The 72,089-nt window shown below is 37.1% G+C and overlaps 1 pseudogene; it reads right to left on the bottom strand.

Annotated features, from left to right (window-relative positions):
- Positions 1–25,623: 25,623 nt before the first annotated feature.
- Positions 25,624–49,741, bottom strand: LOC121464840 (annotated as a pseudogene).
- Between the last annotated feature and the right edge of the window lie 22,348 nt (positions 49,742–72,089).

Here is a 72,089-nt window from a genome sequence, read left to right as displayed (position 1 = left end):
AGGCAGTGTATAATGCTAGACTAGGCTACAAAGGAATGAAGTTTAGCTGAGAGTGAACTATAGGTCAATAATGCAGCCTTTACCTCCAGTTGTCTTGAGTAGACAGTTGTGGGTGCTGGAAAACTGAGTCTAGAAGCAGCTGGAAGATCCTGTAAGTAAAAGGACAGCAGGAAAATTTCCTGGAATCATTTTGGGGATTAGAGTAAGGTAACCTGGTATTTGGTATTTTCTTTTAAAAAATATTTATTTATTTATTTATTTATTTATTTATTATGTGTACAATATTCTGTCTGTGTGTATACCTGTAGGCCAGAAGAGGGCACCAGACCCCATGACAGATGGTTGTGAACCACCATGTGGTTGCTGGGAATTGAACTCAGGACCTTTGGAAGAGCAGACAATGCTCTTAACCTCTGAGCCATCTCTCCAGTCCCTGGTATTTTCTAAAAGAAGTATCTTTGAAATGGAATGGATTTTCCTTTCATGCTTTTGTCTTTATTTTAATTTTAGTGCCTTAAAAGTTCCTTTACTTTCCTATGTCTTTGACAATGATTAAAATCAAAGAGGACAAAGTGTGTATCTCATTAAGATAGAAAAAAGGAAAGACAAATGTCATAATTCTTCATTTTTACACAACCCGATTCCTTGCCCAAATGCCTTTCATACAGCATTACCTTTAGGGATAAGATATTCTTTCAGAATGTTAGCGGGTGCCATTCAAAAGTAAAGGTAAAGCCAGCTTTATTCTTTCTTTCTGATTCTACTATTTATTCTTAAGTGTGTTTAATACTGAATACTTTGGTATAAGCTCTTTATCAGCCAGGTTGTCACTCACTCCTCCAGCCCTTAATTCTCTCACTTAACATGTCCTGTAATACTGGCCTTTCATCCTCCTTTTAAATATGTTTCTATAGGCCACCCCTTCCTTGTACATGTACATACACACTTTCTTAATGCAGATGGCTTAGATGTGTAATTATAGTTTAACCAACTTTCTCTTACTAATAGATGAGAGAAAATATTTCTATTAGTTTCTCCAGGTAAACTGAACATTATCTCTAGTTAGTGTTGTTCAAAAAGAAACATAGAATTTAAGACCCATGGATACCTGTCATAGAAATTATCTCTCTTTTTCTATCTCGCCTATTCCTATCTCTCTCTCTATATATATGTGTGTTTCTTTCATGCTTTTGTCTTTATTTTAATTTTACTGTCTTAAAAGTGTTTTTTACTTTCCTATGTCTTAGACAATGATTAAAATCAAAGTGGAAAATTTGTATCTTTATATATATACATCTATCTATCCATCTATCTATCTATCTATCTATCTATCTATCTATCTATCTATCTATATGGGGCTCTTGTTTATGAATAATGAGCATAGATGCCATAAACGAAAAGGTCAGCTTCCTGAGCATGCAGCATGTGCAACTGCATGGAGCCCTCCTCTAAGAAGGGTCTTGGTTCAACACACTCTACAGCTGCCTCCTTAAAAAAAATGAGCATGGAGTCTGCATTTTCATTTTGCACTAGGGCAATAAATTATGGGTTTTAAAAAAGTAAATGTATGCAAGAACACACAAAGCAATGATCAGATTCCAGGACAGAACAGGAGTTGCACCATTTCCATTTCAATGCACTCTTTATAACCACTGCTTCCTAGAGTGACACAGTCTATCCAGATCTCCTCAGGCAGCTTCCTCATGTTCTGTGCCCACGAAGCACCATCGCAAGCAAGCCATCATCCCTATGTCTAACTAAGTAAGGAGCACTGAGTTACTCAGCATTTATATTTCTTTTTAATGAAAACAATTTCAGGGCTCATTTTTGACAGAAATTTTTGCTTGGGAAGAAATGACTAGCCAGGCAAGCCAGTCGTCTGTCAGTAAGATGGCTGTGTGTTATTGAGGCAGACTGGGACTCTAACATGATGGCTTCACTTCTTTTTCAGGTGGGTGAGTAGGGGCGTAATACAGTCGTATATTGGCATTCAATAGCAATTATTTTTAAATGCTTTTTTATTATACTGTGAAATTTTATGTATTTCGATCAATTCGTACCCCTCCCCCAACTTCTTACATTTATCCACTTACCTTCCTACCCATGCGATTTCAAGTTCTTTTCTCTTTAAAACAAGTAAGCAAGAGCTGCAGGAGCAACAGCAACAATAACAACAACAACAACAACAACAACAGCAACACACACACACACACACACACACACACACACACACAGGGTCCTGCTCTGGAGTGTGACTGGTATATTCAGAGTCACTCCAGTAAAGGAAACGAATTTTTGCCTTTCTCAGTTGCTATCATTTGAGCCCACTTCCTTCTTCTCATGCTCCACTCTAACAATTAGGAAGTACCAAAGTGTACAAGGATATGTAAAGGGTGCCCGAGTTGCATGTCATCAGTAATAAAATTATAAAAGATATTATGATCTCATGTGCTTGTACTGCATTCCTCTGTCTGAAATCTTGCACACCGGAGAAATGGGAAGAAAACAAAATGGTTTGAATTCAACTATTGAAAATACCTCTTGCAGTCAACGTCCTCCTGAGAAGCATATTAAGTCCACCTGGACATCCCTTAGGCAGCTATGTAAGCTGTGTCTAAAATGTAAATAGAAACACCTTTGACGATGTTAGCATGACTTTCAATTCTATTTAGGGTAAGGCAAAGAGGTATAGAGAATAAGCCTTTTTGTGCACACATGTTCTCTTTACAATACAAAGACAAATGGCTAACACATAATAAAGTTAGTCATAAAGTACTCTCCATGTTCACTTACCATGCTTCTTTGTTTCTTTTCACATGCACAGCAATGGTGACTTTTAAATAATATCTTGTTGAAAAAACAAATAGTCTCATAATAAATCAATGGTTGCTTGTGAAAGTTCATCCACCATGGCACTCCTTGACAGAGGCCATGTGACCTCTTTTCTGAGCACTGTTACCCAGATCACAGTTGTTCTTCCCTTTCCTTGGCCAAAGAACATTGGGGATTTCTGGTTTAGCTGTATTGTCTATGAGTTGACCTGAAGTTTTGGGTTTTTAAGGGTTTATTTGTTTTCATTTTATGTATTTAAATATTTTGCCTGCATACACGCAGACAGACAGACACACCCACACACACACACAAACACACACACACACACACACACACACACACACACACACGCGTGCGCATGCATGCCTGCACCTTGTATCAGATGCCTTGGAACTGGAGTTAAGGATGGTGAGCCTTGTAGGTGCTGGAAACTGAACCTGGGTCCTCTGTAAGAGAAACAAGTATTCTTTATACTTTTTTTTATTAAAAATTTCTGCCTCTTCCCCCCCCTCCTATTTCCCTCCCCTCCCCTCATTCCCCTTCCCCTCCCTCTACAGTCCAAAGAGCAGTCAGGGTTCCCTGCCCTGTGGGAAGTCCAAGGACCTCCCCACCTCCATCCAGGTCTAGGAAGGTGAACATCCAAACAGGCTAAGCTCCCACAAAGCCAGTACATGCAAAACCCAGTGCCATTGTCCTTGGCTTCTCATCAGCCCTCATTGTTCGCCATGTTCAGAGAGTCCGGTTTTATCCCATGCTTTTTCAATCCCAGTCCAGCTGGCCTTGGTGAGCTCCCATTAGATCAGCCCCACTGTCTCAGTCCTCGCGGTCCTGACTTTCTTGCTCATCTTTTCCCTCCTTCTGCTCCTCATTTGGACCTTGGGAGCTCAGCCTGATACTCCAATATGGGTCTCTGTCTCTCTCCATCCATCGCCAGATGAAGGTTCTATGTTGATATGCAAGATATTTATCAGTATGGCTATAGGATCGGGCCATTTCAGGTTCCCTCTCCTCAGCTGCCCAAGGAACTAGCTGGGGACAGCTCCCTGGACACCTGGGAACCCCTCTAGAGTTAAATCTCTTGCCAACCCTAAAATGGCTCCCTTAACTAAGAAATATACTTTCTTGCTTTCATATCCACCCTTCCGTTATCCCAACCATCCCATTCCCCCAAGCTCTCCCCATCCTCCCTTTCTCACTTTTCTCTCCCCATCTCCCCTTTCCCTATCCCACCCTACCCCCAAGATCCAAATTTTTGCCAAGCCAGAGCCTCTGGCCTACAGAGTTATTTATGAGTACCAAACCTTGGGAATTTACTACTAATAAGCAATACTTGGTAAATGGAAAGAAAGAATATGTGAATGGAAGAAGCTAAATTGGTGTAGTATATTCAAATGTGTATTTTAGTTATAAAATATACACATGACTATCATAAAAATTATGGCACACACCTTTAATCCCATCACTCAGGAGGCAGCAGCAGGCAGATGTTGGCAGAGTTCTCTGTCCCACCCAGTCCTGCAGTTGTTCAGTCCCAAAGAAATACACAGAGTTCTACATTAATTATAAACTTATTGGCCTAGTAGCTCAGGCTTCTTATTAACTTTTATAACTTATATTAGCCCATAATTCTTGTCTGTGGTAGCCACATGGCTTGGTACCTTTTACGGAGAGGTAGTCACATCTTGCTTGTTCTGTTTCTGGCTTCCTCTCCAACTGGGTGACTACTGCAGACTGCAACTTTTCTCTTCCTAGAATTCTCCTTATGCTGTCTCTACTTCCTGCTTGGTACCTGTGAGTTTGAGGCCAGCATGGTCTACAAGAGCTAGTTCCAGGACAGCTAGGGCTATTACACAAAGAAACCCTGTCTTGAAAAGCAAAACAACAAAAAAAGGAAAGAAAGAAAGAAAGAAAGAAAGAAAGAAAGAAAGAGTGAGTGAGTTAGGATCAATCTTGCTTGTTCATAATGTATTCTCATGTAGATGGATCCTTTTACATAGTATTTAGTATTTGTTACTTTACTAAAAACTTATTGAAGAAGTAAACATGATTAAAAGGGAAATATGAGGGCCCAAGTCATTTTTACATACATTTGTGAAGAAGCACAAAATATTAACTTAAAATGATAAGATTTAGGGGCAATGGGAAGCAAAATTCTAATTAATTAAAATGCAAAAAAAAGAGCAAAAAGAATTTACAGTTTCATGCAGTTTGTCTTATTATATAAATCAGCAAAGTTAACAAAGAAGCCAAAAATATACAATATGTGCCCTCTGACATATATCATAAAGTCAAGGTTTATGTGTAATCTAATTTTTTTAATTAAAATTTATTTTGTTTCTTATACATGGTTTCACACATGAATATAATAAACATTTGTTGTTAATTTGCTTTTACTCAAAGTAAGATTTCATATATTTATGAAGTTTGTTTTGACACTGATCTACGGATCCATTTTAGACCTATTAAATCAAGCTAGCTAACATGTCCATTACCTCATCAACTATTTATTTTGGTGTGTGGTTAGAACATTAAAAATCTACCTTTTAGCTTTATTAATTTATTTATTCATCCATTCATTTTGAGACAGGAGCTCACTATGTAACTGTAGCTGGCCTCAAATTCACAGAGTTCATCTGATCTGGGTGTTAGAATTAAAGGCATGTTGCCATCACACTTGACGTTTTAGGTACATAATATATCACTGTTATGTGCATCTAGTTACTTCTTCAGGGCAACTAACTTTGTACTTTTCAGTCATATTTTCTTGTCTTATGTTGTCCCAAGCCGACCTTAGGTAACTACCTGTCTTCTCTCTGTCTCAGTACCTGCTAGAATGTCCATTAATAAAAAAAAAACCCACATAAACACAAAGAAGTGTGTATATATCTTACTGTTAAGCCAGAAAACAACAGTATGTTATAATATAGAAATTATAGGCAGCTAGATACAAGAAGCTACAATCTCATTATTTAAACATTTTAGGAAGTTATTTTAGAAAATACCAGAAATAAAGATTTATTCAAGAAGTTATTCTGCCAAAATTGGCTACCACATTTAAAAATGGGTTATAAATATGAATGCTTGCAATAGATAATAAAGAAATCTTTTATAATAGCAGATTCAGATATTATTATAGGTCCTTTTAAATATTTTAGGTTAAAGAATTAAATATTTTAAAATTAAAATAATGAAACTCTTAGAAAGCCAAAAGTAAAACATCTGAAGATGTTTTAATATAAGATCACAATTTACAGCACTTGTATTTGTTGGAGTTAAAAAAATCACCGTTAACTCAGTAAAGAGAAGACAAAGATGTAATGATTTCTATGTTGAAGTCCTCATTTTTTTTCCTCTCCACATGTTTCCTGACCTTGCTAGTAACTTAGGTTCCCCATCTGAATCTGTCTGAACTTGAGTTTTAGAGGATCATTCAGTAAATACAAAACTTAAAGAATATTCATGTAAGCTGATCTTTATCCTCACATTAACCATTGTGTCTGAAGAAATTAATTTTTACCCACTAAACCCTAGAAGATGTAAGGACAAATTGTATCTTTGGGTAAGAAGGCACTGTATAAGTGTATTAACACTTAATGTTTTTTCTGTCATTCTAATGATTTCAAATGCTTACAAAATATTGTCAAGCAGTGACTGTGCATCTTAAGTGAAACAAATTCTTCTTATATAACAATCCAGTTTAGAACACTAAATAGCCAATAGAAACTTATCTAAATGCAGGGTATCATATAGGCCAGGAAGTCCAAAGACTTGGTCCACAGTTTCCTACTCACAAATCTGTCTTTAGGAAGACTTATATGATCACATCTGAACCACAAAGGAAGCAAATGTATAACCACAAGTGGTTTTTATAACATTTAAATGAATCAAATTAATAACTCAAAGGCTTGAACTGCTAAAACTGATCCATAGCATAGAAAACATTTCCAAAATTAATATATATATATATATATATTCAATATACTGTAGCAATTGTAATATGTATAAACACCTGTGATGTACAGAAGTGCTAAGGATAGAACCCCATTAAAAGCTTTTCGGGAACTTTTGAGACTTCCTTTAGTGTAGCATTTTTAGTAATGTAATGCTTAAAAGCAACACCTACTTTAACTACCAGTTACTTAATCCATGGTAGACATCACTGGGCATTTTCTGTCCACATGATGTAGAAATGACTTCTGGCTATTGATGTTGCTATGACTGTGGATTCAGGTCTTTCAAGTTTTTGTGATATAACCTCTAATGTTGATTTCTTTTCTTAATTGTGTGTCTTCAGTGAGATTTAAGGTTGCTACAGGGCCAGTAAATGTAGGAGCGATGTGAACAGAACTAGACATGGGATCTGGAGATAGCACAGGTAAGCCAGTTCTGACCAACCAGCATTTTAAATAGGGGTGTCAGCATTATATAGCCTGAGGATGGAATGTATATGAAAATATAAACCTTTTGAAAAGACTGAGAATTTTAACACAAAACAAAAAGACACCAGTGGATGGCAAGACCTAAAAGAGTAAACAGGACAGTAGGGGATGAGTATGAGGATAATTAAATAGGTAAATGGATCAAAATATACCTTCCAAAGGCCAGCCCATCCCCCTTGTTCTGACACTTTGATCCTGCAAAAAACTGGCCAAAGGTGGGCTTCTCAGTAAACATGTATTGTTCCAAACCATAAATAACATCAAATGTGTCGTTGTTTCATACTGCAATTTTGAAAACTGTTGTTGGGCAGGTTTTTTAAGTTCAATATGTGGATCATGAAGTACTGAAATTGTCAGAAAAAACAGTTGAATATCTCCATGATCTTGGACAGAAAAACAATTTTTAAGCAGACATTTAAAAGTGCTGGAATTAAAGGTGTGTGCCACCACCACTCAGCTTGAAAGGCATCTTTACCACATTCTTCTTATACACAATTGGATTCAATACACAGACATAATACTTCTAGAATTGTGTCTTTGAACTCAGCAGTTCAATATAAAAATAGAAAAGTGCATTCAAACATGGAGAAAAGTGAACAGATCAAAAAGCAGTATTGTCTCTATAAAACATTTACAGTGTTTGGGAAAAAGCATATTGAAACCAGAATCAGATGAACGTTGAACAAAATCAAGTATCAGCAAAGACACAAAGAAATAGAACTTATTCATCTGGGCAACCACTTTGGACACAATGGAAAACATTCACAAAAGTTGATACATGTGTGCACCTCTTTATTAGCCAGGCTTCATTGCTGAGAGTTGCCCTGTGAGTATAAAGCAGGTGACAAGTAGTGTTCCACAGATCCAGCCCTCAGACAAATGAATTTTCAATGGGGAACCCCACCTGGAAAGGCTGTGGAGTCATTGGCTGTAATGACCAGTTGCTCTTGTCTGTAATTTCTCTCATGTGCCACTTCATTTCCTCCGTAAGAACTGCATTCCTTCCCTAATAACAGCTATGTGTATTTTTTCCATTGTATGTGTGTTTATCCTGTGAAAATATTCCATCTATTGGGCACACATATAACTATGCATGGTCAAGAATATGATTTCTGTTTAATCTGTATAATCTTGATAAATAGAAACACTAGTATATTTTATATTACCCAGACTGACATAGGAAAGTAATAGTATTCTCAGTCACAAAGACAGCTAATTTTAGACTTCAGAACAAATTCCAAGCAAACTGGTTGCTCCTGGAGACAAATACCCAAGGTCATCTTCCCAGGTGTTTGTTGCTGATTCAAGCAACAAACTTCAGGACTGAGGCAACCTTGGTGGACATAAACCTCATGGAGTAATAGACTGTTGCACTCAAGGTTCAACTAAATAATTGTCATTGTTAAGTCTTGAATTTCAATGTCATTTTCCTATATGGGACTCCTCACCAACTTAGTGTTACATGCATGACCAAGTGAGAGAAACTGTGTGACTTATCATGCGACAATGGGTTGGGTCCTAAAACGTAGCATATAATTGTTGCAGTTTGGCTGTGAGAAGATGCAGTGTAGAGGGATGGAGGAGGAGCTGAGTGGAGTCATGCAAGAGAGGCTGTGGAGAGCCCATTAGGGAGGCTGCTGTGTAGAGCCATGCGGAGCTCGTGTAGAGCAAGAGAGATTTTCAGGGAGAATTTTTCAATATGAAGTAAAAGAGAAAGTTATCATCAGAAAGAAAATGTCTAGCACTTTTTCTTACCCCTCAGATAGAAAAGTTTAGCACTGGCCACATTTGTGGATGATGATGATGATGATGATTATTATTATTATTATTTGCATACCCTGGTACTGACTGGAGGCAGGCTCCCTTGGTTAGCAATACTTCATGATGGATCCATGCCCTTTACCTCATAAGATTCATGAAGCATTATTGTTCCATCCTACAATGAACAGAAAAGATTTTTATAAACAACAGGAGTTTGTACAGGACTAAAAAGCAAGTCATTAAAGACATTGAGCAATTGACTTCTTTACTGAAAGAGGTTGGCCATCACTCCATGAGGACTTTCAAGCAGCTTTTGGAAAATCTAACATGCTAAAGAGCTATGGTGTCCTGCCAACAGTCACATGAGTGATGTGTCTTGAAAACAGATCCTCCACCCCTGTCAAGTCTTTAGTTAACTGCAGCCAAGGAACATCACCTTGACTGTAGTACCATAAAAGACAGCCAGGGATATATAGCCAAATTACTGCTGGATTTCTAACAGATGGAAAGTATATGGGATACTAAGTGCCATTATTGTTTGAAGCCGCTCTATTTAGGATAATATGTTCTCTAATAAATCAATTGCATTTTTAGATAATTCCTGAAAAAAGTCATATATATGTTTTCAAACAGACAGCCAAGTAAAACTTGTTTGTTTTGTTTTAATTTTTTTTTATTTTACATACCAATCAGGTCCCTCATCTCCTGCTGTTCCCTCCCCCTCACCTTATTTCTACCTCCCTCCCATCTACTCCTCTCAGAAAGGGCAAGGCCTCCAATTGGAGTAACAAAACATGGCATATCAAGTTGAGGAAGGATCACTCTCTTTTCACCTGCATCAAGGCTGAACAAGGCTTCTCATCATAGGGAATGGGTTCCAAAAATCATATCATCCATCTGAGGCAGATTCAGGTCCTACTGCAAGGGAACTACAAACAGACCAAGCTACACAACTGTCACTCACATGCAGAAGGCCTAAGTTGGTCCCATGCAGTCTCCCTAGCTGTCTGTGAGCTCCCACAAGTTCCAGCTGTTTCTTTGGGTTTCCCTGTCCAGATCTTGACCCCCTTGCTTATATAATACCTCTTCATTTTCTTTGACCTGACACCCAGAGCTCAGCCCATTGCTTGACTGTGGACCTCCTCATCTATTTTCATCAGTTACAGAATGAAAGTTCTATGATAACAATTAGGGTGTTCACTGATATGATTACAAGAGGAGTTCAGGTACCCTCTCCACTATTGCTAGGAGTCTTATCTGGGGTCATCCTTGTGGATTCTTGGGAGTTTCCCTGGTAACAGGTTTCTCCCTAACCCCAAAATGACCCCCTCTATCAAGACATCTCTTTTATTGCCCTCCCTCTCCATCACTCCCTCAACTTGAACTTCTCAATCCCTCTTGTTCCCATTCCCCATCCCCTCCTCTCCACCTTCATGCCCACATTGTACCCAGGATATCTCATCTACTTCGACATCTCAGGGTGATTCATGTGTCACTCTTAGTATCCTCCTTGGGTTTCATAGAAAATTGGGAGTCAATCTTCCTCAAGACATATCAATACTGCTCTTGGGCATATACCCAAAGGATGCTCAATCACACTTCAAAGACCTTTGTTCAACAATGTTCATAGCAGCATTATTCATAATAGCCAGAACCTGGAAACCATCTAGATGTGCCTCAACCAAAGAATAAATAAATAAAATGTGTTACATTTACACAGTGGGATATTACTCGACAGTAAAAAACAATGACAGCATAAAATTTGCAGGCAAATCATTGGAACTAGAAAAAAAAATTCTGATTTTTCTGAGGTAATCCAGACCCAGAAAAACAGATATGGTATATATTTATATATAAGTGGATATTAGATTTAAAGCAAAAGATAACCAGGATACAATCCATGGCCCCAGAGAAGCTAGGTAGCAAGAAAACCTTTATTTTTAATAGCATAACTGTAATAACATAGAATGGAAATAAGACACACACTCTTCAATAATGAGACACGACATGGAGAGAAAATGAATGGCCTGCTATAAGCAAAGTTCAATCAGGCAAGCACCATGTTGACTAATGGAAATAAGAGACAGCAGTGCCCACTATATGATATTTTTCAGATGTCTTGTAACTGTAGATCAAAAACTTCACAGAGACAGGCCAGAAATCTGCTCTTCTTTGAGAAATGCTTCACTGAGAAGGCTGAAGGGAATACTAGGATGTGAGTAACATTCCATTTCACTGTCTGGTTGACTATTATGTGGGTATTTTAATCTCGTAAAATTCATCAGATGCCTCATTGTTTCATTTATGATTTGTTTCAAAATAGTTCCTTTTAAAACAGATTCTATGGAATTCATTCTTATAACTCCCATAGCACTTCATAAAAATGTAAGTACTCAATAAATATATATTGAATATGTTACAAAATAGGAAACATTAGTGAGTATGGCTTGATATACTTTATTCACCTTTTAAAAATATTTTAGAGTCTAGAGAGGTGGCTGATAAGTTATGAGTGCATACATATTTGTCTTCCAGAAGATCTGGGTGCTGTGGGACAATCCTTCTGTACACTGTAAATATATGTTATTCTCATTGGTTAATAAAGAAGTTGTCTTCGCCTATGCTAAGGTCAGATAAAGCCATGCTGGAAAACCAAACAGAGATACAGATAGAAAGAAGGGTAGAGTCAAGAGAGACACGAGCAGCCACCCAAGAAATAACATGCCAGCAGACTGGTAAAAGCCATGGGCATGTGACAATACATAACTTAATAGAAATGGGTTAACTTAAGATGTAAGAGCTAGTTAAGTTCAGTAAGCCTGAACTATAGGCCAAATGGTTTGTGATTAATATTAAGCTTCTGTGTGACTATTTTGATCATGCTGTCCAGACAGGAACATTCAGGCTCTGTTTACAAATGGTACCCACCATCTGGCCCATAAGTCCCAAAGAAGCTTTAGAAAGGGTCGATTCTACTGATACAAAAACGGACCCAAGAGCAGCTTCATAGTTCATTTCTCTCACTGTGGGCTGCGGTACAGAACTGCTTTCCTTGGCAGCGGTGGGCTTGACCTGCAGCGTGGTGGATTCCTGTAGCTTCTTACATAGGCTACAGAGAATAGGCTTATCCCAGCCATTATGTGCAGGCTTCTTGGTGGTAGTGTGGACCCCATAGCCTCCCAGAGTTGGGGAGGGAAGCGCGACTCTCTTTGGTACCTCCACCAAGTTGGAAAACTTGGTTGGGTGGAGTCAATGCCCAAAGCTGCCACTTTGGTCCTAGACATGCTGCTTAGCAATTTAAAGACTCTTGTCATCAGAAAAAGGATTACAGATACACAGTAAAGACATATTCAGACAGAAAGGAACATCTAAATGGGTCACTGTGTTTAAAAAAAAATGTATGTAGGCTTGGGAGAGAGTGGAGAAAGGGTAGAAACAGTCACAGATAAAAAACGATTTAAAATAATAAACTAAAAATATGTATAACAAGCCACAAAAAATGGAAAATACACAGGATCTGGATTCTATGTATTGTTGTGTGTTTTTTTGGAAATTTTGACTGTTAATGAGCTAACTGCTGAGAGATATTTGATTGTGGAGGTTAGATTATTGGACTTGCACATCACTTACCAATTCACATGCAAATTCACATTCAATTGCATAGGTGGGATGGTGGTACTCCATCTATTCAAGAATTATTGATTAATATCTGCAATCAGACACATAGGATAACTGGCATCTCAAATGTCATTGGGGGAAACACGTCAATAGGTCTACCCAAAGTCTTTGGAAATAAGTTTAGTGGTAAGGGTGTGAACTGGCCGATATAGAAGTTCACTAATGAGGATATATGTGAACGTTTATGATTGAATATTACATAATCACATGGTATATCATTTTGAAACACTTCATTTTGGAGCTGTTTTGAGTGACCATGGCTTAGGAAATACAGATTTAGGTCACCACAGATTCCATGTTTCAAAATGTAATCAGTTTCATAGTTGTATAGTTTTACAGAACAAGAATGCCATAAATCAAGGGAAGTTTAAAATACATTGGTAGGTTCATCAGAGAGGCATCTACAGCAAGATGGGGGCAACTTTAGGTCTGGTCTTTTGGTGGATAAATGCTTATATCTACCTTTTGTAAATTAGACACTAGATACTGAAGATAGGTTACCTGGAAATTAAAGAGGAATAATTTATCATTATTTGCCTGGTAGAGGAAGTAACTGTTAAACAGATATACTGGTTAATTGAAAAATAGTTCTTTAGAGATATGGAGAATAAATGATATAATGTATCTAATTGAAGAGGAACCGCTAAGAAAAAGTGAAGGTCTGGAGGGTTCCAGGTTGAGGAAAAATGTCATTCTGGGCTAGGAAAAGCAATGCAAAGGGATATATGCAAAACATAATCACAGGATGTGCTTGTGAGCAATTCTGTGACAAGATCGTTGGACAGAGATTACATCATCAAAGATGTGTCTCTCTCACATTGGGCTCCAAGACTGCCCTGCATATGGCATGACCCACCCAGGTTGTAGAGAAGTCACAAAGAATCCTTGTCATCTTGGCTTTCCACCAAAGCAGACCCTAAAAAGGGACTTGTGTGGTATTGCGTCTTCCAAAGACATGCCCAGGTAAAGTAGGATTCCCGGAAGGGTGCAGAGAAAAGGAAGGGCAGTGGAATGTATTTAGCATTAGGGCTGCCACTCAGCAGTACGACCTTCTTTTAGTCTCTATATTTTGGGAAATGAACATATATTTGGGAATTATATGCTTAATTGTTAAGAAGTTCATTTGTCTTTTGGCTTCTCCTTTCTGTGAGTCACAAGTTATATCTGGAGATTATTTTGTTTTACTATTTTTAGATAAAACGTAATTACATAATTTTCTCCCTTCCTTTCCTTGTCCCAAACTCCAGTTTATGCCCCTCCTTTTGTCCCTTTCAAATTCATGGCTTTATTTTCTTTAGTTAATTATTGTTAGGCAGACATAGGCTATTACAGAAAGTCATAACTGGTCAAAGTACAGAGAATGGTTGATCTTGGCTTGCCAAGTCCCAATCAATACATCTACAGCACAACACCTATACCTAAGGTTCAGGGAATATCATAGACATTGTAGAAAAATAGTAAGAGCCAAAAATCCAGGGCATTTGCTGTGAGATCAAGTCTCCTGTAAATGATGGGGAAGCTTCACCTATGATGTACCTTGAGTTTTAAGGATCTATTTGAACTCTCCCAATGACTTCAACAGACAGCCAGATCAAGTGTGTTGTGCCCTTTAGTTGGAAACAGGCCAGGAAAACCCTGAGACTGTAAACAGAAAGGAGACATGAAAGGAACCTATGGCTGATCATCTTTGCACTCCGCATCTTAAATATATTTAATGGAAGAAATCAGACACAGCTGTCTGGCAGACAATAGGTGTTTTACATGCCTGCATTTCGGTTTCAATTAATTTGAAATATATCCCAGGTTATAATTCTGTGTGTGCTGAAATTTTAGCAGCCGGGGAGTCTATGTTTGAGTGCTTGTATCATTATTCCATTCGTCATTATTTTGTCCAAAGCAACAATGACTTTCTAAGTCTTAATCTTCACATGAGCATTTCTTACCCCTCCATGCAAAACTTGTTTGTGACACTTTGATGTATTTATTTATTATGGCTCATTTCCTTTATTTTATAAGTATCATTATGGACAATTCTTCAAAACTGGCCGGAAAGCTTCAAACAAAGAAGAATGTGCTTGTCTTTTTGATAATGAATATCAGACTGAGGTCTGATTTCTTTGGGTAGATTCTAAAAATAGGACATAAGCAATGTAACTGTAAATTCTTAAAAACAAATGCTTCTATAAAGACAATGATTCACCTTTCAAATATCATGGTTATCAAATAATGGTGTTCTTTCATTATCCTGCCTTAAAAGCAATAAGAAGAATATTAAAAAAATTAGCAAAAGGATCAGGTGATGGACATTGCAGTACTCAGTTTTCCATTTCTTTCCCCACTTGTAGCCCTTCAGGTGTTCTTTTCCAAATCAGAATTAGTCTTTTATACATTTGATGCATAGATGATATTATAAAAATAAATTATTTGCTATCTCATAATGAAGGCAATTATCCTTTAAGCTTCTTTTTAGGACAATGATTTGCACTTGTGTTTACTTATTCCCACACCCAGGATCAAGCATCATAAATGACTCTCTAACACCTGTAATTTAAAGACGTCTTCAAAAGACTATCCAGGCTCATTTCAGTTTTGTTGGACTACTTTCCCGCTGTTTGAGTTGCTTTAACACCCCAGCTCGTGTGCATCACCACTCTTTCACACTTAGTGAGCGCTGTCACCACACGCTCAGTTGGCCTTTTTAAACTCTATGGTTATTAATCATCAATTTTTAATCATTGAGATAAGATTTCATTTTTACAGCTGAAACAGCATCCCTAGAATTCAGAAACTGATTCTCTTTTCGTTATTATCTTCTTTCCTCCTATGATTAGTTTTTTTAAATATCAAGAAAGTCAAATATTTTATCAGTTGTATTACCCATTTCCTAATTTTAAGTCAACTGATGCTATAGAATTTCATAATTATTTCAATTTGATAACTGTTTTAATAATATTTTAACTTGGAATATTATTTAACTTAATTTCACGGCTATTTTGACACCTGACTCATTGTGGTTAACTCTCCCCTTTGTTTGAAGTTAGGTAAGTGAATCTCTTAGAGGGAGCATGTAGATATTCTCTTCTCATTGACGGCAGCATGAATACAGACACCTTTCTAGTTGCCTGCAACATACATATGCCACTGGCCTTAAATGAGCTAATGAATCACAGATACAAGGCCACGAATAATAGAACTGAAAAACATGATAGAAGCAATGTGGAGCCCTGCTGAGTTTGTGGAGCCATCAGATGACCTTGTTTTGTTCTGAAAGGATCAGTTAAAGCATGGTAAAGAGAAAATTATTTTAAAACGTGAAGTTTTATTACTTGAGCAGTGAAAGAAATTTAAGATGACTTCATTGGTATGTGCACAACATCAATATTGGGAAATTCTCTTATGACCCCCAAACAAATCATTTATCTTGAAGTATGGATCTTGTCACCTCTTCTTAAATTCTTGAGCTTCATACAATCCAAAGATGAGGATTGGTAGAATTGAAATGGGAGAAGAAGCGGAACAGGTTCAGACTGGGAGAGGTTTAAGATGGAAAGTTTAGAACATCTGTTGTGCACAAGGCAAGTGAGAACTTTTAAAAGTTTAGTTAACATTCTGTTAAGAATATTTTCAATAGTTCAAATGGTTTTATCAGTGGAGACAGAGAAGCTACTAGCATTTGGGGTGTAATTTCTCCTGCACCTTGTAACTATTTGGTTTCATTCTTACATGGGTGTGAATGTTTGGACAAAAACCCCACAATGTTAAGTTTGTGTCTCTTTTACAATAATAAAGCATGGGTAGTTTCAATGGCCTGGAATCTAGGGGTCTTGTTTGACTATAGAATGGAAAGCTCCATTTCAAATCCTGATATATGTCTCCAAATATTTCTGCCCAGATAGCCTTTGTGCACTTACTTAGGACATCAAGAAGGGCTAGCGACATATTGCTGCCTCTTCTGGGTCAATCTAGTTGCAAGAAGCTCACCAACTCCCGTATAAATATGAAATTATAAGTCAACTTGTGAGTAGTGAAATATTTGGGTGGCACAAGTCAAAGAAGTTCAAATATAGTAAAGAGATTGTTCCTGTCTCTGTCACAGAAGATGTGAATTTTAAAGTGAGAATGGAAAAATGTCTGAAAAGCAAAAAGAAGGCTGTAGATAAAGATTCTAATGAGAGACAGGCACTATTAGTGAGAGTGTCTAAGAGACACCAGAAAGTATACAAAAATCAAAGAGGGAACCTTTAAAAGCAATGAGTTACCATATTTGTGTGACAGACAGAAATGTCACTTGGCATCTATATGCATTGCCCCTTTCTTCTGGAAATAACCGTCTGCGCCTTGGTAACTTTGTGAAAACGGCTGTTAAATTCCTTTGAAAAATTGAATGTGATATGATATATTCAACTTTCTCTCATCTCCTATGACCTTCCTGAGAAGAATATGTTTGAAGAAATACACAGAAACTAAGGGAAATATATAAATACATATAATATATTTATGTGTTCCACATTTGTGTGTATATGTGTATATGCATATGTATGTATACATATATATCCCACATTTAAATCTTTGCCCAATACATATACTTTTTAGCTCTAAAGAGCCACACATGATCCTTAAATTAAACAACTGAGGTTATAACATGCAGAGGTGTTGAGCTTGGCATAGTTATATAGCTACTTCTGGGTTGTTGTGAGTTTCTCTATACATTGTCATATTGTATCACTAGACATGCCACCTATTTGTGTGACTCAGATAGTTATGTCATTTAAAAGAAACCGACAAAATAATATGAAGGTAAGGAACCATGATTAAAAACCATGAGTTATTGCAGAATGCTTACCCTTAAATGAGACATCTGTGTTAACTGCCTTCTCTCTTCCAGGAACTCATGGAAGAAGGTAGTGTAAAATCTGTACGGCCCTCAGGTTCAACAATAGCAATGTCTTGGCGACATGGCACACACTCACTGCACCTATGATTGCTAATGATTTGCTTAATGTTTCTCACGGAAGAAACAACTCAATAAGGCCTACTCCTCCTGAAAGGGCTATTGACATAAGATTCTGGCTAGGGGAGCAGTGTCACTTCCTTCAGTAATGTGTCCATTAACGACTTGCCATGCTGAAATAAATAGCCCCCTACCTCCATTCATGCTAGAAAACTACACTGAACGATCACCCACATATAAGAGCCACAGACAAGGCAACTTGCTGGCGAGCACAGCGCCAGCGTGAGAGGAGAACAGCGAGCCAGTGTTAATAGCTGTGAAAACAATTCACTATACACATTTATGAAACTATAAAAAATTTAAAATACAAAGACAAAAGTCTATGTTTTAAAGGTCTTTTTATAAAAAGATTGTAAAGGAAAGGAAAACTCTAGATAAAATCCTTAACTGTCATAAAACACAGACTAAGGGGATCTTGGATTTATAGAACTATGATAATACATTTAAATAAAAGTCCAAATACAGTACAAAAAGGTTAGAATTTAAGTTGATTACTGAAATATTTCCCTTATGAATTTCTAAAAGCACCTATGTCATTCCAGTTCAGAAGTTGAGAACATAAACAAGCGAGAGAACTTGACTTACAGCCAGTTTTACAGATTCCAGTCTGAGGAACACACTGTTTATTATTCATTTTGGCTGCTAGGCGTGTTTTCTTATTTACTTTAAAAAGCATATCCCAATTATTTTGTTAGGATTTTCTCTTAGACTCATTAATTTTGTTAAACATTTAAGATATTTTCACACTTGTTATTTCTTATATTTCCTTATGCAGATACATGCTTTATATTCTTGCAACTATTTGTAGTATCTATGTTTTCATAGTTATTTTATTGTGACATTGAAAATAGCCAATATTACTTTTTTCATATTCAAATGGTTAAATTCAATTTCTTTGTTTTAGACATAAGTAAAAACAAGTTCACAATGATAGCTGAAGGTGGGTTTTTTGGACATTGCAAAAATTCATACACTAATTAATGTAAAAATAAGACTAGAGAGGCATTCAGATGCTAAAGCCACTGATTTTTAATCTAGGTTCTAGGTTCAGAATACTATGCATAGGGGGTAAAAAGAATTCACAAGTATATTTGGGAGAATGGTAAGAAACCTAATGTTTACCCAATTAAGCCTTGTTTTATGAAAGAAATGTCTAAGCAAATGATGTATATATTTTTACTGAATTCTGACTTTTTAATGTAATTGCTAATATAATGTAAAAAATGGTTTCTTGAATCTAGAAAAATACAATGATTTATGCAGGGAATCAGATCAGATGTGAATGAAAGGTGGTCATTTTATAGTCTTGTGCGAGGTTTGGTCCTCTAAGGGCACACTAAGTTTGTTCCAAGAGACACATGAAAACTGCATCTCCTAGAAAAATAGCCCCACATAGAATATTCCTAAGCAACAGGACAGTAAAATAACAGTTGAAGAGAGGGTAGTCATTGACAGTAATAACTAGAAATCATGGGACGGCAGTCTCAGAGAACACCAAAGGGCCATGCCAAAGAATGAAAGTAACAGTCTAGATGGGGGATAGATGTGGAAGTGGAGAACAAGCAACAACAGAAAACAAACAAACAAATAAATAAAAGAATAAAACCAAACATGTTATTGAAGCAAACAAAGTTTCTCCATCAAGAGTTAGGAAGGCCCATAATGATGAGATTTTAGAGGTAGGGCTCTGCGTCAGACTTTATTGATAGACTTCTGCTACTCTCTCCTGCTTCCTCTCCTTCATTCTGATTAGGTCCCTCTGCCTGCTTGCCATTAGCAATTTGTAAAGATTGCAAGGTCTCCTGGAGGAGGAATGGGAAGCACCCCACTCAGAGATTTGTCTTCTAAGTGACGCTAAGTCTCTTCAAATTGACAATCAAGATTACCCAGCCCAATAGACAAAGAATGGTGAAAGCTAAATCCTTCCCAAGGATAAAACAGGTGTTCACGTTTGTTTGACCCTTTGATGATTCATCCAGTGAGCTGAAGCTATTTAACTCCAGTCTTAGCCACCAATCTTTTCAACAGATAATCACATTTGCCAATACGTGTCAGTTTCCACTGGATATATCCCCTAGAATAGAAGAATTAAGAGTGAACTTAAAGACTACATGGGTTCTCAGATGCTGCTCACACTGTTGCTTGACCTTATTTCCTAGTCTCTCCCCTTTCTGTCATATAAATTAAAATAAAAACAGGCCTCCTTTTAAGACCCCCTCCTCTCTCTCTCATGTGTTCACAAAAGAAAGAAAGAAAGAAAGAAAGAAAGAAAGAAAGAAAGAAAAGATTACAGGCCTGGGTTTTAGTTAAGTCTATCCAGTATCGTGTCCTAGTGGGGAACAGTTCTCACTGAATGGTGTGGTCAGCAGTGCCAGCACAGAGTGTTAAGTTACAGGTGTACATGAGAACACTATTGTCTCATTTCCACTCCTATGGCACAAATAGCCACTTACATTACTTACTAGGAGAATGGTGGATATTACAAACCATATTCTGAACTTTGAAGGAGCAGACCTTATGTTAATGCCATAACACATTTAAACAGTTGCCCCAGCTGTGTTACAAGCCCAGCTACTTCCAGAAGGGCTTTAACAAGTTGAATGAATTACAGGGGTATTGACTCATTGCTTATCTTCTTCGTACATGAACTCTGACAGGATAAGACTTGTATCGAATATTTTAATGGTTTATGATCTGTTCAAATAGCTCCACTAATAACAAAATATGATAGGAAGGAAATGTAAATCCACAAGACTTTATTCTGGTGAACACAAATAAATACTCCCAACTGTGTCAAATTATAATCGGTGTAATAGCTCTGAGGAGGTTTGCAGCCATTTTTGGTATTGGTAATGCTTTAGGGACATTCTAGGCTCTTGGTGCTCACAAATGGAATAATAACTCTGGTCGCTTCCTCTTCAGGTTTACTGAAAGGAAATGTCCTACTTAAACTCTTAACTCAACATCCTTCCTATGATGGACTTGACAGACCTCTCACCATTAAACAACCCACCCTTCTAGATTCTCAAGGTCTTATTTGGAAATATTCTTTGCAAATGTAATTAATATGGAGTCATCCTGTATCACAGGGGACTCTCAATTATTCACTAATGCTTTTATTATAAGATTTTTCTAATTAAGTAAACAACCAGAAGGAAGAAAGTTGTGAGAGGAGAAAGGAAAGAGCAGGGGCAATGCCCAGCAAACCTGGGGCATGAGCTCCCAGCAAGGGAGTTTGACATGCTGGTATTTTGATTTCAGACATTTCTGATTTACAGGATATGAATCTATTATAATTTTGCCTTTAGTTTCAACTACTCGTGCTCAACTGTGATCCAGCAATATTAAATGAAAAATTTTAATAATAAATAATTCATATATTTGAAATAACTTGTATTATAATGTACTGTTTATTGTGATTCTGACTTACTATTTGCTGTGGCTTATCAATTGGTACCCCTAAAATTTAAATTAATTATTGCCATAGATCCATATGCAAGAGAGAAAAAAGTCACATATTTTTCTTGCTCTCATCCACCCACTTGCTGGAATCCACTGGCCACCATAGAATGTGACTCCCAGGGGGAGTGGGAGTAACTGTAGTTTGGCAGTCCTAAGAAATAAGACTGCTACCCCACAGGTATGATGTTTGCAACGTTTCTCAAATGACAAACACCTGTCTAGGAAAATAATAAATAAGTCAAAGACTCTATCATGTAGATACTATACTTCTGTAAAAATACATTGATTAAAGAAATTTTAGGTTTGGGACACATTTGAAGAGATTTAGCCACATAATTCTTCTGGAAAATTATTTTCCAAATCCATTAATGTTTCTTTTATATAACTACTAACTACTTTAGAATGAATACAGATTTTAAGTTAAAGCATAACCTTGAACAATACAGTTAACCAATAATTTCCATTTAGGCAAGGAATATACACGTAACAAAAAAGATAAAATATCCATTTAAGTACCTGCTGGTGTCATCAGAAGCTGGAAGAAGAAAATGGATCCCCTAGAACCAGTATTGAAGAGGTATAACCAAAAAACAGATGTCACAACCACATAGACAAGAATTTAAATAAAATTATCAATAATGCAAGAATGTTTGCAATTTAATAGAATAAAAAGTAGTTTTAAAATATAAGAGGATTAAAAATAGACTATAGAACAACCACGAAATTTTCTTTTTAGATAAATAAGATGACCTTCTGAAAATATCAGCAAAGAGATTGATATTAAATACCACACAGATGGCAAAGCATTATTTTAATCATATTTTTTAAAAGGATGACTTCACTGAAAGATAAATATAAAGAAACAGCTGGAGATAACTCTAAATATTTCAAAAAAGATAACAAAGGCATATGTGACATCATTACCTTGTATGGTTTAATCAGCTTTTTTTTTTTTTTTTTTTTTTTTTTTTTTTTTTTTTTTTTACCAGATCGTATTTTGAATTTGTCTCTGGGTTGTGCTATTAAGAACTGTTGCAAACTGTAGGAGATGGAGCCTAGTGGGAAATCACTGTGTTTTTGGGGACATGCCATTGAGGAGATTTTGAGCCAATAACCTCTAAGAAGAGGTCATCTCTCTTTCACCCTCTGGCCATAAATGTGTATTTGTGTGCCTACTCAACTTCCAAGATTTGCATCTAGTAGCTTTTTTAGGTGTTCTAAGATTTAGACCTACCAAAGTTAGTTCGAAATATGTAAGTAAAAAATATATTCTTTGTAAATTATTTCACTTCATTGTTATTGAAATCTGATCAATAAACCTTCTAATATATCAAAATTTAAAATCAGAAGAGAATTTTAGTAAGAGGCATTAATCCAAAGGTTAAAATACTACAATATAAGTTTATGTATAATTACTCATTTTTATATATAGGAAAGCATAAATATACATTTGCAACATCCAAAAGGGAAAAATGTTTTGTCCCTTGGTAGGATAATTAGCATGACACCTGGAGTCTTAACATCCGTGAGGGCAGAATGCAATGATCTTTATGTTGGAATTTAAGAGAAGGGCCTGCTTGTTCATCCTGCCACCCAGCTAGCTTAGCTGTGAAATAACCACACAGAAAACTGTATTAATTAAATCACTGCTTGGCCCATTAGCTCTATTTTCTTATTGGCTAACTCTTATATTAATTTAACTCATTTCTATTAATCTGTGTATTGCCACGTGGCAGTAGCTTACCGGCAAAGATTCCAACTGGTGTCTGTCTCAGGCAGAGGATCCATGGCATCTCTCTGACTCCACCCTTCTTTCTCCAAGCATTCAGTTCAATCTCCCTGCCTACCTAAGTTCTGCCCTATCAACAGGCCAAGGCAGTTTTTTTATTCATTAACCAAGAAAAGCAACACACAGACAGAAGGACCTCCTACACCATAGGAACAGAAAATATCTAAACCTATAGGCTTGCACTGGCTATCTGCTACCTAAAATATATTATAGAAGCTTGAGAATTAGCACACACTTACCACATCACGTTTTCCCTGACTGGAATTTAGCAGGTATTGAGATGGGTAATTGTCCCCAAGTTCCCCCCATCCTCCCCTTCTCCCTTTTCTCTCCCTATCTCCCCTTACCCCCATCCCACCCCACCCCCAAGATCCCAATTTTCTCCCCGGCAATTTTGTCTACTTCCCTTAGACAAGAGGATAACTATATGTTTTTCCTTGGGTTCACCTTCTTATTTAGCTTCTTTAGGATCACCAATTGTAGACTCCGTGACACTTATTTATGGCTAGAAACCAATTATAAGTGAGTACATCCCATATTCATCTTTTGGTGTCTGGGTTACCTCACTCAGAATAGTGTTTTCTATTTCTATCCATTTGCATGCAAAATTCGAGAAGTCATTGTTTTTTTACTGCAGTGTAGTACTCTAATGTGTAGATATTCCACACTTTCTTCATCCATTCTTCCATTGAGGGGCATCTAGGTTGTTTCCAGGTTCTGGCTATTACAAATAATACTGCTATGAACATGGTTGAACAAATGCTCTTGTCATATGATAGTGCATCTCTTGGGTATATTCCCAGGAGTGGTATTTCTGGGTCCAGGGGTAGGTTGATCCCAAATTTCCTGAGAAACCGAAACACTGGTTTCCAAAGTGGTTGCACAAGATTGCATTCCCACCAGCAATGGATGAGGGTACCCCTTCCTCCACAGCCTCTCCAGCAAAGGAAGATTGGGAAAAGGAAGGTAGGTTAGGGGAGCACGGAAGCACAATTCTTAGTTAAGGGAGCCACCTTAGGGATGGCAAGAGACTTGAACCTAGAGTGGCTCCCAGGAGCCCAAGCCGAGATCCCCAGTTAGTTCCTTGGGCAGCTGAGGATAGGGAACCGGAAATGACCCTAGCCTATAGAAATACTGACGAATATCTTGCATATCATCATAGAACCTTCATCTGGTGATGGATGGAGATAGAGACAGAGACCCACACTGGAGCACTGGACTGAGCTCCCAAGGTCCCAATGAGGAGCAGAAGGAGGGAGAACATGAGCAAAGAAGTCGGGACCATGAGGGGTGCACCCACCAATTGAGACAGTGGAGCTGATCTACGGGGAGCTCATCAAGGCCAGCTGGATTGTGACTGAAAAAGCATGGGTTAAAACTGGACTCTCTGAACATGGCGAACAATGAGGGCTGATGAGCAGCCAAGGACAATGGCACGGGGTTTTGATCCTACGCAATGTGCTGGCTTTGTGTGAGCCTAGCCAGTTTGGATGTTCACCTTCCTAGATATGGACAGAGGGGGGAGGACCTAGGACTTACCACAGGGCAGGGAACCCTGACTGCTCTTTGGAGTGGAGAGGGAGAGGGAGAGGAGTGGGAGGAGAGGGAGAAGGATGGGAGGAGGGGGAGGGAAATGGGAGGCTGGGAAGAGGTGGAAACTTGTTTTTTTTTCTTCCTTTTCTCAATAAAAAAATAAAATGTTCAAAACAACAACAACAACAAAAAAAGAGATGGGTAATTGTGGTTGACTCTTATAAGGGGGTTGTTAAGTTGTATTTGGACTGGAATTTACTATCATTGTGATTTGAATTGATGGATGCCCTTCAAAAATGGCTGACTTGGGAGAATTTTGCAAAAATTCTGCAGTTGTCAATAGCTGTTAGGTGGGAGTTCTCGGGTCCTTGTTATATAGACAGTATCACATTTCATTTGACAGGGTCACTGATATAAGAGGAAAGTGGAGAAGAGAAAGACGGAGATGAGGAGGAAGGGGAAGGGGAGGAGGATAGAGAACAGAATGGGGAGGAGGAGAAAAGGAGGAAGGGGAGGATAATGGAGAGTAAGAGGGGAAGGAAGACAAGAAGGAGGAGGAGATGATGATGATGAAGGAGAAGGGGAAGGAGAAGAGGAAGAGGAGGAGGAGGAGGAGGAAGAAGAGGAGGAAGAGGAAGAAGAAGAAGAAGAAGAAGAAGAAGAAGAAAAGAAGAAGAAGAAGAAGAAGAAGAAGAAGAAGAAGAAGAAGAAGAAGAAGTTGTTGTTTAACCTATCAGTCAACTGATTGATCCTTCAACAAAGATGAGGAGAAATGGCTTCCAAGTTTTGAAGAATTGAATTTCAAAGAATGTGAGTTATACCTTTGTTGCTGTAACAAAGCTCTTTTGGCTGTGTCATAACCTACAGTAGCACAGCTTTGCTCTGCTCCAAGGTTCAGAATATATAGAAAATCAAGGACCCAGATGGTCCATAGGCATGGTGATCTGCTGACCAATAAAATGAGTGAATACATAAGGGTATCTGATGACTCACAAAGGTCACAGGTGCCAGGGCTGAACCACTGTGCAGCTGGGTCGTGGGTGCCGCAACCTTTCCAGACCCTCAGTTACTCATACTACAAGAGACAGTACGTACAAGTCCTAGCGTCTACGTGCTCTTCAGCGACGTCTCTTCAGCGAGGCCAGCTCTATCAGGTTCACATACTCCACCACCTCAGCCTGCTGTGGGTCCAGCAGCTTATAGGCTGCTCTTATGGTTCCTTCAGTGGCCAGGAAATCATGTACAACAAGCATATTCTGCCCAGGTTCTAAGACATGGTTCTGGATGGTCAGCTCAGCCTTTCCATACTCCAGAGTACAGGAGGCTGACACGGTGGGGCCTGGCGCTCCTTCCTGCCCTTTAGGATGAGTACACAGCCCAAAGACAGCTCTTGAGGTAGGAAGGGGCCAAAAAGGAAGCCCCTGGAATCTAGTTCTACAATGATCTTGCCTTATGCCGGGGACTTCAGGTGACTGGCCAGAAGGCAGATGGAAGCTCCAAAGGAGTCCAGATCTTTCAAAGGGACGAGATATCCCTGAACAGCATGCCCGGGAAGGGGAAGTTGCAAAAACTGGATGCCCAGCGCCACCAGCGGTAATGCAACTCAAATTCTGTCGTAGCACCGTGAGAGAAAACCGTGGGATTACATTTAGAAAAAAAGAATGAAAGAAAGAAAGAAACAAAGAAAAAGAAAGAAAGAAAGAAAGAAAGAAAAGAAAAGAAAGAAAGGAAGATTCTCAAATATATAAAGAGGAGTAAACAAGTGAAAAAAAACACCCTGAAAAGCCTAATATCTTGACCATCAAGTGATATTAACCAAAGATGCCATTATACAAGGTTTTATATGCAAGAAAGTATACGGAAGGCAGCAAAGAAAGGCAAACTGAGAAAAGATTACAGATCACAAAAAGCCCAGACTTACATAGAATCTTAGCTTATATTTGAGCATCCTTGCTGCTCAGTGGGGAAAAAAAGTGGATATTTAATCAATGATGCCAACATGCTAGGGAAAGGAAAACAAAACTGGGACCCTAATGTCATATGCAAAGTTAACATCTGATGAATTACAAATTTAAATATGAATGCCAAAAAATAAACTAATGGAAGACAAATATTTTATGAACTAAATACGGGAAATACCTAATGGCACAGAAGGCTCAAAAACAGAAATGAGTTATACCATAAATAAGCTTACTATTTCCTTTTAATTTATGTGACCTTCAAGGGTTTCAGATCTGAGCCTTTACAATATGACATAGCTACACCACTCCTTGGCATAAGCCTAACAAATTACCCACCCTATTTTATAGATACTTGATCAGGCAATGAAGCCAGGGAATGGAAACAATCTAACTATCCTTCATCAGATGAATAAATAATAAAAATATGGTAGTACGTACAATAGAAAACTAAGCTGTAAAGGAAAATGAAATTTGCAGGTAATGAATCTACCTAGAAAAGAGTGGATTGAGTGAGATAACCCAGACCCAGAAAAGATAAACCTCATATGTTCTCTCTCCGTGGCTCCTAGCTCTAAGTCTTCATATGTAATCATATAACACGGAGTAACTACAGAAACCATTGAAGTATAAAGGAACCATAGCAGGTGGTAGTGACTTAAGATGCAAATAGCAGGATACAGGTGACATGAAGAAGGAAATATAAATATGAGAAGGGTAAAGGAAGGTCAAGACAAAAGCAGAAGGAGGGATAAGGTACAAGTAATACTAAGGTTGTTTGATTAAGCCTCAAAGAAACATGCTATGCTGTCTTCCTTTACAAGACCTGTGTGTATGTGTGTGTGTGTGTGTGTATTATATATGACTAGATATAGATATATTATAGATATATCTACAATGTATATTTTCAGTAAATATAAAATAGCAAACAGGTTTCTAAGAGATAATAAATAATAAATGAAATAAATACAATAAAAAGATATTAATAAAGATCATAATAAATAGTAACATGTAATAAATATTAATAAATAAAATATATAATATAATGAGATCAAACAAAAACTAACACATAGGAATAGGTCAAAACAGGCAGAAAGAAAGAAAAGAGCCAAGATAAAGTACAAAAACAAGTATAGACACAGACCTACTTTCTCACACACTCAGGAATTCCATAGCAACAATAAACTGGAAGCCATGATATAACACAAAGAACCTGTAGAGTAAACACAGAGAGAAATGTCCTCCATTCCCTCTGGTTTTTGTACTCTTTGTGCCTCTTCTTTCTTAGGGTTCCCTGACCCCCGAGGGGAGGGATCTGGTGGAGCTATCCCGTTTAGTGCTGAGTGTTCCAATGCCTCTCACTCTTTAAATATTGTCTGGCTCTGGGTCACTGTATTTCTTCATAGCATATGCAGACCATCTCAGTAAACCACAAGTAGACACAATGCAGAGATCAAGAAACGGCGGAGAACTGAGCTCCAAAGGATGCATCTGCACCATAAGTACTGAATCTATGCCTCAGAAAATATTGCAAAAGACAAGACAAAAATTTTAAAAGCCAGAAAACCAAGAAGTTGACTGTGAAATAGGGTCTTCTATTAATGACTGCATAAATGATACTGGAATAATGGAAATATCCATAGACATGCTAATGGGAAGTGAGAACTAAATAGGCAACCAGTACTGCTGGGGGCAGGGAGAATTAGCCTCTTCTAGGCATAAATCCCTTATTATCTAACACAGAGTGCTCAGCTTTGAAACAATATATATATATATATATATATATATATGTATATATATATATACAAACAATAGACAGTTTTATTTTTAGATTTTATTTTATGCAAAAATACATATATGTGCATGTAACAATTTTAATCAATGTAATAGAATCTATCAATTTGAGAGTAGAAGAGCATCATTAAGATTGAGAAGAAGGCACCTTGAACAGGCTAGAATGAGGAAAAGGAGGAGAGAAAATGTTATAATTCCATTTCATTAAAATTGATGGAAAAATATCTCTATGGTGGAAGTAATTAAAACATTTCACATATACTCTTGGTGTGATGATCAGTGAAGTTCATGAAGAAGATGGCCTAAAATTATGGCTTTAGTGATAGAAGAAATACTCATTTTATGTAGACAATATTTTCCATGTGATTAGTTGTTGGTCATGTCATCAGAATCCCCCTGAATTACTCTCAGAGCAAAGAACATTAGTATCACAGTTTTTACCAAAAGAAGTAAAATTGTTAAATTTTGTTTTAGAAAGTTACCGTGTGGTATGCTTAACTTGGTAAAATCTGAAATAAAGAAATCCCAAGGAGTGTAATACATATTGAATAAAGTTTAAAAATTTAAATGCAATATATGTAAAAAACAAGACAGGAATAAATGTGCTGTATTTTCCAAATCCACATTCAGTGTTTTTATGACCTGTGGTCACTATTGAAATTCTAAAAAGAAATACATCCCAAATGGATTGGACTACTGTTTTTAAATAAAGAAACAGTTTTAGGATAACCAAAAAGTAAACTAAATAAAACAAAAAAAGACAGCATAAAAATACAAAATACTTCTTTGTTCAGTCCTGGAAATTCCTGTGGTTTTAGATTATTTTCTGCCTGCAAAATCTCTGTCTGGGTATGCACAGTAAATTCTCATTACTCACAATAGCCATGCTCTGTCCAATCAGTCTAAACACAGAATTAATTCATTGTTCTTCCCAGGGGAGATCCAGAGTTATATCTTTTGACCCTCTTGTCATTACACTTCTGTCAATCAGTCAATCAATCAATCAGACAAGTAATCAAGTTGTTTATTTGTACTTGTGTTTAAAGATATCACATTTAATTAATTTAATTGACTTTTGGCACTGCACTTATGATCAATAGCCTTAAAATTCATGTCTGAATGACCTTCATTTTACATCTGTTTTTCCATAAATTATGTTATAATTTTCGTGTGTTTAGGAACACACAGCTGTACTTGTATCAACATTTGGAACTTCTTCCATATGGTAAATTTAGTACCCCTCAAAGAAAAGTTAAAAAAGATCCGAGTTATACTTGGTGCCATTATTAGAGCCAAGATTCTGTGGCTAAAGATACAATAAGCACAAAGGAAGATCCCATTACTGTTATGTTGCTAAAGGCTATAGCTATAAAGTGACCCTGACAACTATATCTATAGAAGAGTGCCCCTCTCAGCTGTCTTCAGAGAGTGTATTCTTACAGTAGATGACAGCACAGTGGACTGCTGCTGGTCAGTGTGCAAAGAGCGAGAGGCTGAAAAGTACTCAGTGCTAAATAGAACATACGTATCACACTCCTCAGAAAAAGAAAGAGTACTCAAGCAGGAGCTGGTGGATGACTACAAGGAAATTGGGTTTTCCCGAAAAAACAGGGCAGTTGTATGTAGCACTCCAGCAATTTTGTCAACATGTACCCTATTTGCACATCTTCATGTCAGAAAATAATCATGGCATGGAGGGGGGATGTGGGCAACAAGTCCCACCCTCTTTCTAAGGAGCTATTTGAAATTGATTCCTGCTGCAAGAGAAAGCAGCAGTTCCCTTAAGGATACGATTTCCTTGCTGGTCTATCATGTGCCAAGGTAGGTCTCCCACCCAAGAGTATTTGTACAGTATGAATTTAACTCAAAGAGTTTAAAAAAAAAAGGAGGGCACAAATTTGGACAGGTAAGAAGGTGGGACTGTTTTGGGGAGGACATCGCAAGTTGACCCTGTTCAAAATATGCTTTATGAAATTCTCAAAGATTTAATGAAAAGGTTATTTTAAATTTTGATGCAATCATATTTCATGTTCTGAAAGACGAATATATTTTTCTAGATAGGATTTTTATGAAAATCTTTGCATGTAACAACAATCATGAAAATGGCAGTGAATAGGCTATGCAATAATGTCACTTATCAATGAAACGATAGTAAAAATTATCAGGGAAAATGTATATTGTCTGATAAGTACTTGAACATTCTGTACAGAGGCAAAAACGCCCATGAAAAGAGAACAAGTGCTGGTCTTGAAGGTCACAATGAATTTTGGGAAGCAGATGGATTCACAAGTTTGAATCTGTGAATAATTCACTAGATCAATTATATATGACTCTCAGTTCTAAAATGAAATGTCCTCATGATTCCGACCCCTAGTTATATCCTATGTATAGTTTTGCAGATCTCGGAATCATCGGCTAGAAAGTGTGTACTTGGCCAACTTCATATGGAAACCTGCCTTCCATGTGCTAGTTGCAGAGCACACCCAGTGGTTGCAGTGACATATATCCAATTGACATGTTCATTCTCTGTTTGCATGCCCAGCTATAGCACCCTTTGCTCTGTGAACAAGTACCCATTGAATGAAGCTATGTCTTCAAAGTTTGATTGACTTATTAGAACTCAGTTATTTGAAGAGGCTGGAACACTAGAAACCCAGAGGTTTGATACAATTTGTCTTGGGCTATCTTTAGCCTATCAAATAGCTCTTTCCCCCCATTGAACCTAACATCCTGCAATTAACTGATAAACGGAATCTAAAAAAGTGACAAACAAACCAAAACTTTTTGGGATGTATTAACTTAGCAAAACATTAGTTTTCATCAATCAAAAGACTAAAAGTGTTAGTAGATGTCATCCAGGGCCGCTAGCAGAGTTCTCCCCATTTTGACACAACACACAACCACAAATGTATTTGCAAACTCAGGCCTTCCGTCTTTCTTGTTCTGTTACTACAAAATGTTCCTGAAATCCTTACCTCACTGGAACATGGTATTTAGGTAGACTTAAATCTAGGTACCTAGGCCATGACCACTCCAACTTGGCTCAACGATAAATTATATTTTATCCCTGTTGAGGTGAGAATTGTGTTTTTGCATCAGCATTGTCTGTAACTCTTTATCTGAAGCATTATTCAGAGGACTTTAGCACTCTCTGCCTATGGGGAAAGAGAATTCCAGAAAACTTTTCTAAGTGTGCCTGTTCCCCGAACAGCAGTGTTCCTCAGGCTGACGATAATTTGTATGTGGGCTTATTTTCACCAAGTCTGCATCAATCTAACTAGTATTCAATTGGTGTTGGTCCATGGATGAAAACAGAATGGGAACACTTCCTCTAGACTATTGTAATAGCAAAGAGATCATTGCTCTTATTTTGACTTAAGGTGCTATAACAAGACCTACAATTCAACTCTGCCCTCAAATAAGCTCCTGCATAACTTAACATATCTCTAGAGTTATTTCATAGACTGTATTCAAAATTTATAAATGAAAAAGAAGGACTAGCATAATTTATAATCTAGAAAAGAAAAGTGTTTTCTTGGGGGCTTCACCCCAGCTCCTGGCATAAGCTCCCTCCCCTGGAAGTTGCCTTAGTCAAATCTCCACCTCTGAGAAAGCCCGTCAAATGGTGGTCCCTCCCTAGGGAGGGTCAAGAAAGTCCAGCAAATTGTAAGCCCTCCCCAGAGAAGGTAGGGACCACTCCCACAGGCTATTTAAACTCTCTCCAGAGAATGAACATGTGGTCTCCAGGTTTCATGTGGACTCCCCTTCTCTCTGGTCCCCTCTCCATGTCTCCCCAGGGCCACCCAGGAGTGCTCCATTAAATATGGCCATCTTTAATTCGGTCTGATTTTTGTCTAATTGGGATTATTTATGTTGGCAGAGAGGTTTGTCTTTAAGAAAATACCTAACACAAAGCTTGTTGATTAGCTTGCTGTAAATGAAAATCTAGTTTCAGGTTCCAAATTCAATCTCTTTAAATGACGACAACAGTTGTCAAATTAGACAAATTTGTAAATTGTTAATCACAAGGTTTCTATTTCTTAAACTCCTTTAGTCCTATAGGTTCCTTCTCCATGGTATATTGTGAAATATAATTGTCATAAAACCATTCATTACATAAGGTCATGATTTATTTCTGGCCTAATTTTATTTCTGTTGTTCCTATTTGAAAACAAACAAACCAACCTTGGCAAAAAAAAAAAAAACAAAGCAACTTAGAGTAGAAATGGATTCATTTCATCTTAAAATTCCATGTTGTTGGAAAGTTATGGTGGCTAATTATTTGTCAATTTGATACACCTGAGAAGAAAAACTTCTATTGAACTTGCCTTCATCAGCCTGACCTGTGGGTATATTTGTGTGCCATTCTGTTGATGGTTGTTTATACAGAAGGACCCAGGTCACTGTGGGCAGTGCCATCCTTTGTCAGATGGGTCTGAGTGGTATAAAAAAGGCAGATGAGGATGAACCTGTAAACAAGTCTTACCACTGGATATTATTCTCAGGTGTAGTAGGCAGAGATGTTTAACCACGGGTCAACATATTACTGTGGAGTGTCCATAATGAAGTGACCAAGTCATAAAGAATGAATAGTAACTTTCTTTCATCAAGGAGATGTGGTACATGTGAGAGAGGCATTAGCAAGTTGTGACACTGTCAGAAGTGTCTAATGGTCCACATTCATGCCACATGCTTCATCACTTACATAGCCATGGACCTCCAAGGAGGATTTCCAGACTTAGGAAAATTATATGTAGCTGACAGTGGGACTGCTACCACTTTCCCACTCGGACGTTCAGGAGGACTTTGTAATAGAAGATTTTCCTCAGTGGATATAGTTTTTAACCCTTTTTATTTACTAGAAACTGTAAACTTAAAGAAAATTGAAACAGATCACAAACTAACATTCCTCTATTTCCCAATTCTCATTTTTCTCATAGTTTGCCCAGATACCAGCATTTGCTCTGACTGTAGTACATTTCTTACAATAGGCAAACTAGTACTATCATGTTGCTAATTAAAGTCCACACTTAAGCTGGAGCTGACTCTGTTACACATTTCTATGGGTTTTGACACATGCATAAAATCATAAACCCTTCACCACAATGTTTTATAGAATAGTTTACTGCCTTTAAGTGCTCCCATATTCCACCTATTTTAGTCTCCTTCCCATTTCGAATTCCTGGCTCTCGCACATACTTTAGTATCTAATTTTACATAAAAAAGTACATAGTTTCCTAGATATCATTTAGTTGGAATAATAAACTATATATTTAGCCATATCAGGCTGACCTTTTTTGCTAAGCACTATGTGTAAGGACCTGAGCAGGAGAGAACAGAGCTGCCAGATGCTGGGGTGCTCCATTAAGACAATAACCAAAATTACAGCAATTGTCAAGCCTTTAATTTCGACTGTAAGGTACAAGCAAGAGTTTAAACAGGAAAAAAAGCACCAGTTCTCTCAATGTTCTATTTTTCCCCATGGAGGAAGGTCAGCTACATCAGGGCAGATGGGAGAGTGATCTCACTGGCAAGACAGCCTGCACAAAAGGCTCCTGCTGTTTTATGGACCTAGTGGGAAGGGGGAAAGGAGAAAAAGGGTGACTGGAAACGTACTGACAATGGAGCCAGGATGGAGCATTTTCTTCAAGACATCTGAGGGCATTTGATGTATCTAAGAGCAGGGCAGCTGGCCAGGGTTACTGTTCTATTCAGATGGTGCATCGAATCTAGAAGCTTTCCCACTAGGGGCCTCTCACATGAAGACTTCGGCATTGCTTAAGGGGTCATGGCTGAAAGATAGCACACAGCATTCTTGCCTGGAACATAAAGCCTAAGTGTGCATTTAGTGTTTGTAGCTTTCCTCATGTGACAATTCATTTCTTTTTTGTTACTAGTTTTCCATTGCAGGATCATATTGTTTCTATTCCCTTCAAGAGTAACCCAGCTTCTGCTTTTTGGAAACTAAGTTTTTGTGTAAATGGAGACTATGTTTCATTTCCTGGATGTCCAGACCTGAAACACACAGAAACTATACTAACTTCAACACTGTGTGGCCAATGGTTTAGGTGCATTTCTGACTAGCTCTTACATCTTAAATTAACCCATTTCTATTAATCTATCACAATGAGGCTGTGGCCTACTGGCAAAGTTCTAGTGCCTTTTTTCTTCAGCAGCTACAAGGCATCTGCCTGACTCCACCTTTTTTCTCCATGCATTCCGCTTAGTTTTCCTACCTTGTTCTATTTTGCCCTGAAATAGGCCAAAACAATTTCTTTAGTAACTAATGGTAATAAAACATATTCACAGCATAGAGAGGGGAATCCCACTTCATTTGTGTGTGGACATATGTTTCCAACACATTTATACAAATACTGAGGACTAAAATCACTGGGTCCTATGATAAGACTGTTTAGATTATAAAAAGTGGCCACACAGTGAGTCTTCCAGGGTGGTCACACTCTTCTGACATTTCATTAGTACTGAATGAGGTTTCTCAAAGGATCAAAACCTGGCAATCACATAAAAGTATTAGTGTCTTAGATTTTAGATATTTTAAAGGTAGTCATTACTTTACTAGCAATTCCGGAAGAAGATGACATCGAGCACCTTTTCACCTAGTCATTAGCCATGCAGATATTTTCTTTGGCAAAGTATGCATAAAAATGTATCCTTTTTCTACATGATGTGTTTTTCCAGGATTTTCTGTTTTTCTGTGCCTTGAATGTTTAAAGAATTTTTCATGGAGCTGAAGGTTTTAAAACTGATACTGCAATACAACCTGTCAAACTGTTTCATTGATTGTGCACCAAATCAAATGTCATTTTAATTGTCTTTGAATGTTTTTTACAGAAGTTTTCTAATTTTACACTTTGTAATTTTACATTTATAGTAGGAAAACTGATTTTAGTTAACTTTTGCATGTGTCTGAGTTGATGTATGTTGTTTGCTTGTGGATTTCTATTTCCTCAGTATTAAATATTTTTTAAGTCTGTCTTCTGCTTTCTTGTTCCTTAGTCAAAAGTTATTTAAGCAGCTTGTATTTCTATATTTAGAATGTATGTGTGCACACACACACACAAACATACACAGAGATAGGTGTATGGATAGCTAGATAGATCAATAGATAGGTAGATGATAGATAGATAGAGAGATAGATAAATAGAAAAATAGATAGAGAGAGATGTAATAGCAATTTAAAAAGAGGCCATGAATTTAGAGAGTGCAAGAAGTATGCATGGGAAGGGTTGGAGAGAGGAAAGAGAGGGAGGGAACTGACATAGTTATATTTTAATTTAAAATGAATATATTTTTAGAAATTAGTCAAGTATTAAATATTTGCTATATTTAGTGTATTTTATTGCTAGGCTTTTAATTGTCCACCTATATATTCACATACACAAACATGCACAAAGACATACAGACACACACAGACACACACACATGTAACATAAAGGGCCCTGCTTGTTGGGGTTTCTGTCCTGCCCAGTACTCCACAGCTGAAAAATCCCAAAGAAAATCACATGGAGACCTCCGTAAGTTATAAAACTGATTAGCCCATTAGCTCAGGCTACTTATTAGCCCTTGTAGCTTATATTAACCCATTATTCTTATCTATGTTAGCCACATGGTTCAGCGGGGCAGCTTAAATCTTGCTTCTTCAGTAATCTGGGCAGAACTGAGGAGGGAGCTTCCTGCTTCCAAGAATATGCCTGTTCTCATCACCCCACCTCTACTTTATGTCTGGTTGACCCACCTATACTTCCTGCCTGGCTAATCAGCATTTATTTAAAACATGATTGACAGAATACAGACAATTCTCCCACACCTCACACACCAAAAACAAAAATACAACTTAAGTAGAAGATACAGTGAATAGAAAAACCCATCTTGAGACCTCTTAAAATCTTTTCCATCTATCCTTTTCTAAGAACTTATGATTACTAGTCATGTGGACAAACCTGAAGACTTCATAAGGCCTCAGAAATAAAGACACCCACCCATCAAGGCATGTCTACTTTCATCACCAAAAATATGGCTGATATGAGAAGTCATTTTGAACCTCTCATAATGTCATTAAAGGTTCATCCCCAGGAATTCAACCCCTCATCTGGTATCAGCTTGGTTACAATGGAAACTTTGTACTTTCTATCCTATTTCTGTTTCTTTCTATTCTAACACTTATGTGGATATGAATTCACCTTCTATGACCACAATGCTTCTATTCACACTAATTTCCCAATAGAGGATTAGAATGACTTTTGAATGTTTCAGTTATGGTACCAGGTAGGGACACACCTAGTAGTAGCCCTAGAGTTACATCCTCTTCTATGCAACACATGTTTTCAATCAAAAACTGATTTATAAGTAGTTTTTATGTAGACAGAATTCATGACATCAAAGGCTAACAAGGTGAATGGTTGTGATAACTGTTCTGTGATCTAGTAATAATGACAGTCTTCCTGTCCATGAGACTCTGAACTCTACTGCTTCAAGAGGAAGCTCATCAGAGGGTACAGAATGCCTCTGCCAGGACACATGACAGTGACTTTCATTAACTGAATGAAGATAATTCCCCTTGGCCAGTTTGGGCTCCTCATTTCAAGGAAATCTTGGGGGGAAGATTCCTGTGACATTTGGAGTAATTAATCCTGAATACCAAAGGGGAACTGACTTGCTTATACACAGTGAGCGCAAGGATGAATACACATGAATGCTGGAAGTTCCCGGAGTTTTTACTCATTATTTATGTAACCTTGTGATTAAAGTGAATCAAAACTACAGCCATTTGATAAAGGAGGAATTATCTATGATTAAGGCACTTCAGAAATTAATGTTTTGTTACTATAACATGCAAGGGACAAGACAATCCCAGGCACTAAGGCAGAGAGAGTAGCTAGTAAATGAATACAAGGTATAGAATGTGATAGTTTACACAGACAAGGACAATAATAGATATGAACGTTTACATTTCTTTGTAGTTTTTTGAGATAGGGATATCACAAAGTCTTGGCTGACCTAGAACCTGCTATGCAGCTAAGAATGATCTTGAGAAAGGCTAAAAGAAGTCATGGACTTTTCCAAGGCAAATGATGCCTACATGGCCATAATCATTCAACAGGAAAGCTTGGCTCTACTCTAGCTGGAGGCCAGTAATGCCAAAAGGGTTTAAGAACTCTTCTGCCTGTCCTAGTTTCAGAAGGACGTAAGTGTACCCTCTTCAGAGGGGATAATCCTGTATAGTAGCATCACAGGCCAAGTGAAAGAAATCTGTTGCAACCTAGACGAGAAAAAAAATGGAATTTACTCATGGGTAGAGATTTGCCACTGTCTCTTCCATTAAGAGTTAATCAAGCTGGTCCAACTAATCACTGATTAGTGGACCATTCCTCAATAAGGTAGGTTCATCTTAAGCCATCCTGAAGGAGTTATTGGCCCTTTTATGAGATAATGTTCTTTTCATTCCCAGAAGTCCTGTGACCTAGTGTATTTGCTCCAGAACCACCATGATGTTCTTTTAGTATCTTTCTGAGTGCGTTTTTGGAGAGGCTTCAACTGTACCTTTGTTTGTTTATTAAAGCCATATGTGTCTTTCCATTTCAGATGCTGGCCAGAGCATAACTATATTTTCTCTAGCATTTTGAATATTTTCATATTTTCTCTTTAGCTCTCTTTCCCATCTTGATGAAGAAGGGTCATCTGTCTATCTGTTGCTTTCATTGGTTAATTAATAAAGAAAACTGCTTAGCCTGATAGGGCAGAATTTAGATAGGTGGAGTAGATCAAACAGAATGCTGGGAAGTAGGCATTGAGGTCAGCTGCCATGGAGCCAGCACCCAGGTCAGACATGCTGAATCTTTCCTGGTAAGCCACCACCTCGTGGTGCTACACACATTATTAGAAATGGGTTAATCAAGATGTGAGAATTAGCCAATAAGTGGCTAGAGCTAATGGGCCAAGCAGTGTTTAAAAAATACAATTTGTGTGTTGTTATTTCAGGTATAAAGCTAGCAATGTGGGAACCAGGCAGGAACGCAGCCCGCCGCTCCTTCTGCACCATCTTGTCACTGCCTGTCTGCCATGTGGCTGACCTCCATGCCAGTTTAACTGAGAAGGCATGGCTTCCCCCTTTCTTTTCTCTGCCTTCCTCCTCCAGGCAGCTGCTGAGATTTACAGCTTGCTTACCTTGGAGCCTTTCTTTCTAATAAAACAGTCTCCAAACTGAGTTCTATACTCCTAAAACCTGTGTCCCTAATTTTCCAAGGTCTGAGATCACAAATTTGTGAACCATGTCTGGTGAACCTCTATGTTTTTCAATATGAATATGCTTGAGGATGTGTCAAATATTTTCTCCTTTTCCAATTGTTTGTCATCTAATGAAAATATATCAATTAAAGTTAAGTTTTTTCCTCACTACTTAATTCATTTCACATCAAAGGGGGGGCATGATTTGTGTAGAAGAAGCATGAGTGGCATCCGATAGGCAAAGGTTGTATGTCTGCTCCAATGAGAAGAGGACAACATACTTTGGATGTACCAAAGCTGAGGACATTATGTTCAGACAGAGCACAAACATTTCTGCCATCTTTATTTGTAAATTAAATTAAATATACTTTGCAAAGATGTTTATGGATGCCAAATAGGTAAGAAATGATCTATTGGGGAACACTGATTGGGTCATCTTCAAAAAGACAGAATAACACTTCCCAGAATTTCGTTCCCTTCATTGTTCTAAATTTGGAAGGGTCAACAAAAAAAAGGATGATTTGTAAGAATTTATAGCTGCAAATAGGACACATGGCTATTTTACTTTACACTCCAAAGGTCAGGACACCTTTTTTAAAAAATCTGACTTGACACCTTGTGAGCTACACTCCTAGCAGGCACAGCTCAAGTTATTTCACTTGCTAGAGCAGGAGGGAGTTCTCCGAAGTTTAAAAAAACTTTTTATTATATACATTTGAATACAGCCTTTAAATATTCTCTATTTCTTGACTAAAGATTTTGGGAGGGAACCTACAGATTTATTATCCTATCATCTTGTCATAAAGTAATATTTTTTCTAGTGTAGATAAGCTCTGTGACGTTTAAATTTTAACATCTTGAAACTTTAAGATGTTTCCTGCCTTACTTTACTAAGGCTGATGCTTCTTCTGATCAACAATCGGATCAATAAATAACAGTGAAAAAGACTTAAGAAGACTTAAGGTTTAGACATGTAAATTATAGATCAAATTCTGTTAAAGTCATGGAGGACAGACTATTTTGTTGCTATTTTCTTGAATCTGGAGGAAGGAAGGGGAATGTAAAATTAATGTTAAGTAACAAAATGCCACAGTGTCAATTGCTTTAAAAAGTACAAAGGTGACTCATGTAATGTAGACTAATAAGTCACAAAAGGTTTAATTTAAGAGCAGAGGAATCAATGGCATTGCTCACAGCACATTTCCAGAGCAGAGATTTGTGAAGTCAACTGGGAAAGTCGGAAAGTCACGCTGGCGTTCTATGGCTAAGTCACACTCCGCTGGTCAGTAAAACATCTCCATCAGAGCTGTCTTTTCTTTGGGACAGAAAACTGCATCTCTATCTTCCCTTAAAAATATGAATTAGAAGGTAATGTCTCATAATTTAGGCTATTGTAAGATAGACATGTCCAAGAAAAAAGAAAATTAAAGTAGTTCTCATGAAGGCCTGTTCTAAAGCACTGTATCATCGTGAGAATCACCCAACCGTTCTTTAATTCCAACTTTGCATTTTTAATTAGGTAATATTATTATTTTTATTATTGTTCCATAATTTCATAAAGCAGTTGAATTCTACTTCTCTTTCTTCTTCCCTAACTCTTGACAGTTTTGCTTTTAAGTTGTCTAACCCAGCTTAGACAAAAAGAAGCTCCGAATTCTTGATGAGATTATTCTTCATATGAATATTATTCATAAACCTTGGCTTTGTATAAATCCATGCTCTAATCTCAAGATATTTGCAAATAAGTCTTTCCATAGTGCTCATTCTTAGGGTTTCTTTAGTTTGAGTATTCTACAGCAGCCAAGGCTCTGTTTCCTGTAACCTTACTCTCTAAGGCAGACTTGATGGCTGTGTTGTGCTCCTCAGCTCTATTTCCATTTTCCTCCCATTAAGCTATTTTATCTAACATTGTTCTGTTACTAACTCTGAAAATTATGTTTTAACTTACATTGTTCTGTATAATAGCCTTTTAAATATAAAATGCATAAAAATTATATTTTCAGATTTCATATTTACTTGTCATGACAGAAAAGTATGCAGTGTTATATATTTTTACTTCCTTCTACTAGATGAATAGTTGATTCCTTTATGGAGCACTTAAGAGGTAAAGTTGAGTTACTAATCTCAGGGGAGCTCTCAGAGTTCATCAGTTCCTTTATGTTCTCACACGTTTAATTCCAAATTATCCTCCCAGACACCTTAACAGGAGAACTGGTCTGACAGATGAGCCTCCTTAAAAGAAAGTAATGCAGAGGCTCACAGTATGATTGATCTGGTAAACTAGACATACCTAGACACTAGACCAAATGCAGATTCCTCTGAGTCTACATTTTATTCCTTTTACCATATGTCATATAGCAAAAGGCTTGGCAAGCAGCAAACCGCTATTCAAACGTGCAGTGAGCATGACTGATTGATTATTTTTCTTCTTTTTAACTTGTTCTGCATATACCACAGTGCGCATACTAACAGGGACAAGGCAGAAAAGGACTATGAGTGGACATTGCTAAAGCTTCTCTCCTTATTCATCAACAAGCTAATTGTACAATTCCAGTGACTGAAAAAGAATACTTGCCTAAATGCTGCTGGTGCCTTTGTCTAAAAGAAGTGTAGGTATCAGAAGGTGACTCAGCATACCACCCTCCAGAGAAACCTACTATGAAAGAGGCCATTTGCCATATCCTTTTCACTTATTTGTAAGATTTATAGTATATTATGTGATTTGTTTATTCTAAGGAGAAATGTAAACAGTGTCTGAGTATTAATAAATGAAGTAAATAAAAAGTGAACTCCTTCAGAATTGCAATTAGCAGAGTAACCATGGTCATTTTCAGCTGCAGCAGCAATGCTGTGCCTATTAAAATCAATATCTAAATTACCCAGCAAATCTCATCTTAAGTCCCATCCTTAGCTTGGCATTTACTACTGGGCTTGCCATAGGCCAACAGGCTTTCTGTCCTATGGAGAACAAGACTAGAGCTCAGCTGGAAAGAATCAAAGACACAAAACCTTGCCTTTTCAAAATAAGTGAGAATCAAAAACACAAGAACACTTCAAAGAGATACTGTGGATCAACACAACAGACCATTTTTAGTTGCGTTTTTAATCTTCTTTCCCTCAGGGCTGTACTTAAATTGTATTTGATAATTGGCAGAGAATTTGCACTTATAAAGCTACTTAGCATTTAGTTTAGAAAAATAAAATTCTTGTTTTCCCACACATGAAAAGTAATTATCTGATTTCTCAAGTTTCAAATTGTGTAGCTAACACCATTCAATTATAAATGTTTTTTCCATAACTATACTTTGGGTATACTCCTGTTTTATCATCTCATCTTATCACAGATTCTATATTTTTTTAGCTTGTTATTATAACAGTGACAACTTTGATCCTAGAGGTCAAACTTAGGTCAGTAACCTTCGGAGCAAATGCAGAATTATAGAAGGTCATATAATCTGTTTGCAAGGGCCATAAAGCCGATCTTTGGAGTACAATTCAAGAACCTTCACTTCACCTTTTGTCTTTTCATGACCGTTTATAAATTAACCTCCAAACTTTGATGAACGTACCATGCCAAACAATCTTAAGGAAGTCTTCTGTCAAGGATAGTACTTAAAGAAATTATATGATTTAAAAAATGCTAATTTACAGTATAGAAAGTGCAACAATAGAACGGCAGTGAGAATAACACCCAAGGTTTCTGATGAATACAATGCACGTTATTTACAGTTTTACATTTTCTAAATTTCATCCTCACTTAATGTCACCAACTTTGTCAGCTGCATTATTATGAATATTCCATTTCAACAATCACAGAACTAAAATATGTCGCAGAACAGTAACTCGGCAAGTGATTAGTGAGATTAGAATTTCAAGTAAATTCTCCTGATTATTTAGGTTGGTTTATAGTTTAAGGAACAACGCGAATATTAGTCAAGGTGTGATCAAAGCTCAGTATTAAATGTATCCAACAAACTTGTCTATGAATCTGTGCCTAATGCTAATTCTATGTTGAGCATTCTTCAGTGAAATGCAAATATTGTAAGAGATAACATGAAACTCATTTCCTTCCTTATGGAGAGTTCATTATAACAAAGACAACAATTAGTAAGGAAATCTCTATGCAGATATGTATGTCCTATAATTACTACGAGCTCAGTGGAAATGGGGTAGATGTGTGCCTCAGGAGAGTGAAGAGGGAAGGTCTCAATTTATAAAGGTGAAAGTCAGTGGTGGGCTGCCATGTGTATGCTGGGAATCGAACCAGGTTTCTTTGGAAGAACAACCAGTGCTCTTTATAGCTGAGCCACCTGTTGGCATCATACTCGTTCATACAAAGGTTTTTGTGGTAGAGGGAACAGGTGCTGACACCCACAGTAAAGACAGCAAAGGGCCAAGGCAGTCAGTAGATGAGACAGTTATAGATGATATGGAGCAAGGTGGAGACAGGAAATGCTTAAGACACTTAGCTTCCATTTGTGGTGCCTTTAGATTGTTGTTTTGATAACCTGATATTTAATGCTCAGCATTTGTGATGAATCAAATGTAAGATAAATTGTAGGTTCATTGAGTCCCACCTTTCTAAGTAAATGGAAGGCCAGGGTTTATTATTAGTTGTGTTATCTGAATGAGAGGTTGGTTAGATATTCCACAATTCTGAAAACCCTCATCACCACAGCCACACAGAGGCATCGCATAAGATAAAATTAGTGTTTTCGTCAACATTGGCTTGGAATGCCTTCAATCAATTTACATTTCTAGATTTTCATGCTTTGCCGTTAATTATTTTAGTTACTGAGCTTACAGAGAGCAATCAAAGAAAATAAAGTCTCTAGAAGAAACTATTTAAAACTAAGAGTAGGTAGGAAATGATCATGAAGTTATTCAGAGGAAACAATCAAATTCCCTAACAGAGAACCTTTCTAAGTGCCCAGATCCCCTCTAATCCCATAGCTGCTACACACTTTGATTCTTTGCTTTCCGATTTACAAATGACAGAGCCAAATACAATGCTCAGCTCACTCAAAATATCAGGGGTAAAATATGGTAGTTTAGTCATAAACTAAATTAAATAGTTGCAAGATATATAAAAATGAATTGGCAGATAAAATAACTCAAAAATTAAAATACTGATGCTCACCTGGAAAAGGAAAAATATATTAGCCCATAATTTTTAGAAGACCCCAAAAGGCATAACGTTAACATAGTCAAAGTCACCACTGAGTTGGTGTCTCTCAGAATAAGATTATCTAAGATGATCTGGTTCAGAGAATTTCAAAGAAAAAAATTATTTGATGGCTTTCTTTTCTTCATTCTTCATTCCTTTTTAAAAATTTTAGTTATTTTGGGAGATTATAATATAATTACATTTCTCCTTCCCCTTTCTCCCTTCAATTCCTCCTCTATATCCATCCTTGCTCTCTTTCAAATCCGTGGTCTTTTTCTAGTGCATTGTTGTTAACTGAACAAGGATGACACCAATAGATACACTGATGTGGATAGAAAAAGCTCTTAAGACCTCAGTCCTACACAAAGAACTACAAGCAACTAAGGAATGTTGAGACCAAAAGAAATATCCTTCCCCAGGAAAGAGTACACCCATTAAATAACCAATACCTTCATTCCTTTTTAATGCAACTTAGATGAACTCAGGTCATCTGCAAAATCATTTAAAATTCACCTTCCACCTGTCTTAAATACTTGAGGAATTAGTTCATTGCCCTGGAGGACAGCACGCTGATTCTCTAAGAAGCAGCCTGTTTAACTCAAATAGAAATTGCATTTTTTAAATACAAAGTTATATTATCTACATACTAAAATAATCAATTTAAAACACAAAATTGTTGTTATATCTGACAGAAATGATGTATGCTTGTTACATATTGTTGGTATCAGTAGTATCTGTTAGGAAACTAAATGATGAGAAATGCTTCAGACATGGAAATCCTTTCTTATCTCCCTGACACATGCCAATTCTTCTTTGTCCATATAACCTCCTTTCCAAGGTCAAGTCTTTGTTTTGTTTTGTTTTGGGAACCATGGAATTTAACCCAGATTTTTCGCATGAGTCATCCCTTGGATGTGTTGGACTCACTTAACACCTTAGGTTGTTCCTCTTCCACTATGAGTTCTAAGCACAAAGTTATACAGATCAACAGAAAACATTCTGTGGCCTTTAAAATGAAGAAATCAAAGGGGCAGATCTTATTTTTCTTATTTCAGTTAATTTCATCTTAAAACCTTCATCTTTAAGAGTGAGTAACTCAGAAGCATGCTATGATGAGAAATCCATGTACCAATAATAATCCAGGGACACAGTTTCAAAAGAAATGTGAGTGATGAGGAGAAGATGCAACCCAGAGGATAAGAACAAGCAAGCAAGGCTGCATCCGTATGCTAAGCATCAACTTCTGCTTGCTTCAACTGATGAGCTACAATGACTTCGTGAATTTTGCATGCAAATGGATGGAAATAGAAAACGCTATCCTGAGTGAGGTAACCCAGACCCAAAAAGATGAACATGGGATGTACTCACTCATAATTGGTTTCTAGCCATAAATGAGGGTCATGGAGTCTACAACTGGTGATCCTAAAGAAGGAAAGTAAGAAGGTGAACCAAAGGAAAAACATATAGTTATCCTCTTTTCTATGGGAAGTAGACAAAATTGCCGGGGAGAAAATTGGGATCTTGGGGGTGGGGTGGGATGGGGGTAAGGGGAGATGGGGAGAGAAAAGGGAGAAGGGGAGGATGGGGGAAATTGGGGAAAAAGGATGATTGGGATAAAGGAAGGTTGGATAGGGGAGCACGGAAGCACAATTCTTAGTTAAGGGAGCCACCTTAGGGTTGGCAAGAGACTTGAACCTAGAGTGGCTCCCAGGTGCCCAAGCCGAGGTCCCCAGTTAGTTCCTTGGGCAGGTGATGAGCTACAGAAAGCATTATTCAGAGCATGGTTTGAATTTTCTCCTTTCATGTCAATCACTTATCATACAAGTCATAGTAGAAAGATATGTGTTTCTGAGAACCGCAGCTCCCCAGGGAAAGATAGTGCAGAAGAAGCACATGAGAGCCAGCAGTGCAAAACAAAGGTTCAAAATAGTCTCCCCTAAACCACAGCTCTATTGTCATTTTCTCTTAGTTTACAGCTTTGCAATCTTATTTCTCATAACATAGCATACTTTGTTTCTGAGATATTCTGTTATTAAAATTGATATTGCCATTGTTGGAGTAGTCTCTTTTGTTTCTCCTATAGATTGTTATATTGGTCTCCAACTTTGAAGGTAGGTGTTCCTCTCCTTTCTCTCTCTCTCTCTCTCTCTCTCTCTCTCTAGCTGTCTACCTTGTTTAACCATACTTGGGGATTATTATTAAGTTGCACTGCCACCTTTCTTCATAGGACATATTTTGACTTTGGCTTCACTTACTCAAGCGTTTTCCTTCCCATTAGAGCACATGGTGTGAAGTCAAATGTCATGTGAGTTGATGGCATGTCTTCCACAGTCTATACCCACCAGATCTTTCCATTATATTATTCCATTATCTTGAGGGAAGAGCTCAGATTCAGCCATTTGACAGATTCCTCATTCTTCAAAAAGATATACATGTATTTCTGTGACCATTCATGTAATTGCTCTCTTATCTTGTCTTGGCACACTTCTACCTGTACATTGCTTTTTGCCTGTCCTTTGTGTTCAAAATAAGCAGTATGTGCTCTGTGAAGGTTTGGATAATGTCCTCACCATTTATGCTACAATGGCCCATTGCATATTTTCCCTCATGGATGTTCTTCTTTATTTTATAGAAGTGATACATGTGTATGCAAATCTGTACCACAGACTCTAAATTTTTCCATAAAGATTATGACATTTTCTTCACTCTTACCAAGTATTATTTGTCATAAAATGTGCTGAAATAAATAATTAATCAGACAAATGAAATTTTATTCCAGTATCTTATGCAGAAAGATAATGTGTTCAGTTTAAACACAAGATAATAAGAAAAAATAAATGTAAGAATATATTAGCTGAAGCAAAAGGAATCCATTCAAGGAACATAGTAGAGAAGTATTACTTCTCTTGAGTGGCATTTCAGGGTGTATCGTTTATGGACATTCTATCTATATCTCCTCCAAAAATTGGGTTTATAACATAGATCTCCATGTGAGGGCTGACAAGGCCCATGTTCTCATACAGCATAGTCTACTTGCTTTCAGTTAGCGAAGCATTTAAAAAATATTTATTCACTTCAATGTTCTCATTGAACATATCTCCTCATAGGCCATTTCATTCAAGTAACAATCTTGAGTAACTTCTTATCTCTGGAAAAATATGAACTAAACAAGCTGACATGAAAAAAAATAAAAGAAGTAACTAGACAACATTTATGGCTCTTGAGTTGGAATTTCTTTTAACTTTGATGCATATACTTTAAAACTGTGGCATTAAATATAACTTTTTTATTGAGAGATTATGATAGATGATAAATAGATAAAAGATGATAGGTAGATCAATAGATGATAAATATTACAGAGTAAATAGAATTATTTAGATAGATATATCTTGTAGAAGGTAAATAGGTGTTAGATAGATGATAAATGGTGATAGATAGATGATAGATAGATAGATAGATAGATAGATAGATAGATGAGAGATGAGAGAGAGAAACAGAGAGAGAGAGTGAGAGAGAGGCTTTGATCCTTAAAATTCTGCTAGAAAAAATGGAGAGACGGGATTTTAGTATGTTATTTTGAAAACAGATATGATAGGTAACTTTAGATGTTAACCATACGGAATTCAGGGTTTCCTCGAAAATGGACAAGTCAGTTTTAGAAGTTTGTGATAATGTTTATAGAGATTATTGGCATCATTATATAGTTTATAGACTGTAAACTGACTGGGGAAAAACCTACCCTCACTCTGACTAGGTCACGAAATTGATTAAAAGCATGGGTGTCCCCCCAAATTCATGGACATGGTAGTGTTTTTTCTGTGTGTCCATGTCTCTTTCCTAGACATTCCCTTTTTCTATCCATAGAAAGACATCCAACTCCTCTGCCTTTGTATTCTGATACTTTCCCCGAGTTTACACACCTTCAGGCCCCAGGAAGTTATACCAAAGGCTCATAGTGTTCTTAATCCTTCATAGTAGAGACATTTGACCCCACTTTGCCAAGGATACTTAAATTGGCTTTTCAACTTCAATAACCTTGTGAGCTTTTAATCTTAATAAATTTCATGCCATCTATGTAGGTCTATCTATCTGTCTGTCTGTCTGTCTGTCTATCTATCTTTCATCTTTCTGCCTGTCTCTCTACACCTACTACCTCTCTGCTAAAATAAGTTTATGTCTCCAGGTCAAATTTTGTGGTATTCAAACCTAAACAAGTTCCTGAAATATGATAACTTTTTTGTCTTTTGCTATCATATGAATGGAACTGTGGGTTATTATAAATGCAATAACCAGGCATAGAAAACAAATATTACATATTCATTAATTTGTAGAAGTTAAAACATTGATCGTCTAGAAGCAGAGTAAAACAGAGGTTACCAGAAATGATGAAGGCCAAAAGAGAGGGGTATAAAGAGAATGTGGTAAGTGACAACGGGTACTGGTTGTTTAAAGGTGGATAGGCAAGCTAATTTTACTGTTTCATAGGACAGTATCAATTCGTTCTGTACTTACATGTTGAAATTACAAAAGGATATTCTGAAGGTTTGTAACACACGGAAATAAAAGATGGAGGAGAGAGAAATACTAGGTATATTTATTTTATTGTAATGCATTTTTGTGTCAGATCACCAGATGATCATACTTTACTCATTTCAAATATGTTTCATTTCAAATAGTGTTTCCATGCAATGTAAACAAAAATACAAATAAAAATGAAGTAATACCTGATAATTTGTCTTGTAATCCCATAGATTTTGGAGATTAAGGTAGGAAAAGTGTACATTCAAGCCTTCCTAGGCTCCCGAGTGAGTTTAAGCCTGCTTGAGCAGTATAGCCAAAATCTGTCTCAAAATAAAAGTAAATAGAGGGCTTAGCCTATACAATGGTAGTGTGCTCACAAAGTATGTCTGAGAACTTGTCTGCAATCTTGGGTGACACTAAATATGCAAACACCAGAAAGAATGATATATCCAACAAAATGTGTAAAATACTAATATTCATTGATTTTGGTGGTGAATCATGGATATAATTTTCTTCTATCTTTAAAGCTTTAGAAAATTTTAGGTGAGCATTTTAAGTATAATAAATTACAGGGTAAAAGGAAATGCTCATTAAAAATGGTACTTTCTCAAACATTAGAAATATACATTTAAGCTTATTTTTAATTTCAAGTATGCTTCCCACGCGTGCTATTTATATTTGAAAAATCAGTACTTCCCTAGGTAGTAATGGATGCATAAATTTTAACTAGCTAAGATAGCACACAATCACAGATGTATGTGCAAAAGCATACATGATTACTTGAATTTAACTTTAAATTTAACCAGTAACTTTTTTTTTTGGTATGTTCCCTCATCTTCATCTTCAGGGATACCAGTTTCTCATGTTTTATAATTTGTCATTTTTTGTTACTTTCTTTAAGAATATAATACCAAATCTCTTGTCTAACTCCAATTTCCTGCACTAAGTATAATATACAACTTCAACACATATCTGTAAGAGCACATTTGTTAAAATTTTCTTATGTACTTCAGTTCGGTCTCATTTTCTTCTTAGTCTTCTCTATGCTTTTTGGTATTTTGAACATCTTTATTGAATCAAGTGTGACATGAAAATTTACAAAACTATGACAACTATTGATTTATTTTTTCTAATTATAATATCAAAACATTTTATCAATATATTTATATAAAATTTAGAGTTAAGTAAACTGAGAAATATGTAAAAGAGTATTTGGTTCTTTAATATTTGAATTATAGATTACTTTTTGCAATAAATATTTTCTTATTTCAAAAAGTTACTGTGAAGTTTTATTATTTCCTTAAAGACCTTTTCTCATAATTTTGGGTTTCTAGAATGAGACCTCCAAGAGTACCAGTATAGAAGCATTTGAATCATTTTATACTTTTATTTTTATTGAGTTTGTTATATTTTATTTACTTGATGCTGGGAATCTAGTGCAGGGCTTTAGGCATGGGAGGCAAATGCTCTATTACTGACCTACCACGTTAGTTTGTCAGTAACAATGGGTTTGGAATAGCGAACATGAGCTTCCTTTACACAAGGCTCCATGATAAACACTTTTCACATGGAAGATATTAGTTTCAATCTAAGTCATTTCCACAAATTAAATTTGGCTTATTTTTTCCTCTCTGCATTTTTAAAACAGTTTCAATGCCTTTTGAGATTCTGCGCTCTGACATATTCACAGCAGTCAATGCTTTCTCCTTCTTCACCAAACACATTTTAGGCACTTTCATATACAGCTCCTCTATGCCATACAAAGAATAAACTGTAATGTCTCCTCCTGTGTAGGTTAAGATCCAGTGAGAATGATAATCTAGAAAGTGAAACTCTACTTTAAGTCCTACTGTGTGCAGTAGAATCAAAGCGATCTGATAATGCAAAGAATATGAAGACTTCTTTTTTTCCCCAGAACTTGGAGCAGATGGGGATTCACAAAGGAGAAGTCTTTGTACCATCGCCGAGATGTAAACTGGATTGTGCACATTCCATGAGGGAGAATATTCTAGTACGATGAAGGTGGATACTAATTTATGTGTAGGGGTTGCTAGTGAAAAGGTATTGGTCTGTTAGAAAAGTGAGGAGCTGGTGTGGTGTGAATAAGTGGATGAAAAAAGAAATAAATACACAGTACAAGATGGTCAAGTGAGCTGTGCTATATAATAGCAAATATCTTAGAGGAATTTAATTCTAGTATCAATCCATCAAAGTCAGACTGCTGCCTGAGTAGGTCAAACACAATTCCGGGAGGTGAGACAACAGGGGTGATCCTTGAGATTGCTGGAATCTGGAGAAAATGCTAATTGGACAAAGGAATTGGGCTCCACAGAGCCTAGTGGAGGCTGTGTGGGAGCTGAAACTTAACCCCTTGATGCCTTGGAAAAAGTGTTAAGACAATACATGTATCCAAGTGCAAAAGCAGTTCATTGAAACCACTTGCTACCAATTAATTCAAAGCCATTCTATTTGCCTTATCAAGCTGCATGCATATGTATGTGCATATAGAACCAATGTTTTCATCACCAAATCTATCATATAGATTGTACTTAAATAAGATATACTTCATATTATTAAAAAAAGTAGTAGAAAATAATTTTGTAATGAAAATAAGTCTAAATCAAATTTCATTGGGAATTAATGGAAAAATAACCCATCCTCAGAAAAAAATAATGTGCTGGCTTTGTGGGAGCCTAGCCTGTTTGGATGTTCACCTTCCTAGATATGGACGGAGGGGGGAGGACCTAGGACTTACCACAGGCAGGGAACCCGGACTGCTCTGTGAACTGGAGAGGGAGGGGGAGAGGAGTGGGGGGAGGGGGAGAAGGGTGGGAGGAGGGAGAGAAGGCTGGGAGGAGGTGGAAACTTGTTTTTTTTGTTTATGTTTTTTTTTCTTCTTTTCTCAATAAAAAAAAAAACAAGGGCCTGTTAAAAAAAAATTTCAACAAGATTATCAAACAAATTCATTTTCACCTTAATATAATTGACAATGTCTGGCTTACTGAAAGCAGACTTTGGTAGGGTAGGATAGATATATCATAGACACATCGTTCAATCAGCATGTTAGAAAGACAAGATGAAGCTGGTATACTAGCACCAAGGAGAGAGACTTTCCTGAGAAATGTGCGAGAAACCAAGGTGAGCTCTGAGTGATGAGGAGCTTCATTCTAACAAGTGTTGCTGCCTGGAACAGCATCTGTTGTCACCAGAGATGCTGCTAGTGCTCCCCAGAGCTGCTGCCAGAACCACTGCTGAGGTTGGGATGTGGCTTGGGGGTCCTTTCCTTAACCCTTTCAGATTATACTGTCCCACATTCTAGTATGGCAACCTGTTTCACAAGAGAGTGATGACACCACCCTAGGTAATTGTGGGAGTCAAAAATTTACTCTTATTTGAGGAGATACCTAATGAATGGAAGTGGACAAAAATATCTCAGCCATTAGCATATCATAGGAAATAACATCAGAAGTACTTTCTGTTTGCTATCATGGTGAATGCTTGGCTGAATACGACTTCAGATTTCACAAGTTTATACAGACTCCTAGTGGGTTAATGAAATCAAAATGAATTTCCTGCTTTTGCAATGATCTACTGCTGGTAGGAAATGAGTTAGGGACTTGTCTGCAACTTTGTCCAGTGACTTAAATGTTCTTCATTTATCGCCTTCCCAATCCCTTTGTGCTGTCCGGTGTTCTACTGAATTCTCTTCAATTAGAGAAAAATGATTTCACTCAATTTTAGACCGGCAAACCAATGAGTTTATTTAAATTGCTCACAGGGGCATGGATGAGTCAAAGGCAACTGTATCCTCAAAAAGGTCATCACAGCATGGGTGGTGATTGACAGAAGTTGCATCTCTGGAGAACCCTGCTCAGCTTGCAAACAACCCCATTGAAGAGTGCTTCCCCTTCTCAGCAGTTTGTTCACTGCTTACATAAGTTCGATGAGGAGGTCTCATACTCCCATGCTTTATGAGTCTTCTCAGTATTCTAAGCTTCATTAGCTTCCCCAGCCTCTAAATTGCATTAGTTTTTGGGTCTTATGAAACCTCAATATCTATTAAAGAAAGCTGAAATTCAGAGGAAATAGCTATAATATTGCACCCATTCTCCAGTTCATACATTCTTCCACTTCCTCTTCTGTGATATTCCCTGTACCTTGAGGGGTTAGCATAGATGCCTATTTTCTTCTATTTATGGCTGGGCATTTGGCCACTATGCCTCAGAAGAATTAATGTATTCTCCTAAGTTTAAATAGTTATGAATTCCAAGCAGGAACTGCCATTCACTCCAATTTTTTTTCTTTCTGTGACCTTTGGGACAACCACAATATTCTATGGAAAGAAATACAAATGTTTAGAATGCAGCTTGACAGGCACATTGAAAATGTTTAACAAATAATACCAGTTGCTTCTCCTAGCTACAGGCTTCTCACTTAGCTTATAATACAAGAAGTGAATTCCTTCCTGTAGAGGGGACTGACTGAATGAATCATTTGAATCCAATAGGAAATTAGTGGAGTTCACCTATAGAAGTCACAGCTGTTGCATGGAGGGTCATATTTGTCTGACATATTGGCACTGTAGCTCACAGGTTCTATAACTGAACAAGACTGTCAGTGACAGGCTCCTTCAGCAGCCTGTTCAGTGCTTTCACTATAGAAGCCAAGGAGCAACAAGAGCTTTACATTCAGTGCAGGATATATGTCTTCATGTCCTACGACCAAATCTGTGGTATCTTCAGAAATTCAGTACATTTTAGTTCTGGCACCCAGATAATAGTTGTAAGATGTGGGTCCTTAAGGACTCCTGCCCAATAGCTTGTAGAAAGGTAATTTCCTTTCGTAGTTGAATTTTTCATCATAGATCTTGTAGCTTCTGGAACTACCTTTTTACATGGACGTGGGGTGCCTCCATTGAAGTTTGTAACTTGATGTTTGGCTCTCTTGCCAGAGGCTTTCCCAATTCTATGAGACATTAGAAATTAAGCTAAGAAATTCTGTGCACACAGGGTATAGGATCTCTGAAGGCTTGTTTCTATCTTTCCTAAGGAAATGCCAACCAGTCCTGGGATGCTAAGGAGATAATAAAAACAAAATGTTAGTCAGGTCCTTTACAGCCTGTTAGGGTCACATCAAATAGTTCAAATTCAGACTATTTTATGCTTATTGTACTTTTTTTTGTACAGGGTTATGAATATAACAAGCATTTAGAGTCATTGATTTTTCCATCTTCTGTATAGAACCATTTATCTGAGAGATAAATTTTATCACACATACTTTACTCCCAAATTACTGTCTGATTCATCCCATGGATTTCAAGTTTTGAGATTCTAGAATAAGGCTCTACATTAAAAAAATATAGCCTATATTCTTTACTTGGAGCCACATAAGCTGAAAGACAACCCCATATCTTCATTGTTCTTCATTATATCCAAGCTTCCAATCAAGTCATATGCTAAGGGAGGGGACAGCATCACCATGCTCCCCCCCTCCACTGCAGTTCTTCCTTTAGGTCGACTAGTTCTTTCTCATCAGAAAGCTAAGCATAAGTTGTACCTCTTCATGCCACAGTAAAGCCCAGTTTATACGCCTTTACACACTGTAATATATTGCCACTAACTGATGGGGGACTATCTTTATACATGCATTTATACTATGGATGCTCTACCCTCATACAGCCCCACCTTAATTGTTTGCCCTATCACCCTTCACAAGAACCAGGGAACTTCTCCTTTCTAGCTCACCTCTTTAAGTCTCATCAGACTGCCAATTATTTATTGTGTTTTTTTTTTGAGAAAAAGAGTATATGTCCAACAATTCAGAGAAATTATTATCTTCAGGCAAACCAATTAATTTATTGTGACTGCCTTCAGAAGAACTAATAAAGGAATTCTTACAGTAACATAGGTAACCCAAAGGCGTTGTTTAAAAAAAAAATCCCAGCCCGGTATGGTTAATGCCTCCGGAAAGCTGCATCCCTAGAATTGCTTGGCCATGTTGCAGGCAGCAGCACTGGAGTGTGCCCCTCTTTCTTCCAGAGACTGTTTTCTGCTCTGTAACTTTGAGGAAGGAAATAACTAATTTGGTAGCTTTTTGAGCTTCTTGAGTCTTGAAAGTTTTAGGAGCTTTCTAAGCCTCAACATTGCTTCAGTTTACTCTCTCCTTTGAGTTCCTCCTTCTCTCAAAGATGATTAGTTGACAGGGCCTAGCCATAGAGCAATATGCATTGCATTAGCCAGAATTCAGTCCCCAAGTTCCAGGTAACTGATGTGGTATGTCCTTTTGCATGTGTATTGCTTTTATTTGTTGATGAATAAAACTGTTTTGGTAAGTAGCTTAGCAGACCAAAACCAGGTCGGAAATCTGTACAGAGTTACATAATGAGAGTATGCAGATCCAGAAAGATGTCATGACATACTGGAACCTTAGGAACCTTACTGGTAGGCCAGAGCCTCATGGCAACACACAGATTAATAGAAATAAGTTGATTTAATATGTAAGAATAATAACCCTAACCCTAAGAATATGCTAGAGTCATTGGCCAAAATGTGTTGTAATTAATCTAGCTTCTGTGTGATTACTTATGTCTGGGCAGCCTGGTGTGAGAGGGCAAAACTTAAGTAGGTGGGGAAGACAGAAATGAATGCTGGGAGAAGAAAAAAGTCAGAGGAATGCCATGGCACTACCAGAGACAGATGCTGGGAATTTTACCTGGTAAGCTACTGCCACGTGGTGATATACAGATTACTAAAAATGGGTTAAATTAAGATGTGTTAGCCAATAAGGTACAAGAGCTAATGGACCAAGCAGTGATTTAATGAATATAGTTTCCGTGTGATTATTTCTGTCTGGGGGGGAGGGGGACAAGCAGACCTCCTCCTCCTACAAATTGGCACTCCAATGTGGTCAACTGAATCCACATAAAACCTGAGAGGGCTTGAAAAAGAATTCTAGACAAAAAAAAAATACAGAATTTAACACAGCTTCTTGCTGTTTGCTGGTGGCTTGCCACAGCCCTTTAAGAGAGATTTTCCTGATTCAGCCATTGCAGGAAAAAAAAAACATGGCTGTTTTAAAATTCTGGCTTTCTGGGCTATGCTACCAATGCAACCTCTGGCTCTTTCAGGAGACAGAGCATTTGGATAAGGTTTGTGAGCAGACTGCTGCAGCTTGCTTAATGGCAATTTGGTCTGGCTGTTTGCCTGAGAATGGGGCAGTGTGCATGGCTCTCAGAGGTGCCAGTGACTCCACCATGCTGGCAACACCGTATATATCATAAGAATTGCACGGCTTGAGTTCTAGACTGGGCAAGAAAGCAGAAGGTACTGTATTTGACATAGTAATATCACAGTTTAGATTCTTAGACACTTAGCATTTTATGAGAGCAAAGCAAAAGTGTTCCTGGAGAGTAAAGAATTACAGATAATGCAATAAGGACAGATTCAGACATAAATGAACTCTAAATGGGTCACAGTGTTGAATAAATGTACATAGGCTTGGGAGAAAGAAGAAAAAAAGTATAGAGAGTCATAAAATAAATTTAATGCTTTAAAAAATGTGTAAAGTCTTTAAAGAGACAGAGCACAGATAGTCATAAATTAATAGAAGTAAAGAAAAATAAGCCACGTAAAAATGGAAGATACACAGAGAGTCTGTATTACGTATATTATTGTGTTTTTTTTTTAATTTTTTAACTGTGAAGAAGCTAAGTACAGAGAGACATTTCATTGTCTGGACTACTGAGTTAAATCAAAATAAAGTTATCTTGATTGTAAAATTTGAGTCTAAGGATATGTTGCTTTGCAAAAGAGATTCTTCTTTTGTTTTCACCTAAGATGAGAACCTGTGGATTGCTTCTAGACCAATATGGTTTGATAGACCAAGATCCCCTGAAAGGTCACCATAAACACCCTCAAAAAATTACTTCATCCAACTGGTGACTGAGATGAACCTAGCACACAGGATACACCATAAAAGACCTGATTAACATCACTGGAATCAGCAGGAAGTAAACAAATGGCCCTCCTCCTCCTACAGCAGCCAGAAGAACAAGCACAGGCTCCGCCCCCAGGTAATTACCAAGGAGTCTGAGAAGCACAAACTATGTCTAAAATAAGAAGAGAAAACAATAACATAGTATGTCAAATGGTGAGCACTGTGTGTTGTATCTATATTTGATGTGAAGGTACTTCTTTTACAATATTGTGATATGAGATAGGCAGAGTAGGACTCAATTCCTTCTGTCCTAGATGGAGTTGCTCTATGCTATTGCTAACTTCCTTTAAAAAGAATGCTAAAAATAACCAAAATAGGTAATCTTAAGAAAATGTTCCAAGTTTTTAAGAGCAAAGTGAAACAGAAGGTACATGTTGAAGAACTTAATGGACTTAGGACTCATATCAATGAGAAGATAAGATTTAATGGCTGGAGTTATTATTCAGTGAAAGTACTTGTATATCATGAACAAGGATCTGGTTCAACTACCAGAACTCAAAAAAACAAAAACAAAAACAAAACCATATCTATACATGGGGGAAGGGAGAAGGTCCAGCATGTAGAAGAAGTATATAATGAGACTTTAATTATAAAATTGTGGACAATGAATCAAAGTTCCATAATAATACAGTTAATTCTAATAGACAACGTGAAGGAAATATTTGTAGATATTGAACCACTGTTATTAAATGTATAGAATCACTACAGGCTGAAATTTGCCATCAACTTACCATGATTTTATGAGTGGGTATTAGAAAGAATATTTAATGAGCCAATTTTTCAAATTATTTCTGGTCCTGAACTCATGTTGTGGGTGATTTTACAACTCTTGAATCCCATTGTGAAACTGAACCAAGGAAGTTTGCTTCAGACATCTTTTCTTGTCCATTAAGTCGGAAAACTAAGTACATTATCATCCACCTAAGATCATTTATTTAACATCACCATAAAGAGGTCTGATTTTATTTGAAACATTTAAAAGTTGTTTTAAAATGCCAGCCAAATCATTGTCCTTTCTGTAAATTTATATTTGGATTCACAGAAGGAATAACTTAACTTTTTGTAATAAAAAATGTCCATGTTCATGTGTAGGCTGGCTGTCAGTATCTGGCAACTCTATATGGTACCTCTAATACAATGGTAGAAGTGTTGAAGCCCATGTTGACCTGTCAGCATCACAGAATCAGCTATTTCAAGTAGTTTCATTTTTAAGGTTTAATTTTATATTCCAAAAATTTTATACTTTGGAAGATTTCTGATAAACATAAACTTTTCCTTCCAAATATTGCATTATTGAAATTGGACATTGTTGCTTTTACTCACTTTGGCTGTCCCAGACTCCTTTAAACACAAGGGTGTTGCTGATAAATGGAGTCCTTAATTTTATATGACTTTTGTCCATGAGCACGCTCAAAATCATTTGAGTGTTAGAGTTAGTATATTCTGAAATTAAATATGAAGATTCTGGTGTGATATGGACTATTTAAACAAAAATTTTGTATGTAAAATAACTTCCTTAAGATAAATGAAATAAGTTGGACTCTTAAATATTTACTCAAGTGTAAAAAAATTTTTAGAATTCTGTTACTAGTCTCCTGCTTCTCTCTAAGCATTATGTGTTTCTTTTGACAATCTGAAGTTCTCATAATTAGAACAAACTTGCTTGTATTATTCCTTTTTGTAACATAAAGGGACTTTAATATTGGACATTCTTTTCATTAGTGAGGAAATTTCACAGTTACTAACTGTGAGATATTGGGGAAACTGCTATATTTTAAAATGTAACTGTGATAGTTATGCATTTTTTTCTGAATTTTTACAGTCATAAATTATTGACTCAAGGAGATTGTGGAGAGATGCTTACTGTCTACTGTAGAAAGCTGCCCCAACACACTTCCATAAAGCAAGTGCTCTGACTATATACATAACTTTAATTGTAAAACCTAACAATTTCTAATTTAGATCAATTCTAGTGTCAGAGAATTAATAATGTCTTTGAAGGTTAGTCAGCATAGCAAGATAAATTATACTTTTATGAAGTCCTTTTGCTTGAGCCATGCAAGTCAATCCATAATTTTGTATCCAGGAAACATATTTTAGGATCCAAAAAATTATAAAGTAATTAAGATTATTCTACTTTGAAAACTCCAATATAGTATAAATTCTCATAAACAAAGAACCCTGATGAAAAGCCAGGTAAGTAGTTTAGTTATTAAATGTTCCTAAAGGATTGCATTTGAGAAGTTGCTCTCCAATTCTGTGAACTGTTGAAAGGTGATGAACCTTTTAGGAGCTGAGGGTCAGTGACAGCAACTTGAAGTCATTGGGGGACATGGCCTTCAAGGAGACATTTAGACCTTGATGCTCCCTTTCCCACCTCATTTATAACCTAGCCCCAGTGGTGTGAGCAACATGTTCTGCCATACACTCCCCTCCAGGAATTGCTAAGTAGGCTAACAAACCAACCACTGAAAACTCCACAACTATCAGCCCAAATAAAGCTCTCCTATTTTTGAATGTTCTTAGGTTCTGTTTTCTCTCTGTTGCTAAAGGACTGTTAAGCTGGACTAATGATGGCCTGAAATCAGGAAAAATCTAAAGCCAAGTCTTTCTAGATTTCAACTTTGGGATTCTTGAATTCTGGCATCAATCCAGAATCTACTTCTCTTGACATTAAATATTACATTTTATTTTGTAATGAAAATAATAACTGTGTAGTTTGTAAAACAATTAAATTATGTGATGACTCAATTAACCTCAAGAATTCTGAATAATTTTCCAAAATTGACAATAGTATATCAACTGTCTGTCACAATACAAGACTAGTGCCTCTTTTCATAGAGAAAATAAAAAATTGTTAACCTAATGTTTCTCAAAATAAATATTTTAATAGTAGTTGGTATGCCTTAATTTCTTTTAGATTACTTAATTTCTGAATAAATTTTGTCAAAATTTATTGAACTTAGTAGTTAGTACTTAAAAATTTATACATCTATATATTTTAAAATTGAGAATGAGTGGGGACCATGAGACAAATTTGAAGGAGGAAATGTAGAAGGAAATGATGTAAATACAGCACTCATATATGAAATTCTCAAAAATTAAAATATTTTAAAACAATTGACTATTCTATGAGTGTGATGATTCTTCATGTCTCTGTGATAATGTGTTACTGATAGGTATGTTCTGGTGTCTACATCCTATCTGGCTGCACACTTTCGCATTACACTACTTGATAGTCACTCCTGAGTCTTCTTTCTGAACACATCTCCCAAGGCATCTTGTACATCTTGTCAAGATGGCCAAGCAGTTATATTTTCCTATTTCCCTTGAAGACTGAGTCTTCCACTTCTGGTTGCTCTTTTACTTGAGGATTTATCACAACATGTGGAAGACTAGATTGCCATCAAACTTCTGACAACAGGATTGATATGCATGTTAGAGGAGAAGGACACAGTGAAAGATGAATCGATGTGACTGTGAAAGACAGACTATAAAAGCAATACCTACCAAAATTCTCAGAATCTTTAATAAATGAATTAAATATGTTAAATATGTTTTAGAATTCTTTACACCACTTTTGCAAAGGAAATAAATTAAAGATGAGATATCATTAAAACTATAAAACAACAACAATGGATTACCATCATTGCAACCTTTTTAAATATTTCTCCAAGTTAACATAGCAGGTAGCTATAATGCCATTTACATCCTACCAAAAAGTAAATTCAGAAACATGGCAGATACTGGATGTGGTGTAATGGTAACTTGGTGGCTAAATTCATCATCAGATTATAATGAGACTTGAATGCTGGGTTTAAGGAGAGTTAAACATTGAATATAAAATGTGTTTTGTTTTGTTTTTTGTTTTACACATTCCTGTGGTCTTAGTGAAGATTTCTATTGTTAGATAAAACACAATGACCAAAAGCAACTTGGGAAGGAAATGATTTATTTCAGATTACAACTTGTAATCAATCTTGCAGGGAAGTCAGGAAAGAAATCTGGAAGCAGGAACTGTTGTTAACAGAGTCCATGGATAACTGGATTATGAGGTGGCCATTTATGGTTTTCTCAGCCTGCAACCTTATAGCACTCAGAGCTATCAGACCAAGGATGTTAGTATCTACAATGAGCTGTGTCCTCCCACATCAATCACCAATCAAGAAATTGTGCCATTGGCTTGACCATAGGCAAATATTGATGTGGGATTCCTCTCTGTATGTTGCAAATATGTTTTATTACCATTGGTTAATAAAGAAGCTGCTTTGGCCTGTGGTAGGGCAGAATATAGCTAGGCAAAAATCTAAAGTGAATACTGGGAGAAAGAAAATGAAGTCAGGGAAATGCCATGTAGCTGCCAAAGAAGACAGATGCCAGAACTTTACTAGTAAGCCACGAGTCTCATGGTAAAATACAAAATAATTGGAATGGGTTAATTTAAGATGTAAGAGCTAGCGAGGAATAAGCTAGAGTCATTTGTCAAGCAGTGTTGCAATTACTATAATTTCTGTGTGATTATTTCGGGTCTGGGCAGCTGGGAACAAGCAGTCTCCATCTACAAAATATAGTGGGGACATTTCTTTTTCTTTTCAGTTGAGGTTCCCGCTTCTCAGATAATTCTATGTGTGTAAAGCTAGCATAATGCTAGCCAGTATATCTATGATCTTAGTATTTGTGAGGATGAGCTAGGAGAATCATTGTGAATTCCAGACAGCCTTGAGTTATGAAATGAGACTGTCTCTCAAAAAAAAAAAAAAAGAAAAAGTGTACTTTAATAAAAGATGTTTGTGTAAATATAAAAGTCTCCAAAAATCCTTCATTTAATTATAAGAAAAAGCAAAGAAATCTGATTAGGGTGAGTGTCATGTCACGTGGGTAGTGGTGATGTAGTGAAACTCCCTGGATTTGGCAGCAGTGGGATTTAATAGATCAGATGGTAATCACATCCTCTTGAATTGTAACCTTTGTGCTGCAGTTAATGTGCTACTTCAACCCAAGCCAGGCACGGAGCCAACCAGCTCTCATTGCTTTGCAAATTGTAGGATGAAGATGTTGATGATGATCATGTTTATATTTACAAATTATATTATATTTATATTATATGATCAATTTATATAATTGTTTTATATTTACAATGAACTGGTATATTGTTTGGAAAAATAATTTATATCAGTTTACAGATTCAGGAAATATATTCATTTTATTTTAAAGCAGCCCTAGGTGAGTGCAGTTTTCATCTTTGACTGAGGTTTGACTGAGGCTCAGAGGTTACATAATTTCCTAAGGTGGAAGGCACTGAAGAGCTGGTGTCCAGATTACTAATTCTGATGCTGGCTCCACAATTCTGTCCTCCTGTCTACTATGAATGCACACAAGGGACTAACTTTCTGGGATGCCACTATCACTTATTAGCAGGTTTTGTTCAGTTTCAAGACAACAAACTTTTTCTGAATTTGAAAGGTTTATGGTTATCAGTATAATCTCTCCAACACAAGAGAAAATTTTCTTCTACAATGTACAAATTGGATCTCAGCAGGAAGACAACTGAAAAGGAAAATAAAAAAGCCCTCAGGCTAAAGGCAGATTGTTAAATTAAAGTGGATATGAGAAATGCATGGAGCCCTGATAGTGTGTGAATCTTAGTGCTACTGAAGCATTTAATAGGAAAGGGTATCAGATTCCTCAGTCTAGATTCCAGATAACACTTTAAAAGACCATTATATAAGCCTATATTTTCATTGACTGGGAAAAAAAAAACCATGTTTCTTTAAAACGTGTGAAATTAAAGACTATAGAAAATCTCTTCTTTTGGGGTAAACAATTCAGGTTGGATCCTCAAGGAGAAAAGTGTTATACCCATGCTCCCCGTTGTGTTCTGGCTTCCCACCTCTATCAAAAAAGTCCTGTGCAGCTCTGATTAGCATTTTTATGTGCAGAGAAAGTATTCTTTTTTGTGTAAACAGCCTGAAATAAAGAAGGAAGTCACATGCAAATGCTTTTGTAAAGAAAATGCTTTTCTCTTCTAAACCTAGCTCTGGATATCCCAGCCTTTATTCACTGGAAACCTGGGATTTACAAATTGATTTGGTCAGTCTCTTAGACCCTGAGAATTTCCCAATCAAACCATCTAGGCTCCATAGGATCCCAGAAATACTAGAAATGAAATGAATGAGTAGAATCTGCTGATACCCATAGTAAGAATGATGCTGTGTGAATAAAGAAATCAAGACATGTTCATACGTAATGTGACCTTGGCAAAGTAAGGAGCGAGCCCTGTGTTTTAAGCCATGGGAACTAAAGGTGCCTCTGAGGAGATGCTTTGTAATAGGCAGAAGTTTAATGCACAGGACTTTCAACCTCAGTATCCTACCAGATAATAGCTTGTATTTCATGAATATAAGATCTGCACAAATGTAATTAAAGTTTCTGTTGTCAATGAAAGAAACAACTCTCACCTCAAAGGGGATAAAAAATAATTTATTCTAAAGCAAAATATCTCACCTCAAAGGGGATAAAAAATAATTTATTCTAAAGCAAAATATGAGGGACCATGGCCAAAGAACACAGATTCAGGTCACTCCAGAATTTGTGTTCCAGTGTGATTGCAGTTTCATGAAATTTTTATAGGATCAGAGCAAAGAAAATCATAAATCAGCATGATTTTCAAGTGTACTGATGGAAACATCGGGCAGGTAGTTTTTTTTTTTTTTGCGAAACAAAGTCATCGAAGTGAATTCTTATTATTTATTCCAGCAGTTGTGTTTTAGAATGCTTATCTAATAAAAATGAATATGGTCCTGAAAGAACTGCTTATCAGAAAGGGTACTTCTAGCTCTGCAGTGCTGCTCAGGGCAAGACTGAAGATTTCAACACAGCAAGACTTAGGCTCATCTCTCGAAGTATTTTAGGGTGGAAGTGCAGGCTCAAGGACAGGATGACCTTGACTGACTGAAGCTCTCCTGTCTCCATGAGCATTTCTTAAGTCATTTGACATCATCATCACCATCATTCTGTTCAAGTGGAAAAGCCAACAGAGGCTATTGGTGGTCCTGATCAGGACAAATACATATGATGCCTCTTCTCACTGCATTTCAGGATACCAAATCATGAGACAGAACTGTGGTAAAAAAAAAAAAAAAGACAGACACCAAGCCATAGGCCACTGTGGGCCGAGAAGGGGATGAAGGCTTTTTGACAGCTAGCTGTCTGCCTCAGGGTAATGAGAAAAAGGAACAAAATATCTAAGATATATTGGAAAAAACATTATTGTTTTAAAAAAATTCCACAAGGCTATGGGAAACGTGTGTAGGTGGAGAAGACGGAAGGTAAAATGACCCATATATTATACCTTCTCCTTTGTATTTAATGAGGACTTCATGTGTCCCACTTGCAACCAGATTTTGTAACATTTTGCAGCCCAGGAATATATAACCATACAAATATTAGTATAAGCCCCAGACCCTTGCGTGGAAACAGAATTAGGACAGAAAGTTGTATATATGAATGAAGCTGTATATCTCTGGAAAAAATGACAGACTGAGAATGAAATTCACACAGATAGCAAGCACAAATCTCTTAAATCTGTGTCATTATGAAGGGTGCAAGGGCACTAAGACATAAAATTTGATTTGAAGAACAAAGAGTCTTTTAAAGGTCATATTTGCAAAGTGAATTTATTCTTAACATGGTCTTTGCTCAGGCCTAAGTGTGTGGTTTTTACTCATTGCCAACAATGTTGTCAAGATGTGCTGATGTCTGAATGCGGTGTTCAACCCAGCTCTAGATCTCCTGCCACTCAGCAAAAAACTAAAAATGTAAGACACTCTTTAGAACCTTTGGCTGAATACTGGTTAAAAAAAAATAGGCATCAAAAAGGAAAAAAAAATCAGCTATGAAATGTGTCTGTTAGTAAAATGGAAAAGCGTATGCAAGCTGTGTTTCTGACAATGTGGAAACTGTCAAGTAAGAAAGAAATCATATATTTTTTCCTTTTAAGTGTAAGGGAAACAGACATCAAGGTATAGTGAAAATGGGAGACTAAGCATGTGGTTTTTACAAATAACTTTATGTTTGTACATCAAAAATGAAATAGTAAACACAGAATGAAGAGTTTACCTCAATAGAATGTTTGAAGAAACTCTCAGGTGTGGTGCAGGGTAAGGTGGGAGATCTAGGGTGGGGGCGTTGTGGGTTCCAGAACAGAGGGGTGGTTCCAGGGCAGGGTGGGTGGTCCAGTACGGGGTGGGTTGTCCAGGGCAGGGTGGGTGGTCCAGTACGGGGTGGGTTGTCCAGGGCAGGGTGGGTGGTCCAGTACGGGGTGGGTTGTCCAGGGCAGGGTAGGTGCTCCAGAGAGGGGTGCTTGATCCAGGGTTGGTTAGAAGGTCCAGGGCAGGGTGGATGGTCCAAGCTGGGAGAGGGACAGTGGTCCAGGATGGGGTGGGTGGTCCCGGGCAGGGTAGGTGTCAGGCATCAATCCAAAAGTTGAAATTTCCTTTCGCTACATGAATATGCAGCAAGAGTGAAACCCACTCAGATCTCAGGGAGAGTGTCCGTATCCTGGGATGTATTTCTCAGTAGGCAGAACAGGACGCTGGGAGGAAGAGGAAGTGAGCTCAGTCTCGACAGCTTTCCTCTCAGGAGCAGAAGCCTGAGAGAGACGCCATGCCCCGCTCCCGGCATGAAGCTCCGACCCAGGATGGACTAGGCTAGAATCTTCCCGGTAAGACCGGTTCTCACAGATTATTAGAGATGGGTTGATCGGGATGTGAGAATTAGCCTGTAAGTGCTAGAGCTAAAGGGCCAAGCAGTGCTTAAAAGAATACAGTGTCTGTGTAATTATTTTGGGGCATAAGCTAGCCGAGCAGGTGGCCGGGGTGCTGGGAATGCAGCCCCGCCGCCCCCATTACTACATTTCTCGACTATTTGATCTTATTTTTCTTCCATTTTTGAGAATTTTATATGAAGGTGATACAATTCAAGGGTACCTATTATAATGTCACAAGACACTATAAATGTTATTGCTCATTCTTCATATCCTATACTTAGAGCAAAAGAAAGTTATGGAGAGGAGATATTACTTAGGTTTCTAAAATCCCAAGATACAAGGTAAGGACAAATGTTTGATAAATCTACCCTGTGGACAGAGGACACACAGCACAAACTATGTGCTTAAGGCAAGAGTTCCACCCCAGCGGAGGGAAAGAAGAGGGAGTGACTTTTGACTTCTGCTTCAGGATCCAGGGCCTTCACTGTCGTTGCCTCCTTAAAGTTCAGCTTTAATGTTGACTGGTGTTATTTTAAACACTCCACTGAGATCTCAAAATTATGGGCCTGAAGCTTCAAGTGAAAAAAATAAAATATAAAGTCACTTTTCAGTACACAGAGGGAGTATTATTAAGGAAAACAAAAGGAAATTGAGAACTATAAAAAATAGATTGAAACACATATCTAATTGATTAAGAACACTATAGTATCAAATGCTGTTAAATAAGGTCTTTATTTTAAAATTCTAGGAAATTTAGCCAGTGTTTTTATTCTAATGCTACAAGACTGGTTTATGTTGGATTGTTAAGTTTTTCTTTGGTTTTTGGTTTTTAGAGACAGGTTTCTCTATGTAACAGCCCTGACTGTCCTGGAACTCATTGTGTAGACCAGGCTGGCCTCGAACTCACAGATCTGCCTCCAGAGTGCTGGAATTAAGGGCATGTAGGCACCATTTTTGCTTTTTAATTAACTGGGTTAGCTGCAACTAGCCCAGTTTTGGCCATCATATATCCTCTAGATCTGCCTCAATACCGTAATAAACAGACTCTGAGATCTCAGATCTTTGGCATCATATCCTTCAGCACAGCCTAGTAAACACTGTCTATACACACTGTGTTGTGTGAGTCATTGCTCAGGCGCCTTCAAGGTCTTCTGCCAAGTACAAGCCAAATGCCATAGTCCAGAACTGCTGTCATGAAAGAGCTGCATGCTTTCTCACTTCTGAAAGCTACTTTGTCTGCATGCTACAAACATTATATACTTTAATAAATGTCTTTGCTATGCTTCAAGACAGATAAAATCCAGAACTTCTTTTATTGTACAGGATTGTTTTGGCTATCCTGGGTTTTTTGCTTTTCCGTGTTGAGTACTGTTCCTTTGAGGTCTGTGAAGAATTTTGCTTGAATTTTGATGGGCATTGCATTGATTGCTTTTGGTAAAATTGCCTTTTTTTTTTACTATATTAATTATACCTACCCAAGGACATGGGAGATCTTTCCACTTTCTGGTGTCTTCTTCAATTTCTTTCTTTAAAGATTTATAGTTCTTGTCATACAAGTCTTCCACTTGTTTGGTTAGAGTTACTCCAAGATATTTTATGTTATTTGTAGCTATTGTGAAGAGTGATGTTTTTCTGATTTCTTTCTCAGACCATTCATCGTCTGTGTAAAGGAGGGCTGCTAATTTTTTTGAGTTAATCTTGTTTCCTGCTACATTACTGAAAGTGTTTATGAGTTGTAGAAGTTCCTTGGTGCAATTTTTGGGGTTGTTTATGTAAACTATCATATCATCAACAAATAGTGAGAGTTTCACTTCTTCTTTTCCAAATTGTATCCCTTAATCTCCTTTTGTTGTCATATTTCTCTTGCTTGGATCTCAAGAACTATATGTAATAGATATGAAAAGAGTGGACAACCTTGTCATGTTCCTAATTTCAGTGGGATTACAATGAGTGAGTTTATTTTCATTTAGTTTGATGTTGGCTGTTTGCTTGCTATATATTGCCTTTATTATGTTTAGGTAATTTCCATGTATCCCTACTCTCTCCAAGACCGTTATCATGAAGGGATGTTGTATTTTGTCGAAGGCTTTTTCAGCATCTAATGAGATGATCATGTATGTTTATTTTCCAGTTTGTTTATATGGTCGATAACATTGACAGATTTTCTTATGTTGAAACATCTTGCATCTCTAGGATGAAGCCAACTTGATCATGGTGTGTGTGTTTTTAATATACTTGGATAAAAGATGCTGTAACTCTGTCCCTAAATTCTTAAATTCTTCAGGGCAGACAATACCCAAACAGTGGTATTTCACTGTACCAGACATCCATAATCTTAAATGAGTTCCTTCTAGAAAAAATAACTCATGATAAATCTGTCATGACTATTGCACCTTTATTATGTGGTAGCCACTAGTGTATGTGTTTCACATCATCCTACTAGAACACCACAGTGAAAATGCCGCTCAGTTATTACAAAGATATTTGGCTCATAAAGATGTTCTCATTGTTTCTGACTTTTAATAAATTAAATACATCAGTTATTAAGTTCATATTCGACAGATAAAAATCTGAAAAGTCAAGAAAAAGTCATACAGGGTGTTGTGCTCAGAGAACGTTAGTGTGGGGAATATAATTTATTGCAGTCATGAGGACCTGACTTAGGACTCGTTTGGCCCAAGGGAAGCTAGGCAAAAAATTGCATGTCTGTAACCCTGGCATTGGTCATGGCTGCACCAGGGGAAAATAAATAGATTTAAGAATCTCAAAACATCCAGTCTAACAAAAAGCTGTCTCTAAGTTTGTCAAGATACTGCCTCAAAAGGAAGTCAGGGAGATGGAGGAAGAAGCTGACATGGGCCTGTCCTCCATGTGACCATACATAGGTTTACTTGTCTGTTTACATGCTATAGACATGCGTACACACAAAAATAAATTTTTGAAAGTCAATTTTTGAGATGAAGCATATACATTGAAAATGTTGGCATTTTAATTTATTTAACACACATACTGCTTAGAAGAAATTGAGTTCGCATCACATGAGTTACTGTCCAGGGACTAGTAGCAGGAATCTTTAAATTAAATTAGCTATATTTTAAAGTACCCAGCATAGAGGAAAGAATAATCAGAAAAGCATTTTCTCCTATTTCTCATTTTATTACACCAAATCTTTTTGCAGGGATGATCTCAGCTTGTCTACTGAAAAAGAAAAGTGTTGATCTGAAGCTTATTTCTGTGTGCTTGACTGCAGTAAATCAATCTCAATCATGTTTAAAGCTGCTTCTCCAGCTCTCTCCTGCTCACTATGCCGAGCTTCTTGTTCTGAGTCATGTGTGTCAAACTCCTAACTGTTCTTAGACATCTAGATCACATACCATGTCTGTCATGAATTCCAACATTTTCAACCTAAAACGGACACATTTTTTACAAGTGTTATGACTTCTTAGTTGTCAGTTTCAGGGCTCACATCTCATCATCTTTTCTCGATGATAGACCATTGCTATTGAAATCCTAATATAAGCCAGTTTTATAGCTGTTGGCTTATTCTGTCTCCCAGAAAAAAAAAAGCAAATTACATTGCAAAAAACATGACCAAAAGCCTCACTGTATCTTCCTGGTTTCCTGAAACAGTGTCACAGACAAATACCATAAGATGATTACTAACTAAAAGTCAACAGAAAATGATAGAAAATTAAAAGAAATACATACTTATTAGTATTAACACAATACTTTAAAATGCTTAATATCTGATAAATATTTGGTGCTATAGAAAGATGGTGAAATGTGCATGGGAAATAAAAGTAAAATCCTAAATTAAATTTCACATTACTCTAATTTTTTGAGTTATGTATTACTTAAAATACTTTCAATTTCAATGGAGAATTTTCCCTTTATTTTTCTCATGCAATAGCTCAGGCTGTCCTGGAATTCACCATGTAGTTCAGACTGGCCTGTGCTTACAGCAATCCTCCTACTTCAGCCTCCCCAATGTTAGGATTACAGGTGTGAGCCACCATACTGGGCTCAACACATGATTTTTAAGAGCATTTTAAGGCCCAGATAAAGACATGACTTTCATGTTGTTTTATTTCTGCATGGCAGCTTGTAAGTCTGGAATAGTTGGTTAATTGAGTCCTTCTCTCTCGGTCCCATCCCAATCTCCCCCCTTTTTTCTTTTTCTTTCTTTTTCTTTATTTGATCTTCTTTAAGTGGAGACATTTAGAAAGTTCAAGAGAGGACAAATTCATAGTAAGGCTAAGATGCCCATCATTCTCTGGGGGGCTGGACAAGGGGGTGCTGGAATACCCTAGGTTGATCTAGGCACAGGAGTCCCACCAGACCACTCCAATGTTTTAGATGCAGAGACAGGAAATCTCCTGGGTAAGCTGCTAGTCTAAACTAACCAAATTAGTGATCTCCAGGTTCAGTGAGAGACCTAACTCAGTGAATACAGTGGATCAATCAAAGAAAGCATCTCATATCAACCCCTCTCTTCCACATGCAAATATCCTCAAACACACATGGGCCTTCTTACATGCAAACAGGCATACCACAATACATATTATGCACGTACAGAAATTAATAAAACATAAGCAAAAACTCAAACATGGAGGAACAGTACAGATTTACAGAACATTTTAAAATAATCCAAAGATAAATGAGATACAAGCAAGAGTTACACCAACGCAAGAAGACTTTGAAAGAGAGGGGAGAAAGAGAAAGAAGGTCAGAAACCAAGAAGATTTTAACACTGACAAAATATATGTCAAGGCAATGTGGAAGGTAGGAAAACTGGTGGACAAACACAGAGAAAATCGGCGCAAGCTGAAACAGAAAAGATAAAAGAAAATAAAAGAGCAAAGTCTGGGTGGGCAGTGAAGTGGGGTATTTTGGAGAAGATGAAAAGGAGGGGAGTATGATAAAAATTCTAGGTATGAAATTCTCATAAAATTCATAAAAATATATTTAAAAAACATATCTTTAAAACTTTCATTCCAAAATGCAATTTGGAAGCCATTAGTTGAGCAGGACTTTTGAGTTGAAAGGCCTAGTTAAATGTACTTGTGAACTGGATATGAAAAACAATAACAAGAAATGCTAACCTTCACCCCATAAAACCATTAATATCTTTTATTGGTAGTTAAAACAGAGAAGTGTCACCAATGAGCAGCAAACTTTGCCCTTGGAAAGAGCTTTGGTCATCCATCATGGCAGCCCAGTGAAGGACAGCACAGTGTTTGGAAGGTTTCCACATGGGGGAATGCCTGTTGTTCCTTGTGGAGTTCCCTTTGTCCTCCTTTCGGTTTTCATTTAGAAGCCCTGTGAAATTTCAATTTCTTCAGAGCAGATATTTAGAAATGCCCACATATAGACTATCCTGACTTGTAAATATCCCAAGTGACTTTTTGTTTTGTTGTTTTGGTTTCTAAATTTGTTGCTAATCAACAGGATAAACCAACGTGGGCTATTTATTCAGTGAGACATCCTTAAATATCTCCAAACACCAACGTACTGTTGAGAATAAGGGATGGGTCAGTGCTCAGTTATAAACAAGATGTGTAAATCATCCCCTTTAAAACTCGGGGAACGTTGCAACACAGGGATCAGAAAGAATGTAAGAGGAAAAATTAGGATGAAGGGCTTTGAAATGCTAGTTTCTGAGCAAGATGGGGCCATTGAAATCATGAACTCACAAGTATTGTGGATGCTTACACAGGGTCTGGGCAAAACTGTTGGTAGCTGAGAAACCCAGGAAAAAGAGTTATTACCTCCACCTGTGTACACACTGATGACTCTACCAGGATTTAATGTGTACTTTCAATCAAATGGTCATGCAGATGCTTAAACTAAAGGTTTCACAAAAACCAAACCAAGTATTAAAGATCTGGTAATGACAGGGAAGGGTAGTAGGGATTGGAGAGAGATAAGAGAGTGTGAGGGAAAAAGGTTAATCAGAATATATTATTAATGTGGATTAATTTGTCAAGGAACAAATATAATTGCTTGAAAAATCTGTAGTGAGGGTCTGGGGAGATGGTTCAGCAGTTATGAGCACTGGCTGTTCTTACAGAGGATCTAGTTTGGTTCCTAGCATCCATAGTGTGGCTCATAAACATCCACAATTATAGGTCCGAAGAATCCAATGCTCTTTTAGGGATCTATAGGCAACAGGCATGATGCACATAATACATGTACATATATGTAGGCATGTGGTGATTTGAAGGAAAATGGTTCCAAAGGGAGTGTCAGTATTTAAAGGTGTGGCCTTATTGGAGGAAGTGTGTCAGTCATTGTGGGGGTGCGCTTTGAGGTCTTTTTCTCAAACTTCCCTCAGTATAACAGGCAGTTGATTTCCTGTTGCCTGCAAGTCAAGATGTAACACTCTCAACTCTAGTACCATGTCTGCCTGCATGCCACCATGCTCCTCATCATGATGATAATGGACTAAACCTCTGAAACTGTAAGCAAGCTACCTCAATTAAATGTTTCGTTTATAAAAGTTTCTGTGGAAGGGGAGGTGGGAGGGTGAGTGGGGGAACCAGAGGGAAGTAGGAGGAGGGGAGGAGTGGAAATTTTGAATGGTATTATTTATAAAGTAATAAAAAATAGAAAAAGTTTATGTGGTAATGGTGTCTCCTCCCAGCAATAAAAACCTTAAGACATAGCGAAACATACTTATGCATCTTTGAATATATGAATTATCCAGACAGATGAATCTTTAAATAATCATAATAAATGAAATAATAATAATAACAGGAATCACAAAGAGTCATAGAGAAATGTTGGAGGTCACTATATATCCTGCTGTTTCCGTCTTCATACTGAAAAGAGCTAAGAGATTGCTTGCATATTTGACCACAGAAAAGATGGTAGTTTAAACTCCTTTATCACAAAAATTAGCAATACCTAATTATGAGTAAAATATAAACTGGATAAAAGAGCACCACAGAATTCTCTGGAGACCAAACATTGTGTTATTTTTTTTAAATGAAATAATTAAATCTATGGAAGTTTAAACTGCCAGCAGCTTATGGGACCTGGAAGAAGGAATATCAGGAAACGTAGGTAATTATAAGATATTTGATTTTTAAAAAAATTCAAGCTAAACAAACAAGTAGGTAAAGGAGACCGACATGT

This window comes from Microtus oregoni, unplaced genomic scaffold (assembly GCF_018167655.1).
Source record: "Microtus oregoni isolate MIOR12 unplaced genomic scaffold, Mior012 000029F_ref0000214, whole genome shotgun sequence".
Classification (NCBI taxonomy): domain Eukaryota; kingdom Metazoa; phylum Chordata; class Mammalia; order Rodentia; family Cricetidae; genus Microtus; species Microtus oregoni.
Note: the sequence above shows the minus strand (reverse complement) of the source record. Positions and strands in the feature narration are given on the sequence as shown.